General features: G+C 41.0%; 2 protein-coding genes and 1 long non-coding RNA gene across 4 annotated transcripts; 1 reads left to right on the top strand and 2 right to left on the bottom strand.

Moving 5' to 3' along the window:
* Positions 1-3,071: 3,071 nt before the first annotated feature.
* Positions 3,072-3,593, top strand: LOC149848194 (F-box protein SNE-like). The gene has a single exon (XM_090003594.1). It carries the CDS (start codon positions 3,072-3,074, stop codon positions 3,591-3,593), a length of 522 nt encoding a protein of 173 aa, XP_089859720.1.
* Positions 3,594-11,868: 8,275 nt separating this feature from the next.
* NAR1 (ferredoxin hydrogenase) lies at positions 11,869-60,045 on the bottom strand. Of its 2 annotated transcripts, none has more exons than XM_089982038.1 (11): positions 59,844-60,045; positions 48,368-48,453; positions 47,690-47,846; positions 46,301-46,487; positions 45,700-45,826; positions 14,876-15,056; positions 14,704-14,753; positions 14,422-14,593; positions 13,295-13,421; positions 13,117-13,208; positions 11,869-12,206 (listed from the first exon to the last, which is right to left on the bottom strand). In XM_089982038.1, the coding sequence occupies exons 1-11, from the start codon at positions 59,955-59,957 to the stop codon at positions 12,054-12,056; spliced, it is 1,446 nt and encodes a 481-aa protein (XP_089838164.1). In that variant the 5' UTR covers positions 59,958-60,045; the 3' UTR covers positions 11,869-12,053. The 2 variants fall into 2 exon arrangements, with proteins under 2 accessions (XP_089838164.1, XP_089838237.1); XM_089982111.1 differs by having other exon boundaries at positions 48,368-48,450.
* Positions 60,046-70,780: 10,735 nt separating this feature from the next.
* Positions 70,781-71,519, bottom strand: LOC149848192 (uncharacterized). Its single transcript, XR_016432652.1, has 3 exons — positions 71,392-71,519; positions 71,265-71,296; positions 70,781-71,057 (listed from the first exon to the last, which is right to left on the bottom strand). It is a non-coding gene; the product is annotated as an uncharacterized LOC149848192 (long non-coding RNA).
* Positions 71,520-72,089: the final 570 nt, after the last annotated feature.

Raw genomic sequence — 72,089 nt, 5'->3', positions numbered from 1 at the left:
TCTATATTCTCTTGACAGACTAAAAAATGTTTCTCACATTTTTATCTGAAAAAAAAAATAATCAGGAAAACTAATTAAAAAATTTTTAGGAATGGATTCTGAGCAGGGGAAGGAGGGGCCGCTAATGACTGAGGTGCTAGTACAGTGGATGAGGCTACTTGGGAGGATGAGGATCACGGGATCAGACTCACATCCATCTTTTTGTTTTACGTTTTACGATTATACAAGGTTATACGTAAAATGGATTCTGATCTAATTCGTTGGCAGGCTTAGGTTTGGAGGAGAGCTAGGCCTATTAATTCTTGGACGTTTCCCATCATATCACACAAGCCAAGAGTCCAATATTGAGCTGTCCATTACAGCTAGGCCTAGTAACAATGTAAGTCTAACTATGGACCACTCGGTCTAGTCCCTCAAGCAAGTACCAAGCCAAATGGACTTAGCCTTTTACCAAGTCTAGGGTTAGGCAAGCACTTTCATTAATTGGACAACGAGGAATGACCATTTTGAAGAGAGTGCCCCAACTTATGATCCAGAAAACCCTAAGTAATTGGACAGAGAAGTGAAGCCACAGGGTCAGGGTCAGGGTCAAGAAGAAAGTGCTAGCCTAAGTCCCCTTTGCACCAAAGAAACTTTTGGAAGGAAACTTCTAGAGAGAAGGTTGGCTTGAGCAGAACTGGAAGCACTAGCTAGTTGGGTAAAGATTGTAAAATTCATTTGGGGGGAATGGGAAGTTGGGAACAACGACACCCTATACACATAGGGGGGACCCTAAGGCTTTAAATGAAGGGGAATAATGAGTGAATAGGGTTTGGTGCAGTCCCTGCGGTTCCCTTTTGGAAGGTTGTGTTTTATCGAATTGCATATTGGAATCACAACCAGTGTGAACATACAAAAGAGCCAAGAAATCAATCCAAGAGAGACAAACACAACCAAGTGACGTCTCTCTCTCTCTCTCTACCCCATCTACCCCAGACACCCTAAAGCAGTCAGTACTCCATGCATGTTGCAAGAAACCTGTTCACATTTCTCTCTCCATATATATGAAAATAATATATTGACCTTTCTCAATTGCCAGACAAAGTAGGGAAGTTACTCTTTCCCTCTCATCCAAAACAAAAAAAAAAAAGAGTTAGAGAGAGACCCATAAGCCCATGCAACCGAAAGCAAGTGCAGTACTCCAGGCCCCAGGGCGTGATCTCTCTCTCTCTCTCTCTCTCTCTCTCTCTCTCTCTCTTGTTATGAGAATGCTCTATTGACCTATTCAATAATCAATAATAGCATTGCATAATAATCAATGCCAATCTACTTACGGTAGTCCTCTCGCTTTTTTATTAGACAAAACGAAAAATAATGAGATAGAGAGAGATGTGGACAACTTAAACCCTGGAGTAGGGGTGGCAAAATCTGACACGACCCGCCAACCCGCTTCTTAGCCAGGTTCGGGTTTGGCTTAAACGGGTTCGTGTAGTAAATGGGTACCCGCCTAACCCATTTATTAAACGGGTTGGGTTCGTGTTAATTAGGGGTATGCCAACCCGGCTGACCCGTTTAATAAACCGGTTAGGCAGGCGGGTCAACCCATTTACCTGAACCCGACCTGCCAACCCGCCCACCAACCCGTTTACACGTTTACCCGAACCCGCCCGCCAACCCATTTACCCAAACCTGACCCGCTAACCCGCCAACCCGCCAACCCGCCAACCCGACCCGATTGCCACCCCTACCCTGGAGTACTACACTTTGCTTTACGGTGATGATGAGGTTTACAGAGAGAGACAGAGAGAGAGAGGGGGGGAATAGTTGTACGGTCATATTGTATATAAGCGATCGTTGGACATATTCAATCCCCACTGCACATCTCACTTGGGAACCGTGAGATGTATGAGTGGGCCCTGGCCCCTACGCATTACCTCCATCAAATGAGATGTGTGGTGGTTATGGAATCCAAAGTCATTTAGAATATGGCTGTAACTTATTTGTGGCTGCAGGCGTGATCAGAAGCTCATTTACATGAACGTAGATTTCTCTTTTAAAGTGACAAAAACAACTCACCGCGTTCCTCTTCCGGTTGAATCCACTTTCACCAAAGGCGACAAACCAAACTAACCGTTGGGGACGAGCCAAACAGCAGCCAACCTTCGCCTAGAGCTACTAAAAGAAAAACAAGCATAAAATGTTAAAGTAATGAAAATGTCCATATCCTTTCACGCGCATGACCATATCAACCTTGGATATTATCCTGTGGCTTTGAAGTTACATGCTCTCTCTCTCTCTCTCTCTCTCTCTCTCTCTCTCTCTCTCTCTCTCTCTCTATATATATATATATATATATATATATATATATATATATATATATGAGTCTCATGAGGCAAGTCATTTTGTCTCAATCTAATATCATAGATGTATTCAACAGAGTCCATTTAGTATGAATCGGCCCATAGATCATATTCTTGGAGTAAGAAAATTTTAGTATGTTTATACCGGTCAATTTTTGCATCACCAAAAAACTGTACACATGCTGGATTCCAGAAATACAGAAACTAATTCCTACTAAAGGAAGTATATAAAACACATCTATGAGGTTATATTTAACAACAAATAAAATAAAAATAAAAAATGGTTTCTGCTAAGTTGATATATATATTGATGATCTGCCAGTAGCTGTTCGCTATAAGGCGATTCTCGTCACTGGAAGGGGCCAATCAGAAGGGAAAGCCTACATTGGTAAAATCTACACGTCAACAAAAGAGAAACGATGAAATAACAATATGAAAAACAAAACTTCTCCTTTGGACCATACTCTTTGGAATCATCCACTGTTCATTGGATGCCTCCTCTGCCGTTCTTTTAAAAAAACAACCAAGTCAAACTCTTTGCATGAAACGATGCGCTCACACACACAGCCATCCTCCTCTTCCTCCTCCTCTGCTCTCTCTGTTCTGTCTTGCACTCTTCTTTTTCTTCTTCTCTTAATCATTCTATAGGTTTGAACCACCGCACCATTTCCTTATAGACCTCTTCATCTTCTGCAACCATTCAATACATAGTCAGAGAGAGAGAGAGAGGCAATGGAGAAGAAGGGTAGGCAGGAAACACAGTGCCCAATTGCTCTTGCTGATCATTATGATATCTTAGTAGAGGTGTTGAAGCACTTGGATGCACGTTCTCTATGCGTTGCTGCATGCGTGTGCAGGCAGTGGAAGGAGATATGCACACAAGAGAGCACCTGGGAGTACCTGTGCAACCGACACGTCTCGGCCGCTGCTCATGTTTCGGCTACCGAGTTGAACCACATCCGTTCCGTCATCGTTGCAATGGGTGGGTACCGCCGGCTCTACCTCATGTGCATACGTCCCCTGCTCGAACGCCTCCCATCCCCGGAACTCGGCCGGGGCGCTGGTCCTAGAGCATGCACATGGACCAGAGACCAGGTGCAGTTGTCCCTCTCACTCTTCTCAATCGATTGCTACGAGAGACTTGGATCGGAGTTGGGTGACTCGGGCTCATCCTCTACCTTGTCATTGAGGTTCCTCTGCAAACCGCGGTTAGACTCGGGTGGTATATGCTGCATTGGACCGAACCGGGAATGAGACTCGGTTTCACCTAGCAGTGATACAGTCCACTAGATGGATTCTTCTCTATTTTGGGGGTATTTAGGTCTTTATCTATGGAAAAGGTAAATCATAATGCTTAAGTCGTGATCTTGGGAGAGAATTTTCGGGTGATTTGAGTTTTGGAAGCAATCATATTGTCATTACCACTTTCTAGGAACCAAGAAAAGAACGTATCAATGCAATAGCTGTTACTTTTAGGTCATTTTGCGTCTTTGACCAGTAATTCAGAAAGAAATTGATCATTTTCCATAGAAAATGTTATATAGCAAGGAGAAATAGTTTGTGATAGGTTATGTGAAAAAATACACATATTTGAATGCAGGAGTGTGGTCCACTAGGATATCTTTGAGGTAGAACAGTAAAAAAATGAATAAGGTAAAAGGTGAGGTGGAAAGGGGGGTAGTAAATAAGACACTCAATATATCAAGATTGTGTAAGGTCAACATGATTTCACTAAACTATGATCAAAGCTGTACTCAATTGGTTCTGTATTTTTTGGTTTTGTATCTTGTTCTTATATATATATTCAGCTTTATTGGTGTCACGGATGTGCCATCTCTCTCTCTCTCAGCAGTGGATGAATGGTGGCAGGCATGAAAATATGAGTAGATTGTGTGAACCAACTGTAAATGGATTCATTGTTGAAGTCCCATGTTCTGTCATCCTCGGCAAAAGCTTATTTGCCAGTGATTTTTAGACCATACCTTGGATCCGCTTGTACTGACCAAGGCCATATGGCATATGGGATTCACATTACAGGGCAATCTGTCCCTTCCATGTCTATAATACAAAGCTGTTCCTGTGACAGCCTACTAGCTTGATAAAAAGGTAAGATCCTTGCCTCCCCCCCCCCCCCCCCCCTATATATATATATATATATATATATATATATATATATATATATATATGAGTGCGGATAGGTGCTTAATGATGTGTGTTTAATGGGGTTTTTAGTTTTTTGTTTTTAAAAAAAATTCTGACCGTACAGATGTGATCTATGTACTTGACTTTATAGGGATCAGTTCTTGAAGTGTTGGATTCCCATGCATGGATGTGTTTTTATAAGGTTTGAAAAATTAACTGTCCAAATTCTTTGTAAATTTTTGAGGCTCTAAATATCATTTTTTTCATTTAAGCACGTCTCATTAAGCATATTCGATTAAGCACATACCCAATTTTCATATATATATATATATATATATATATATATATATATATATATATATATATATATATATATATATAGGCACCTAAATGGCAAATTTACATTTGACTGCCTACGATTTAAAAGATTTGAGATATGCACTTATGTTTTCAACAAATTGCTCATACGACAGCGTTAATTTTCTTTATCACGTCACCATACTTGACTATTCAAAATGACACTTTAACCATCTCTTTTTTTCAAATGAGTAAAATGTCACTTTAGTCGTTGTAGTACAGATAAGGCTAAATAAATAACTTTAGCAAGAAAAAGTAATTTAAGTGGTTATATGAGTAATTTTATGAAAAGATGGGTGCATTTCAAAAACTTTTATATTATAAGTAGTTAAATCTAATTGTTTCCCATGTTGGGTGCCTATATGTAAATTCACTTTATATATATATATATAGTAATGGGTTCATGCTAAACCCACTTGGTGCTAAACCACGTGCTAAATGGATTTTTCATCTTCTCTGGTGCTTTTTATGCGGTACCGGCCCTATAAATTTGCTGGGCATGGTCTATTTACTAAGAATCCACACATGGATCATGTGTTTTCATGAAAAAATGATGTTTGGAGCCTCGAAAATCTACAAAGATTTTGAACCTTTTATTTTTTGAACTTTATAAAAACCTACCCATGTGTCTGAATCAAACGGTTAAAAAGCTATTCCCTATAAAATCAAGCACATAGATCACATCTGTACGGTCAGAATTTAAAAATCAAATTTAAAAAACCCAAAAACCTTATTTAGCATGCGATTCAGCACTAAATGGGTTTAGCACCGACCCATTACTCTATATTTTAGAGATCATCAATAATGGGATAATATTGGTTATGCTCCAGTAGTGTACCCAGCCCTCTAGCAAACAACTTGCTCTTTCACATTTTCTTGATTTTTTCTTAGATCAAGAGCTATGGATATGCTATATATGTTTTTTTTAAGTAAAAAACATGGTTACAATCGTCCATTGAGTGGAATAAGCACAATTTTGAAGGCCACAGAATTCAACATTCCACAATGTGCCAAAAATTCATGGTTGGCAAAATCATGTTGTTATGTTGGAACCGCTTGATCCAAAGTGCATTTTTCTAGTAAATGGGCCATGATGAACGCATCTGTGGTGTCAAACTGACTGAATAAGGCTTGCATCTATCAGCTAAAGAGTACGGTGCTCTAGAGTGTAGCTAATGTTTTCCCTGTATACATTGGTAGATGATATATATTAGCTTGGGACTTGACGCTGAGTTTGCCATCCATACGTGGACTTCATTCTTGGAACTCAACCAAAGCTTTTGCCATTAGATGAATTCTTAAGAAGCACCAAAGTAGAACCAACAAGTTACGTAATGCCAAGTAATAGAAAACAAATGCTACCCTCAAGAATCATTGGGGGGTGTTTACTAGCGCCTGCTTGTTTTTTCATGGGACCCAAAGCAACGTGTGAATGGATTATATCCAAACCATGCCAACTTGTGTGTCTCACAAAAAGGAAAATGGGATTCACTTCATGTGAAGATTCCTTAGGTTAGTTACCTTCTTGGTTGGCAGAATGGTTTGGATCTGGATCTAAACCGGATCAAGCTGGATCCTTATTTGGAGAGGTTGCACAATGTTTCCACTGGATCTGGATTTTGGGCATGGTTTACGGACCTGGCGGGATGGAACTGAACTAATAGACATGCTGGAGTTGGTTGGGAGACCGGCTCAGATGACAATCTTATGTGAGGGATTAACTCCGGCATAAGTGCACTAAGGGCACGCCTGGAAGAGAAAGATGCAGGAAAAGTGATGCAAAATTAAAAAAATCCGTATGAATTTTCCGATCCTTTCAAACAAGCGAGTTTTTTTTAGCTGAGAGTTTTTCTAAAAATATATAGTTTTTTATTAAAAAACATTCCTGCATGAGGGTGATGAAAGAATGTTTTCTACCAAGAGAAAATTTATTTTTACACTCACCACCACCCATCTCACCAAATCTCGCAACCACCACCACCCACCGTCTCACCATCACCACCACCCTCCTCCTCCTCTCATTTTTTCACATTTTCCCAATCTGTTTTTCTAATGCTACACAAGCAAGAGAAAAACTTTTTTTTGGAGAACTCGTATCAAAAACTCTCATAGGCAAAACTTTCTTTTCCTATGATAGTTTTTTTCTCTTCCAAATGTGCCCTAAAAAAAAAACTCTCTCAAAGTTCAGATCGAGCAAAAACTACCTAAAATTATGATTTTTGGTAACAAAAAAGGGGTTAGGATCATCCTCTCTCTCTCTCTCTCTATATATATATATATAGAGAGAGAGAGAGAGAGAGTTGAAAATGACAATTTTCAACAATTTTTGTTGTTTTTTGGTAGATCTGACCGTGCAAATGTGATATATTTGGTTTGTTTATCGGGAGATGGGCTTCAGATCATGTGATTACAATTAAGGGTGTCAACCTAGCCCTGATTTTAGTGAATGGTATCGAGTCTGAACCTAGGTATAATCGAACCCACTAAAAGATAAACCATACCCGGACCCAATAAAAACTACATGAACCAGACCCGGGCTATACCCGGTAAAATAAATTTTTTATTATTTTTATATTGAAAATTTGTGGGTCCTAATCAGAACTCCGGTCGGGCCTGGGTCTGGTATAAAATTTCACAAACTATACCCGGCTTCATGTATTAATCAGACCTTCAAGTCCAGACCCGGTCTTAATCGGGTCTTCTTATTTATCACCATAGCCGGACACTATAGGGTTTGGTACGGGTCGGTTCTGGATAAACCCGACACCCTTAATTACAATGTGTAAGTGGGCTTACTCATGGCCAGAAAATCAACACCCCACGACGTACAAATTTCTCACAGCTTGAGAAAAATGATCTTTTTATGTTGGAAAAACACAATTCACACTACGTTCCCTAAAAACAGAGTATGCTGAAAGCATTCAGGAGATCAGATTGGATCAATATGGCTCGCACATCTGATTTTATGCTAGGTTGGACAGTCAGGTTAGCATAACCAAGCATTATCCCACACACGTGTGTATGTATCGCGCATGCGCATGCTGAGGCATGCATGCAACTTTTCTTTCACGTGTATGTTTGTGAAAGTGCACATTTCTAGGAGGATGGCTTACCACAGTCTACTTTTTCCTGCACATATTTGGCAGGCTTGCAACCTATATGAGACCAGAGCAGATCCAGTGATCGGGCCCTAGTACTTTACAAAGTATTTGGGTCACCCAAAACGCAGAAAATTGCTGTGCTTATAGAATTTTTTTATATTTTATATTTTACAAAAAATTGTTGACAGCATAGCAATTCTCTATGTGTGTGTTTTATACATATAATGGTGATTTTCTATGTTTTATGTGGCCCGAGTACTTTGTAAAGCACTCTGCTCGATCACTTAACCATGTCTCATACGTAAGGGTGTCAACGGATCAGGTTTGGTTAGAACCCAGGTAGAACCAGACTTGGACCCTATTTTCGGGTATGGTATCGGGTCGGGACCTAGGTCTAATTGGGTTCATTATAAGAAAAAACATATATACCCGGATCCAATAAGAATTACATGAACCAGACCCTGACCATATATACCCAGTAAAACCATATTTTTTTTTAGCATTTTTACATTGAACAATTGTGGGTCTTAATCAGAACTCGGGTCAAGTCCTAGTCTGGTATAAAATTTCACAAACTATACCTGGGTCCATGTATTAATGGGACCTTTGGATCCGGATCGGGTCTTCTTATTTATCACCATAACCAGACCCTATAGTGTTTGGTTTGGGTCGGGTCTGGATAAACCCGACCCGTTGACACTCCTACTCATACGGGACAATCCACCCATTGTCGATTAACACAGAATTAAGTATATCAAGTACTGTAGTGGTGATGAAACCTCTTCCAACCTGTAAAATATGAAGAAGAATGATATGATCATCTTAAAAGGCCAAAAGAAATTCAAAGAGAGAGAGAGAGAGAGAGAGAGAGAGAGAGAGAGAGAGAGAGTATGCTGTCAAAGTGTAAAAAGGCAGTAGAAATCCCCCAGACTTTTTGTTGGGTTAATATTTGGTGCTATTGAAGGCAATTGCGTATAAATCACATTATTTTCATATTTTTTACATTTTTTTAGTTCAGACCTTATGAATGTGATCTACAGAGTTTGTTTAGTAGAAAGAGTTTTGAATAATGTGATTGTGACATGTAAGCAAGCTTTTTAAAGACTTCAAAAATCAATAGCCCACAATGCACTACAATTTCATGACTTAAAAAATCATAATTTTAGATCAAGCACATAAATCATGTCTGTGTGGTCAAATTTAAAAATAAAACAAAAAAAAATGAAAAATCTATTTAGCATGTTTTTATCACTATATATATAACTTTGGCCACTCTATATTGTATTTATATGCAATATGCATAATCTTGCAATATCTGTGCGGTCAGAATTGTTTTTTTGTTATGGACTGCACCTATGAATATCTTTTTTTGAGGTAAAAATATGATTTTTTTTTTTTAGTTTTGAAATTTTTGTACATTGAAGGACATTGATTTTTGAAGCTCTTAAAAAACCTGCTTACTTGTTCTAAATGCATGGTCTAGAACCTGTTTTCTACTAAAGACGCTGTGTACATCACATTGGCGTCCACAGAAAATTCGAAAAAGTGAGAAACTAGTGTTTTCTACTAAATTTCATGTGCAAATGACTGCATACTATATATATATATATATATATATATATATATATATATATATATATATATAAAATATTCATATGCTTTGTTTGTTTTTTTCAGATTTTAAAAAGCAAGAAAGATAGCATAGCCATATGCCTTGTTCATTATAGTGTTTTAGATCATTTTATAGCAATTGTCATCATATTCATGGATTACTATCTAAAGCTGCGCTTTTCAGTCAGCATTTATGCCATGTTAGACTCCATATGATTCTCATTTTGCTTCTTTCGGTCTATATCAAAGCATAACATTATAGGCACCAAGTCGACGGAATGTAATTAATTTGAAACCCATGGGTGCAATTCCGATGCCACAAGGCTGAAGCTGGGTGTATTCCTTGATGGGCAAGGCGGACTTAGAGGGTTTCTGCAACAATGAGTTGACAAGTAAGGTGTTTTACCCTAACTATCTAATATATATATAACGCTATACAGTTTAATTTATATAACTATGTGATAGTTTAGCATCACTAATTTGTTAATATATCAAAGAAATTATGAAAAGAAGGGCATCAACGAGGCTAGGGGAGTTTGATTTGGGTCTTGGGGCAGCAATGTTTTCAAAAAATATCATTATTTTATCACGATATCCAAAGTCAATACAGTGCCATAAAAACATGTTATTCTTTAAAATATCATGACGTTAACTTGGTAAAGATTATTTTTTGTAATTTTTATATTACTTATATTTTCATTTATTATTTTATGTTTTTTATTTTCATTTATGCTGATATTTCCCCCCACTTTTGCCGAGATTTTTACCAAGACATTGATTGGGCCCACCACCGTATCATAACCCAATCAGCTTCCATGCTTTTTACTAAAGCTATGAACTTTTCCCAATCAATAATTCACCTGTGAAATGGGCAATGTACAACTTGCACTTAGTCTTGGGTAGCATGATTATGTGCCCTTCAAAGAACTATGCAAGCAGTTGGGTTATGTCATGAAATTGACATAGCATTGGCTGCAAATAGGGACCTTGTCCTTTCAACCATGTGGGCAAGATGGCTTGGGGTTGGAAGGAACAAATGATACAAGCCATCATTGGGAAGCAACTGATGCTTCTCCTCCAAATTGAATAATTTCTTAGCTCCCTTTTCTCACGTGTTGGCCCCTAAGTAGGCATGCAGCCATGTGCTCCATGACTGTCGGTCCTGTAAATGTGACAAAGTCGGCGATATATTGGAAATATCACATTAAAAAACGATATTTTGGTGGTTCTTTGAAATGCCAAAATATCACAATGTTTCATTAAGATACAAGTATCACGATCTTATCACTATATATAGGTTATTATTGGGGTTTTAGGAAAAGACTGGTGAATGTATTTTTTATTTTATTTATCCTTACAGTTATATTTGTAGTTTTTTATTTACTTATTTTGTATAGATAAAAACGTATTAACTATGTAAAATTTTAATTTTTCATAAGAACTTATTTTCCTTTTTAAACGTTTGCTGGGTAAGATGTAATAGTTCTTTTACTAAATGCAAATAATACATATACTTAAATCAAAGAGTTCTGGGTACCATTTCCAGACTTTGGGGATTGATTTTCAATGGAGGTTTTCACTTTGAAAATCTAGCCTTTTAATCAAGCCTAAAAAACCTTTACGACAAAAAAAACTGTACATTGGCAAGCCTCCAGTTGGTAAAACCGTTGCCAGACACCCAGCTTCCACCTTACAGCGAGGAATGCCCTCTATAGGTTCGGAACTGTGGTTGCCCCATGTCAGTGACAAACTATGGTTGCCCCTAACCAGGAAGGTGTGGACTTCATGGGGCAAGGCTATAAAATGATGAAAGTAAAGAGAGTTTGTATGGTACATGCATACCCAGCCTTATGACTAATGCAGTACTTCGTCACTCTGTCAAATACTCAGCTCCACGACATTCATTGAAGTGCCTATTTGGATTCCATTACCTGTCTCAATTTTCCACATAAGGGATCTTAGCAAAGGCCCAAATCTGGATCTAATTTTGTATCCAAATTTTGTTGATATTTTGTTACCCATTTTAATAAAAGGTAATTTTTTTTCACCTTCCCTCTGTTGTAGTTCTTTTTTCTGTTCTTTATTTTTCCTTCCACTTTGTGCGTTCTAATGTTTCAGTGGTTTTTATTTTTTATTTCTGTTTCACTTGAACGTTTGCTGCAGTGAAAATTGCCTCATAAAAAGCTTATTTTTGTAATTTTTTGCCTTCATCAAAATTTACATGGGTTTATATATGCACATTCTTTTGTTTACATTTAGATTCAAGATAATATAAGCTATATATAGCCGATATATATCCCTACGTGCAAAATTCCATCTTTTCACCTGAAAACTGCTCCAATAAAATGAGCAGTCATTTTTAGAAGATAATGGAACATGAAGTCAAATGCCACGTACACGATACATACTGCTGCTGAACACCTTCAATGGTTCAGCCATTTTATGCGGACAAGATCATCAAAAAAGTAATTATAAGGAAATACAAGATGTACAGAATCGCTCATCACCAATTGTTTAGTTGGGCAGTTAAACTTTTGGTCACAGAGTGATACTTTGTGTGCATGAAACTCCGAGCCTTCTCTGAACCAGCCTCTTCCAGCCACTCTTTGTAAAGGCTTGTAATTAGAGGATTTTCAAAAGGATCAGCAACCAATACCTGAGAAATGCCATCGAACTTTTAAGTCAGTTTTCCTTGTCCACTTGAATTTCCTTCAAAAAGTAATAATGTGCAGATTATGCACAAAAACCTCCTGTAATATATACACTAAACATATCTATAGGGTCTTATAAATGCAAGAGTAAATATGAGAATTTTGCATCAGGACATGCCGCTATGCTATGTAACACGGACTCTTATAACAGGGCACCGCACCAGCGGTGCACCCATGCAGGTGCGACACTTGGGCACAGCTTTCGTGTCTGGTGAAGTCAACCACACTGAGGTCCATTTCTATCTAAAAGTAGATTCAGTTAACCTTAACCAAGTCCAGTTCTATCTATATTATATATAAATACCTAAATGCACATACACGTAGTGTTAACTTAAAACTGTTAAAAGTTATATATATATATATATATATATATATATACCCTCCTCGCACTCAAGTTTTTTTAAAGTGCCGCATCGCCGCACCTATGTGATATAGCTGTTGTGTTACTGAACTATCAAGTCTGTTCATCAACACAAGATAAATGATGTTATAATTCAGCATTCGAATGAGCAATAAAAAATCAAGACTTCAACAGGTTCCATCACAAAAATCATAAACCCGAAATTCGCTTGTAGGACTTCCCCAAAATGGAAGAACAACAAAGCCATATTAGCCAAAAGGATAAAAGTTCTGGGTATGTTAATCAACAACAGTCACCTAAGTTTTATTAGAACATAGAAATACCTCCAAGTGAGATAAAATTTAGAATGGTTTCACTCTTAAATCAGGCATTGTTTTAATGTGAAGCATGACTGATGATGAATGAAATATAAATGCAAATGTGCTCTAGAGAACTGGAGTCACAATGCGAGAACAAGAGACAAAGTTAGCTTGCTTGTCTAAAATAATACTTACATCTTTCATATATAAACTTTCCAGCAAATGGATGGCCTCCTTCGCAGATTGGCCCTTGTCCGGTTTGATTTGACCACCACCATTTAAACAACCTATATATAAAAAAATGTCAATATGTATGCCTTTATTCTACCATACTCGGGATAAGTTGAATTCCTTCAAAAGAATTTGTAGAAACCTGAAGGACATGCCATGACCTCCACAAAGTGATATTCACATTTCCCCATTTTGATTTTCCTCACAATATTTTGCAGGTTTCGGAATCCATAACAAAGTGCAAACTTTAGCACTGTTCTACCTTCAACCTACAGTAAACAACAGACTCAAGGACATTAAAGGTAGAAAAAGAATAATTAGGACTCCTAGAAAAAATTTGCTTTTCGTCCTAGTCAATATATGGCACCATCTGGTTTGAAATGTATTCTTATGCCTGTTCACTACTTAGGAACACTTTCTTTATGTTTTTTTTATATTTAATTAATCAATATTTACACAAGATCGATATTTACAACAAGGTGTGGTTTTAGACATTTAATTAATCAAGTTGATGAGGGACATGTTAAGGATATCCAACGAGGTTGTTCTAGTCATTTCAACATGAGATGGTTAACCTATGACATACTTGTGATTGGGTTACTTTATATATTCAAAAGTTAAGTAGAAAAACCAAGAGGAAGATATTTCACAAGTAGATCAGATATCATTTGCCTAGAGAAAAGTCGTACATGTTAAAGCACAATATGCAACTTGATAAAGAACATGCATTATAGTCATTCAACATCAGTTGGCTAAACAAGCGCATAACTGTCATTTGGTTATTTTGTTATGGTTTATACTTCATGGTATAAGATGTAATTTTACAATGTTTTAATAAATACAATTTTCTTAGAACTGCCTCTCACTACTGAGAAATAAGCGATCACATACACTACTGCTCTTCTTCCCTCTCCTCTAATCTGCTAAAACAGATATATAGCATGGTTTTACACACATTTTCAAATTGATCATGTTTTGCATCATTAATCTTATTGCTGGTAAGTCTTTATATATCTGATCAATCTTGCTACAAATAGACTTCATCGCTCATTACAATAATCATTGGGAGTACGATTTGTTATCACTTCATTTGTGGTATACACACGTTCAATTAGGTCAAACAAATGTTATAAAATGCATATTGTAACCCATATTATAATTGCCAAAAAGTACTGTACCATAATAGATCGCAATGTATCACAAAATTTGCAAATTTATACTTAAAAAAATAAAAATTTGTTATATAGTGTCATGAAATTAAGTGCTTACTTCCAAAGTTGCTTCTTGGAAATCTGAATTTCTTATAATTTTAAAGTCAAGAGGCCCTTCAATAACCTTCCCGAAGAGTATTTTGGCAGCATGGCAGAATACCGTCTCTGCATATCCGCCAGATCCTCCAGAAACACCATACAAATGCCCTTCATCATCAACATTTGTTAACCTATCAAAAATCAATATAGAAACAGAAAAATTATGTCAAATTTCCTTTACAGAGAATCAAATTAATAAACCAATATTCCTTTATAGATATATCAAATTAATAAATCTTACATTCTATCAAGAGGAGCTTCTTCCAGGGAGTTGAAATTAACACTTCTTTGCTGTAATCAGTCAAAGAAGGAAAACTTGTCAAAATGCAAATATGTCACACACACACACACACACACACATCAACCTGCAAGACAGTAGACAAAATGTGAATGGATGAAAAAGGGCAAGTGACCTGTATAAGGTTCAGAACTTCTCCAGAAGTTAAAACGGAATCTACTTCAGGAATCCTTGGACCTGCAGCCTCCTGATTAGTTTCCCCTTGGCGTTCCACAGAAAAGGTAAAATCATCCCTGACAGCCTCAAGCTTCTTATCATAACAGGGCATCACAGTGACATGATAAACTTCATCTGGTCTACCCAAATTTCAAAGATGTTTTAGAGAGTCAAATATTAACCAGTTAATGCGCCATGAATAACTATAAAATTGAAAAATAACTAGAGAGCAAAATGACAGCAGGATTTACGAATGCAAGTAGTTAAAACCTTCTCAATGTGGATGTTTATCAGGTGACAGAGAAAAACCAACAAATCAATCTAACAAGAATAAGTTTTAGAAATCAAGCTAACAAAATATGAAACTTATTTCATGCAAACAGAGAAACTCGAATGATTACCATGAACAGCTAAAGACATTCTCAACCCTCGATGGTGTATAATGGGACATAACTTTCTAATAGGATGACCCATGACTGATGCGTCTTTGCCCAACAAAAACTGTTAAATGACAAATCCATCAGATCCTAAGTAACAGCCACTAATCAATAATCCACCATGGATTGTGTCCTTAATACATAAAAATTATGATATTTTGACTCGTGAAGTTTTGGTACATTGTGGGTCATCGATCTTTAAGTCATTTGGAAAACCTGTTTGCATGTAGCAAAGACTTCATCCAAGACCAGTTCCCTACTAAACCAACTACGTAAATCACATCCATAGGGTTCGGTCTACAAAAAGAGATCAACAGGTATGAAAAAATTGTGATTCCAGCTCAATGGCATGGTACCTTCAATAGTAGTAAACATTTTCTCTATAGTGTATATGTATTGTTTTTAACAGTTTCTATATCACCAGTACATGTCATATCCAATACCCACACCTGTACCTATGTTACAATAGGTTAGTTACGTTACAGCACCATTTTTTTGCAGTGAGACAGTTACAGTATGTAATTTACAACATTGAGTCAAATATGATAGGTTGAACTGCTAAATTTTGAGAACAGGATTCTTGCAATACTTCCATAGATCAGTTGTCATGTTGCAATTGTAAGATAGGCCAAATTTCTAGATTTCCTGGTTATCAAGTCCTCAAGTATGGAAATAAGAGGATTTTGATGGCTTCAATGCCAAGTCATTAATGCCCCCTAGATCAATCCTCTAATAAGAAACATTAAGCTCTTCCAAAATAATGTGAGTCAGAAGAGATCAATCAAATAAGAATTTCAGTGTCAAGCACATCAGCAGAAAAAGAACAAGATTCATGAATTATGGGCCTCCACATTGTAAGGCTCTACTGATTGGTTCAGAAAGGCCTCATGTAATCTAAGACAAGCACATCAAAATGGTTCAAACGGAATGCTGAAGCTACTATCTGGGATGCCTTGTTATTTGACTACTGGGATTTTAATTTAGGTCCTCCAAGCAATCTTGTCCTTGTATGTTGATGGCAATTGACATGACTAATATGACAAGGTGTCCACATGATACAGAGATATTTTCATAGTGGCTTGAGATCAAAGACCAAGAACCTCTGATATTTCTTGGGGGTAGAGGATGCTATTCTCCCTGTAATTTTTGTTCTATACAGATAAAGCTTGCACAAAACTTGGTTTATGGACTTCACACCTTAAGGAAACTTGTGTCACATATCAACATCTGTTCATCGTTACAAATAATTTCAGATATTAGTTTTTTCTATGCATAACTAGTGTAATCAGATTGCAAGTTTCTCCCTTTATGTTCTAGTCCCAAAGACCAGAAATGAGTTGCAACTAATGAGAACATGGAGCATGATTTTGTATTTCACGCAAACAGTACAAAGATATGCTAATCCATGAAATGAAGGAAAGAAACCCATGTCACAGGGACTCTTTAAAAGGGCCATCACACCGTGGGTGTGGTACCTGATGTGGCAGTGATTAAAATTTGCCGCACCTGGTGCGGTCAAATACCCCTGAGTGCAGTCAAGCAGCACCCAAGGTTATATTTGACCAAAATAGACTCTGTCAACATTGACCGAGTCTATTTTGGTCGTTTTTCAAAAATTTTGGGTTGGGGGTGGCTTTAGGGCACAATCGAGCCACCACCACCCCGACCCCTCCTTCTCCCCCACCCTAACTCCTCATCCCCCTCCCCTCCTCCTCCTCCTCCTCCTCCTCCCCCCTCCTCGACTCCTCCTCCTCCTATTCCGACAATGGCGATGATGAAAGGCCACCTCCCTGACTCCTCCTCTTCTGACAACAGCGAAGAACCCAGATTACTCTCTCTCTCTCTTCTTCTTCCTTCTCCTCCTCCTCCTCCTCCTTGCCCTCTTGTCCTTCTTCTTCCTTCTCCTCCTCCCTTAGCCGCCGCCTCCTGCCTTTCTTCTTCCTTCTCCCTCAGCCTCCTCCTCCTATCTTTCTTCTTTCTCCTCCTCCTCCTCCTCTCTTTCTTCTTCTTCCTTCCTTCTCCTCCTCCCCTTGTTGGCGCAAGGGCCGAACCCAACCCTGTTGGGTTCAACTCCTGGGTGAACCCAAGCTTGGGTTCAACAGAACCTGAACCCAAACCTGAATGAATCCAGGCAGAATCGAACCCAGGCCAATTGGGTTCGGCTATGGTGAAAAATTAGGCCTAGGTTCACTAGAACCAAACCCAAGCTTGGGTTGGGTTCTGAGTTTGGGCATTTTTTTTATGAATTTTATTTAATACAAATTTTATATTTTTGTTTTAAAAACAAAAATGGCGGATAAAAAGAAAGGACTCGCAAACATTATAAAAGGTATTGCATCCTCATCTCTACATGCAAGTTTTGTTGCTAGTGTTCCTGGTAATGGTAGTGGTAGTATTGATTCTCGTTCTTTGGTTGCATCATGTGATAATGGACCACTATAGGCACACATGGAGAAGCTTGAAAAAGCTGAAGGAGGTGGTGGAAATGTGAGATTTCGGTGCTAGCTTTGTGAGGAAAGTTTTGTTGGGTCTTACAAAAGTGTAAAGGGTCATTTGTTAAAAATATTAGGACATGTAATTTCAGGATGTAGAAGAGCTGATGAGACAGTGCAGAGACAATACAAAAAAAATACAAAATGAATATGAGAAGCGGAAGAGAATGATTGATTCTTCTGTAATCAATGTACCCTTTTTAAACCACCAAGAAAATGCATATGGAAGGGCGGTAAAGGAACAATACAAGCACCATTCAATACATATGGAAGGGAAGGGAGGAGATTAATAGAAAAGTAAGGAGGTATTTTTATTCTAGTTCACTTCCATTTAATACAGCTAGAAAACGTTATTTGAATGATCTAATTACTTCATTGACAAATTGTAACTTGAGTGGCTATCTACCTTCAAGTTCAGAAAAACTACGAACGATAATTCTTGAATAAAAGAGAGCAAATGTTGAGAGGTTGCTAGAGATTAAATTTTTTTTATGAAAACAAAATAAAGTTTTTATTGTTTCTGATGAGTAGACGAATATTCAAAGACATCCACTGATTAATTTCATTGTTTCTTGTTGGTCAGTATTCTAAAAAGCAGTTGATACATCTAGGTAATATAAAAATCTTAAGTATTTGAAGGGGTTGTTTATACAAGTAATAAAAGAAGTGGGTGATGAGAAAGTAGTGAAGATCATCACAGACAATACTCCAGTTTCTAAAAGTGCAGCATTGATTTTGGAGAGTAAGAATCCTCATATTTTTTGGACTCTCTATGTAACACACAATTTGAATCTGACCCTCAAGAGCATCTGCAACTCAAAAGAGGATGAAGATTTGTCTGCATATACTCTATATTCATGGATTGAGGAATTAGAAAAAGATGTTAAAAACATTGAAAATTTTATTGTCAACCACCATCATGTTAATACCATATACAATAAGCATTCTGATCTAAAATTGTTGAAACACGTTTTGCATACATCATTGTGATAGTGAAAAGAATTAAAGTCAAGAATGCTTTGATTAACATGGTGACTGATGATAATTGAACATTCTATTGTGTTAATGATGTTGCCAAGGCTCAAGAAATTAAAAAAAATTATTATTGATAATGAGTTTTGGGATATAGTCGTGTAATTGAGTATACACAACCTAATTGGAAAATGCCGAAAAAAGTTGATAAGGATGAGCCCATGCTTCACAAAGTTGATAAAATGTTGGATAATTTGATTGAAAAAAATCAAGTTGTAGTTTTCAACCATATGGAAAAAGATTCTGCACTTGATGATTCAGAATTTTTTAATAATATATATTCAATTTTAGTGAAAAAATGGGATACAAGCAATACTCCTTTGCATTGCATGACATATTCTCTTAATTCCAAATATTATGCAAAAAAATAGGTGTTAGTCGTATCCCTCCAAATTTAGACCCAGAGCTATCAAACCATAAGAATATGTATATGACAAGACTTTATCAAAAACAACATATTATAAAACAAGCCACATAAAAGTTTGATGCAGGCCAAGTTGGAGGAGGAGTGAAAAACAACAACCCACCGTGAATCGGTGTAGCTCCAACTCTTTATTAATCTCAATAAGGTTCAATAATCAATGGGGAAGCAATCAACAGTAAAGAACTGAAAGGAAAAGAAAACATAATGCAAAAATAATAAATGAGGAAACAAGAATGCTGAAAAGAAAAGTGACGGCTGAGCCTTTTTCAATTTCTCTGCCCACGCAACCCTAGGCGTGAGCCTTTTAAAGGCTATTTAGTGGACCCGGGTCGCGGGTCCAGACTTGGATCCGACCCGCGATCCAGGTCATCTTCCATCTGCTGCTGGTTCTGGGACGTGCGAACTCCACCACGCCTGGAGTAGGTGTGCAGGGGTACCTCCCTGTATCGTGGCTCCGTCCCTGTAAGTGGATCATACACGCGAGGTAGCTCATTTGTCCTTTGTGGTAGATCGGGTGGCACGATGGGTCCTGCCCTACATCATTCTCCCCTGGTTGGGAAGAAGTCGGCTCTGACGACTTGTTGTTGCCATAGTAAGCATATAGATCAGCCACGTTGAAAATAGGGGAAATATGCCAATCATCAGGCAGCTCAAGGAGGTAAGCATTCGAACCCAACCGCTGAAGGATCCTAAAAGGGCCATACTTCTTAGGACTTAATTTGCTATAGGTGCCTACAGGAAAACGCTCTGGACGCAGATACACCCAGACGAGTTGACCGACCTGGAAGTGGACATCACGACGACCCTGATCTACGAAAGCTTTGTAGGCCTCGTAGCTTTCAACAAGTTTGGCACGAACTTGTCTGTGAATGTCACGCATATATTCGACGACATCAAAGGCATCCGGAGCTGGAGCTGAGAGATCTGACACAGGGGCTAGGTCAACGACATGGGTGGGTGACCGACCATACACTACTTGGAACGGAGATTTACCAGTAGAATAGTTAATGAAGTTGTTATATGCGAACTCGGCTTAGGGCAATACGAGATCCCAAGTTTTGACATTTTCCCCCACTAGGCTCCGTAACAAATTTCCTAAGGTGCGATTCACAACTTCGGTTTGGCCATCGGTCTGGGGGTGATACGCACTACTGAATTGAAGCTTAGTCTTTAACAGGGCCCATAACGATTTCCAAAAGTGACTCATAAAACGCATGTCACGATCAGAAGTGATTGTGTGGGGTAGACCATGGAAACGGGCAACGTCCTTGAAATAATAGGAGGTGACTAAAGAGGCATCGGTGGTTCGCTTACACGGGACAAAGATAGCCATTTTGGAGAACCGGTCAACAACTACTAAAATTGAATCAACACGACGTGGTGTTCGTGGAAGGCCCACGATAAAATCCATGGATACGTGCTCCCACGGCCGTTCAGGAATGGGTAACGGAGTGTACAGACCACTATTCTGACGATGACCCTTGGACACTTGACACACATGACACCCTTGGATGAACTTGACAACATCTTTGCGCATTTTGGGCCAAAAGTATCGTTCATCTAAGAGAGTGAACGTCGTATCATGCCCGAAATACCCGACTAACCCTCCTTCATGTAATTCAGAAATCAACTGGAGCCTAAGGGAGAAATTGGGCACACATAATTTGTTCCCACGGAAGAGGTAACCATTATGAATACAAAAACGGGGGTCGAGGGTGTGATCTGAAGAGATGCACCCCTCCCAGACTTGGTGAAAATCAGAGTCCGTGGGATATAATTCCTTGCATTGTTCGAAGCCAATGACATGCACTGACATAGTCATCAGAAGGCTGTTCTTCCTACTAAGAGCGTCAGCCACCTTGTTCAGGGTACCAGATTGATGGCGAAGCGAAAAGGTGTACTCTTGCAAGAAGCTGACCCACTTGGCATGACGGGCACTCAACTTCTTTTGACTATTCAGATACTTCAAAGCCTCATGGTCCGTGTACAAAACAAATTCCTTATAAATAAGGTAATGTCGCCAATAACGAAGGGCTTATACCACGACATAAAACTCAACATCGTAAGTGGAGTATTAGCACCTAGCCTGAGTAAGGTTCTCACTAAAGAAGGCAACAAGTTTGTGATTCTGACTCAAGACAACGCCAATCCCCACTTTGAAGGCATCACACTCAACCTCAAAGACTGCACTAAAATCAGGGAGAGCTAAGACAGGAGCACTGGTCATTTTTTCTTTGATGATCGTAAAGGCTTTTCCAGCCGCAGTCGTCCAATGAAAACTAGTACCTTTTAGGCACTGCGTGATGGGGGCCATGAGGGTATTAAAATTTCTCACAAAACGTCGGTAAAAAGTGGCTAACCCGTGGAAGCTACGGATCTCTCCTATAGTCTTTGGGGTAGGCCAATCGACAATCGCGCGGACTTTTGCGGGGTCGGCCTTGACGCCATCAGATGACACAATAAAGCCTAAGAACACGACAATGGACGTCATAAACTCACACTTCTTTGCATTGGCATACAATTTTTCCCTCCTCAAAATACCTAAAACTTGACGCAGGTGATTCAAATGATCGGACAATGACGAACTATAAATCAAAATATCATCAAAGTAGACAACAACAAACTTCCCAATACACGGACGCAAGACTTGGGTCATCATGTTCATGAAGGTACTTGGGGCATTAGATAACCCAAACGGCATGACTAACCACTCGTACAATCCATCACGTGTCTTGAATGTCGTTTTCCATTCGTCCCCTTCTCGTATACGAATCTGGTGATACCCACTTTTTAGATCTATCTTAGAGAAAATGGAGGCACCAGATAACATATCAAACATATCATCCAAACGAGGAATGGGAAAACGGTATTTGACTGTGATGCGATTGATCGCGCGGCTATCGACACACATGCGCATGGACCCATCTTTCTTAGGAGTGAGTAAGGCGGGCACTGCACAAGGGCTAACACTCTCGCGAATGAAACCCTTTTGCAGTAATTCCCGAACCTGTCTTAATAACTCGGTGTGCTCGGAGGGGTTCATGCGATATGCAGGAAGGTTGGGTAGGCTCGACCCTGACACAAAGTCAATGGCATGCTGAACTACCATTGTCGAAGGTAATCCATCAGGTAGGTCATCCGGCATAATGTCGCGGAACTCCTCTAGAAGAGGGGCAACGTCCGCGGGAATGGACACTGACGAACTCATCACGGGCTTTGCCACCAGGGCATAACAATAGCCATCTTCCTGACAATGATTCAAGAAAAGCCGGTACGAGAGGCCTGCTAGGCGGGGAACTCGCTCAAGTTTGTCCACGATGGGAAAGCCGGTCTTCTTGATAGGTAGAAGGACTATCTTATGACCATTAAAGATAAAAGAGTATGTGTTCTTGCGGCCATCGTGAGTTGTCTGGCGATCAAACTGCCTGGGACGACCCAAAAGAATGTGACACGCGTGCATAGGGGCTACATCACACCACACCTCACCATAGTAGTGTTCCCCCATGGAAAACCGAACTAGGCATCGCTGAGTGATGGGAACCTCGTTTCCTTTCTTGAACCAGGCCATCTTATAGGGTTGGGACAACTTCTCGGTGTTGAGTTTCAAGGTAGAAACCACACTCTCAGACACCATGTTCTCGCATGCTCCGGTGTCAATGATGACATCACAAGCGTGACCCTCACAGTTGCACCAGGTCCTGAAAATGTTATTCCTTAACCATTTCGATGGGGCCGATTCGCGGGGTGTGGTCAACACATGACGGATGGACAACAAACTTTCGACGTTACCGTCGAACTCTATAACTCCCCTCTCATCTTCGTCTTCAACTAATGACTTGTCGTCACTATCACTCTCACTTGCGGATGCAGACTCTACAATTCCTTCAACAAGATGGGTGTTCCTGCTCACGGTGGGACACTTGGACGCGACATGCCCTAACTCTTGACATCTAAAACAACGAAGGGTCGACTCACTAGGTTTGGCTTTGGACCGGGTGTGGAAAGCTGGGCCTGACTGGTCAGGTTTGCTAAGGTCTGCTCTAGGCTTTGAATCACTAGGGAAGCTTGCTCCCCTGGTTGAGAAACCCGACTTAGGTCGACTGGTGGGTTCACTACGGGACGTCCTATATTCTTGCCTCCGCTTCAGCTTGTCCTCGATGTTCATGGCGTAACTGTTGGCCTGATCTAATGTCTAACTGTAACACAACTAAAATCATCAGAGATAGCAGGGCGGAGACCCGAAATGTACCTCGTGACTTGCTGACGAGCTGTTTCCTCGATCTGCACACGCAGAGAAAGACGATGGAACTCCGCGATGTACTCTGCTACAGTTCAGGAGCCTTGGCGCAGGGTCAGGTATTCCTTGTAGGCTCGCTCGGCATGATCCGAAGGCACGAATTTTGATTGCATCAAGCTTTGCATTTCCTCCCACGACTGTACGCGCTCTAAACCCTGCCCGCTCCCTCGATCGTTGTAGCTCCACCCACCATGTCTGTGCTAGGCCTCTCAATCGCGTAGACGCTAGCGAGACACGACGATGTTCAGCGACAGTGTGATAGTCGAAGAAGAATTGCACTCATAAGACCAGTCGAAAAATTGCTCCGCGTCGAATCGCCCCGCGAACTCCGGAAGATCCAGTTTCACGCCATAAGTGGAGGAGTGGTTTGGTGCTCTCTGTTGTCGCGGCTCCACCATTCCTAAAGGATGCTCGTTCCAGAAAATGTCGTCGTCCCATACTGCTTCATTGTCCGTAGTGCGGTACTGCTCGCCGGGATGCTGGTGTTGTCGAACTCGCCCGATGGGGGGTCGACGGTCAGGGCGCGTCGGTTCCTGCTGACATTGGCTCGGTCTGGTTTGCCCGTGGGCGGGCACCATCTGCGGCCGATATTGTGGTACTGGAATGACGGGAAGTCCAATGTAGGGTGGAGGGTTCGGGTTCCTGGCGGGTAGAATTGGTATAATATGGTTGTGGGTTAGGAGTATGGTGTTGGGTCGGATGTTGTGTTGGGTTCTGGGCCAGGGTTGGGTAAACAAGTGGGTTTGGGTAGGGGTATGGGTATGGGGCCTGGTGGGTATATGGATGGGTTGACTCGCCCGATGGGATATGGATCGGGCCCATTCCTACACTACTCGTCGAACCCAGATAGGGATGGGCTGGATCGGGGTTCGAGTTGTGGGGATTATAAGCTTGGTTTGAACTCAATCCCCGATCCATAAGATTATGGGTCTGGTTTTGACCCGGCTCAAATCCAAACTGGAGCTCCGTCCGGGTCCGATATGGGTTATGGTCGGCATGGGGTCTATTTTGAAGGTCAGAATTAATGGGCTGGTTCTGATTCGGGGCTGCCCGCGAACCGAAACCAACTAGGTAGGCTGGGTAAGGGGTGTCTAGACCCAAACCCGCTCCCTGAGACCCATTGGTTGGTCCCAGCGAAACAGGCTTGGGTCCTGTTGCATCAAAAACTGGATTGATTCCTCTTGGGTCTGGCCCAATCAACAGGGGCTCGCCAACTCCAGCTCGTAGGGATGCGACTACAGAGCCTCCCCGAGTGAGGTCGGGGGGAAAAGGTAAGTCCTTCTCGAGTCGGGCTGACAAGACCGGGCCAGCAGCAGGGTCCAGCGTGACGCTGGGCCCCTGCAGACTCAACTCAACCTGCAACGCAGCCCGCGCGAAACCCTGCCACGATCCAGGGCTTGCAGGTGGACCCAACGCCACGCTGGGGCCCTGCAGGTTCGGGTTGGCCTGATGCGCAGTCGCTGTTACGCCTGGCCACGAACCCTGGCCTGCAGGTGGACCCAGCATGCTGCTGGGGCCCTGCAGGCTCGGGCCCACCTGCGATACTGACGCAGTTACTCATTGTCGGGGCTGAGGTGCTCTTACCAGGGAATTGCTGTTCGCCGAGATCCCCTGGTGCTGTTGAAAGGTGTCCGGGTTATGCATGGACGCTGGAACGGCTGGGAAGGCAGCGATAGGTCTTTATTGTAGGGGTGTCGGCTGAGATGATTCGACAACCTGGGGACTCAAATTTGCAGACGCACCATCAGTGAGGTCGGTATCTGGTACTGCGCACGACCCCTTGCGCGACTCGAATGTCGTCATGCAATTATCCATCTCATCCAGCCTTTTCGATAGGCCGGCGACATCCCGACTCATGCGCAGCATATTCTCCTGTACTTTCGTCAACACCTCCATGACACGCAGCATTGGATCTTCGCTGCTCGCCTCCTCACGCGCTTCGCCTTGTACTGGATCGGTTCCCGCCTCAAGAGCCATACCGCTGATGAAGGTGGAACGCCTGCTCTGATACCACTTTGATGCAGGCCAAGTTGGAGGAGGAGTGAAAAACAGCAGCCCACCGTGAATCAGTGTGGCTCCAACTCTTTATTAATCTCAATAAGGTTCAATAATCAATGGGGAAGCAATCAACAGTAAAGAACTGAAAGGAAAAGAAAACAGAATGCAAAAATAATAAATGAGGAAACAAGAATGCTGAAAAGAAAAGTGACGGCTGAGCCTTTTTCAATTGCTCTGCCCACGCAACCCTAAGTGTGAGCCTTTTAAAGGCTATTTAGTGGACCTGGGTCGCGGGTCCAGACTTGGAGCCCGCGATCCGGGTCATCTTCCATCTGTTGTTGGTTCTGGGACGTGCGAACTCCACAACGCCTGGAGTAGGTGCGCAGGGGTACCTCCCTGCGTCGTGGCTCCGTCCCTGCAAGTGGATCATACACGCGAGGTAGCTCATCTGTCCTTTGTGGTAGATCGGGTGGCACGATGGGTCCAATCGGGTCCTGCCCTGCATCAAAGTTTAAAAATTTTTCCTCTAGGAGGTTATATGGATAAACATTACTAACGAGAGAAGAGGAGGATATAAATACTATCACATTGTGGTCAACATATGGATAAAAAACACCTATTCTCCAACGTCTTGCATTAAAATTGTTATCTCAGTCTGATACATCATGTTGTGAAAGAAATTGGAGCACATATGCCCAAATCTACATCAAGAGAAAAAACTCACCAACAAGCATGCAAAGGATTTAATTTTTGTTCATTCCAATCTTCGATTACTTGTCTACATTGCAATTTTTTAATTGGTATCTCAGTTATTTGATTATTTCTTAATTCATTTATTTAAATATTAATGTATTTAACATTTTTAATTTTTTTAATTTTTATTGTAATACAAACAAGGATCATCCATATTTTGGGATGTAAATCCAGAGGCGTGTGACTTGGAGGGAAGCATAATTTCACCACTATAAACATGGATATAACTGAGTCTACTCTTTCTTCTTATGATGAACTTGATGATGAAGCAAAAAATTATTATGATCATTACCTTATCGTCATATACATTGTGTATTATATATTTTTCGTATGCAATTATGCATTGTTTACTTTTTTTATTAGTATAATTTACTTGTTTTCTACGTGACTTGTTTGATTGTTTCCTACTTTCTTAATTCACTTAGTGTAGCCATAATATATTTAAGTTGAGATAATTGTGGTGTTTTTTATTGATGAGGAAAAACAATTGTAGATTGTTAATTTGATTTATTGCATGAATTTATGCATGATGAATTGATGATATGATAATGGTTTTTATTTCATTAGTGTTAACCAATGTTGTTAAAAATGCACCTCGCAAGAAGGCAAGGGCTCTTTGGCCTTGAGGAGCACTAAAAAAGCGTAAATCTATTAAGGCGCATGCCTCATACGCTACTCATTTGACATAAAAAAGGGGGGAGGCCTGACTGATTAGGGCACTCCCCCCTCTCATCTCTCACTCTCCCTCTCCCTCTCGTGTCTCTCGCCCTCCCTCACTGTCTCCCTCTCTCTGCCGAAAGGAAGAAGAAGAAGAACACCCTCCCTCTCTCGGTAAGCCTCCCTCTCATTGTCTCCCTCATGCTCTCCCTCTCTCCCTCTCCATTTCATTGTTCAACATTTTCATTAGTAATGATGCAGTGTGAGTCCTACACAAATATGTGGTAATCAAATTGTTGAAACGAAAAGAATAAAAAATCACATTAACGATTAACCCTAATCCTCCTTATGTAGTGATGAGGGTTAATGAGTAAATTTACAAAAGAGGACATTAAAGATTAAATAATAAATAAGACCACCTGATAACCTTTCTAATTTCTAATAAACCCCTCACAATAATATCTCTCAACACTCTCCCTCAAGCTGGAGCATAGATATTAATCATGCTCAGCTTGTTATAACACTTTGAAAATTCTGCGAGAGATAAGGGTTTTGTGAAAACATCTTCTACTTGATCTTTTGAAGGCACATGCACAGTTGATATATCTCCCACTTGAACCATATCTCGAATATAATGGCAACCTATCTCAATATGCTTAGTCCTCTCATGAAATACAAGATTATTAGCAATGTGTGTGGCGGCCTTATTATCACACATCATCTTCATAGGTAGAAAAACCTTTATGCCCAATCCAGTAAGCATAGATTTTATCCAAATCATTTCGGCAATAGTTTGTGCCATGGCCCTATATTCTGATTCAGCACTTGATCTTGCTACTACAGCTTGTTTCTTGCTTCTCCATAAAACTAAGTTGCCACCAACAAAAACACAGAACCCTGTAGTAGATTTCCTATCATCAACAGACCCGACATAGTCAGAATCAGTATACGCAACCACATCAAGATTTGCCCCCTTTGTAAACAATAGACCTTTTCCTGCAGATGCTTTCAAGTATTTAAGAACCATCATAGCTACCTACCAATGAACTTTCGTTGGTTTATCCATGAATTGACTCAACTTGCCAACGACAAATGATATGTCAAGCCTAGTTACAGTAACATAGAAAAGTTTACTAATGAGAGTCCTATAGGACTTACTATCAACTGCCTCAGATTGCTCGTCATACAAAAGAAGTTTAGGATTCATGGGAATATTGGCCGATTTTGCACCAAGCATCCTTGTCTCTTGTAAAAGATCAAGCACATATTTTCTCTGAGAAAGAACCATACCTTCTCTATTTCATGTTACTTTGATACACAAGAAGTACCTGAGAGGACCCAGGTCCTTTGTAATAAAGTATTTTTGCATAAATGCCTTAGCGCTGAAAATCTCCTGCTCATTATCTCCAGTTAAAATTATATCATAACCATTCTTTATGAACAAAGAATGATCTGATGGTGACCTCTGGAACCCAAATTTAGACATCACCTCAAACAATTTGTGAAACCATACCCACGGGCTTTGCTTTAGCCCATATATTGCCTTTTTTAGCTTGCACACTTTGCCACACTCCCCCTGTCGTTCGAAACCAGTAGGTTGTTGCATGTAGACCGTCTCAGATAGATCCCCATAGACAAAGGCATTCTTCACATCAAGCTGAGTCATACTCCACCCATGATGAACAACCACAGAAATAACTAAGCATATAGTACCCATTCTGGCAACGGGAGAGAAAGTCTCAAAGAAGTCCACCCCATATGTTTGGGTGTAGCCTTTGGCAACTAGACGCGCTTTATGTCTCTCCAGAGTGTCATCAGAATGATATTTAACAGTGTACACCCACTTACAACCAACAATGTCAGCATGAGAAGGGGGATCGACAAGTTCCAAAGTCCCTTGAGAAATCAAGGCATCCATTTCTTCTTGAATTGCTTGTTTCCACCGAGGATCTAATAAAGCCTATTGATGATTGATAGGACTGAAGATGGCAGATAAAGCAGATAGAAAGTTTTGCATGCTCTTTTCAATCCGGTCTGTCGACACAAACTTTGAAATAGGGTGCAGAGTACACTGAGGTGTACCTTTCCTCAGGGCTATGGGCAACTCATTTTCAATCTTTGGATCTGCTCTACTATCATCAGGAGCTGCAATAGAATCATCAACATGATCTGGATCCCTGTCAGCAGGAAAAAAAGACGATGAAGGTCCACGAGAGGAGGTTTGACGGCGAGTATACACCAATGGAGGATCATGGAACCGAGTTAAAGGGGGATCAGAACATAATGAAGGCCCCAAAGGTACTGACTCCAAAGGAATGGGAGGAATAGGTAAGGGAAACAATTTGGACATATCAGGATTCACACGAGATGCGCACGGTGAAAAATAAGGAAGACTCAAAGAAAGTGACATCTGCACTGATATACTCTTTACGAGCAATGGGGTCAAAACATTTGTATCCTTTTTGGGTTTTTTGATACCCAAGAAAGACACACTTTGTTGCTTGTGCAGCTAGTTTGTCCCTAGTAGGTCCCAATTTTTGCACAAAACAAACATAATCAAATACCTTAGGAGCAACTTTGAACAAGGAACAATTAGGATAAAGATCTCTCCTTTATTAAAAAGACCCAAGACACTCTAGAGTAGTCATCGACAATGACAATGTAATACTTAGACTGAAACCTATTTGGAACCCGACTAGGCCCCAAATATCAACATGAATTAGATCAAAAGGACTGTGACTAGAACAACTCTGACTCAAAGAAAAGGAACTACGATGATGCTTGCCCAGCTGACACGCTTCACACTGAAAGGTTGTTGTAGGAGAGACCTGTGGAATGACTCTTCGAAGCTTTGAATAAGAAGGATGACCCAATCTGAGATGCCATTGGTAGGATTTAGAACTCGATTCCTCACATAAAGTTGTTACTCCAACTGGTTGTGTAAGATAGTAAACACCGCCCTCCTCATGACCTCCACCAATCTTCTTCCCAGACAGCAAATCCTGAAATACACAAGAACCCGGGCCAAATATAACTCGAGAATTTAGTTCTTTTGTAAGCTGGCTTACGGATAATAAATTCTTAGGAAACTACAGAGCATGGAGAACATTTTGGATTCGTAATGTAGGGGTAAGATTCACATCTCCTTGCCCCACCATTGGGGATAATCTACTATCTGCCAATTTAACATGACGAGGGAAAGATTGATGAACCAGTGTAGAGAAACTATGTCAATCTCCACAAAAGTGTCGAGATGCTCCAGAATCAATAATCCACATCTTACCCCCATCATCCACCTGAGTACCCGCAGAGCATGCCCCATCAGTCACTACAGTAGAGGCAGACATTGATGCAGAACTCTGAGAAAGAAGCTGATCGTATTGGTTGAAGAGGTAGGCACAGGTTCAGTGATGGAAGAAACACTCTGAGTTGTTGCTTTGGGGAACAAGGATGAGCTCTGAGGGTGACTTTTAGGGTTCTTATCCCAACAACGATCCTCAAGGTATCCCTGCTTGCCACAATATGTACACTGAAGTCTGCTACGACCTCTACCTCTGGAAGAACTAGGTAAACTATGCCCGCGTCCACCAGTGACAATGAGAGCCGAAGTCTAAGAGTCCCCATGGGACGGAGAAAGGGTAACAGCAAGACGGCTTCACCGGTTGTAGGCATCAGCCGTCCTTGACCACCTTTCATAATTATTGTCATCCAGCTTTAGGGACGACCCATAAGAAAAGGGGTTAGCGAAAGCTTTATATTCTACAGACACTTCAGACCTTTGTTCACTGGACTTTATTTCAGCCATGGTATTTACCGCTAACAGTAGCGAGCCAATTAGCAGGGTAATAAATATAACCAGAAAGAATCACGAGCAATCAGCCAAAAAAAATTACATCAACACTATTAAGATCTGATTAAAATTGATTCCAACAACAACAATCACGACAGATTTAACGACTACTGCATCAACACGACTCAGATCTTATTAAATCTGATTCCAAAGACAGCAGGCGCAACAGATTTAACACTTACCACATCAACACGACCCTGATACAAGCAAAGATCAGCCAGTCTCACCATTCAGGTCTGATCCAACATCAGCGATCCACGCTACCCGACATCTGGTTATTGCACGATCTCAGGTCTGCTCCACAAAAAAAACACGATCACGATATCAAGTCTACTCCACGAAACCTCCACACGATGGCAGATCTGATTCGACACGATCCATTAATATTACTGAAGCGTCATCAATAAGACGCAAAAGAGAGAGACACGATCTAGGGTGTCTGATCAGATTTGCATATTGTACAGATCTAATCAGATCCCAGGTCGAGACAAAAAAACTTAGGAATCGAACCGATGAGAGGAGAGGAGAGAAGACGAGGAAAGAATCACGAAGAAAGAATCACGATAAAGAGAGAAGAGGAAATACAGCCTAGGCGTCAGATTCTCCCAAGAACGAGAGGCTTTGATACCATGTTGAAACGAAAAGAATAAAAAAATCACATTAACGATTAACCCTAATCCTCCTTAAGTAGCGATTAGGGTTAATGAGTAAATTTACAAAAGAGGACATTAAAGATTAAATAATAATTAAGACCACCTGATAACCTTTCTAATTTCTAATAAACCCCTCACGATAATATCTCTCAACACATGATGTATTTCAGATTCTCACTTTTTGAGGATTTGAGATTCATGTTTGAAGGGAGACTCATATATCCTTGGCCTAACCTTGTGATGCAGCGAGAGGTTCGACTTTCACGTTCTTGGCTTCGGCAGATGAGGGCACGACCCTCACAGTCGTGCGATGTGCAGAAATAAGAAGAAAGATCATCGAAAATGACGATGTTGGTTTTTATTTCAATGAAACTTCAATTTGAACAGTAAAATAAAACAATCGGAAGAAAAGTAGCAATGAATGAAATGAAGAAATCAAAAGGGAAAACTGTAGAAAAAAAATATCAATGAAAGCTGCTGAACTTTCAATCACGTCTGCCGCACGCAACCCTAGAATAGGGTATTTAAGGATGTAAGTGGACCCGGGTCTCGGATCCGATTCTGGACCCGAGACGCCTTCACTATGCAGATGGATTTGGGACGATCCGAGCCTTCCCTCGTCTGGAGTAGGTGTGTAGGGTCACGTCCCTGCATCGGGTCACCTTACATGCGATCGGATCCAGCTCCTGGGTCCGATCGTCCATCCCCTATGGGTCGGGTTCCCTGGCCGTGCCTGGGTCACGCGGTACAGGCCTAATTTGGTCCTGCTCTGCATCATTCTCCCCTAGTTGAGAAGAAGTCGGCTTTGACGACTTGTTGTCTCCACAGTAAGCATATAGATCAGACACATTGAAGATAGGCGAAATGTGCCAATCTTTAGGCATTTCAAGGATGTAGGCATTCAGGCCCAATCGCTGGAGGATCTTGAAAGGGTCATATTTCTTAGGACTCAACTTGCCGTAAGTACCTACTGGAAAACACTCAGGACGCAGGTAAACCCATACTAACTGACCAACTTGGAACTGAACATCGCGACGACCTTGGTCTACGAAAGTTTTGTAAGCTTCGTAACTCTCCACAAGCTTGGATCGGACTTGCCTATGTATATCAGGCACATACTCAATGGCATCAAACACGTCTGGGGCTGAGTCTGGGAGACTGGTCACAGGTGCTAGATCTACTACACGAGTGGGTGACCGACCATAAACCACTTGAAAAGGAGACTTGCCCGTGGATCGGTTAATGAAGTTGTTATACACAAACTCGGCTTGAGGCAAGACTAGGTCCCATGTTTTGACATTCTCCTCCACTAGACTCCTTAACAAGTAGGGTGCAGTTCACAACTTCGGTTTGACCATCGGTTTGTGGGTGGTATGCACTGTTGAACTGGAGCTTGGTTTTCAATAAGGCCCATAACGATTTCCAAAAATGACTCATAAAGCGCGTGTCACAATCTGAGGTGATCCTGTGGAGCAATCCATGAAAGCGGGCCACGTCCTTGAAGTAGTACGAGGCTACTAACGAGGCATCGGTGGTTCGCTTACACGGGACAAAGATAACCATCTTGGAAAATCGGTCAACCACAACTAAGATGGAATCAAAACGATGCGAGGTTCTGGAAAGACCCACAATGAAATTCATTGACACATGTTCCCAGGGCCGCTCAGGGATGGGCAACGGAGTATACAAACCACTATTCTGACGTCGACCCTTGGACACTTGACACACTCGACAACTTTGAATGAACTTGACAACATCTTTGCGCATTTTGGGCCAAAAGTAGCGTTCATCTAACAAAGCGAACGTCTTATCATGTCCAAAATGCCCAGCTAGTCCCCCTTCATGTAACTCAGAAATCAATTAAAGTCTAAGAGAGAAGGCACACACATAACTTATTACCTTGAAAGAGATAACCGTTATATATACTGAACCATGGGTCAGTTGTGCTATCAAGGGAGAGGCACCCTTCCCAGACCTGCTGGAAATCAGGGTCCGTTGGGTACAACTCCTTGCACTGCTCGAACCCAATGACTTGCACTGACATAGTCATCAAAAGACTATTCTTCCTACTAAGTGCGTCAGCTACCTTGTTCAGAGTACCTGATTGATGGCGAATATTGAAGGTGTACTCTTGCAAGAAGCCGACCCACTTGGCATGTCTAGCACTCAACTTCTTTTGACTATTCAAATACTTCAACGCCTCATGATTCGTGTACAAGACGAACTCCTTATAAATGAGATAATGCCTCCAATAACGAAGGGCTTGTACAACGGCATAGAACTCGACATCATAAGTGAAGTACTGACACCTGGCTTGAGTCAGCTTTTCACTAAAGAAAGCAATAGGCCTACGGTTCTGACTCAAGACTGCACCAATTCCCACTTTAGAGGCATCATACTCAACCTTAAAGACTGCGCTAAAATCGGGAAGGGCCAAGATAGGGGGGGCACTAGTCATTTTCTCTTTGATGAGCGTGAAGGCCTTTCCCGCGGCAAACGTCCAATGGAAACTAGTACCCTTTAGACACTCCGTGATAGGGGCCATGAGGGTGCTGAAGTTTCTCACAAAACGACGGTAGAAAGTGGCTAACCCGTGGAAACTGCGGATCTCTCCTATAGTCTTTGGGGTAGGCCATTCTACAATCACACGAACTTTGGCGGGATCCGCCTTAACTCCATCAGACGACACAATAAAATCCCAAAACACAATACTTGACGTCATAAACTCATACTTTTTGGCATTGACATACAACTTTTCCCTTCTTAAAATCTCTAAGACTTGACGCAAATGATCAGACAAAGACGAGTTATAAATCAAAATGTCATCAAAATAGACCACAACAAACTTCCCTATACAAGAACGCAATACTTGGGTCATCATGTTTATAAAAGTACTTGGGGCATTTGATAACCCAAATGGCATGACTAACCACTCATACAATCCATCACGTATCTTGAATGTCGTTTTCCATTCATCTCCCTCTCGTATACGAATTTAGTGGTACCCACTTTTTAAATCAATTTTGGAGAAAATAGAGGCACCAACCAACATATCAAACATATCCAAACGAGGAATGAAAAAACGATATTTGACAGTGATGCGATTGATTGCTCGACTATCAACACACATGCGCATGGACCCATCTTTCTTAGGGATGAGTAGGGCGAGTACGGCGCAAGGGCTCATACTCTCACGAATAAACCCCTTTTGCAGTAACTCCTGAACCTGCCTCAACAACTCGGCATGCTCGGATGGGTTCATGCAATACACGGGGAGGTTAGGGAGACTCAATCCCGAGACAAAATCAATGGCTTGCTGAACCACCCTCATCGAAGGTAGACCATCAGGAAGGTCATCTGGAATAATGTCGCGAAACTCCTCAACAAGGGGGGCGATGTTCGCGGGAACGAACAACGATGTACTCATCAACGACTTAGCCACCAGGGCATAGCAATAACCACCCTCTCGACAATGGCTCAAGAAAGACCGGTAAGATAGGCCCGCGAGCCTGGGAACTCGCTCAAGCTTATCCATAGTGGGAAAAGTGGTCTCCTTGAGAGGCAAAAAGACTATTTTATGACCCTTAAAAATAAATGAGTACGTGTTCTTACGGCCATCGTGAATGGTCTTGCGATCAAACTGTCAGGGACGACCCCAAAAAATGTGACACACTCATAGGGGCTATATCACACCACACCTCATCGTGGTAATGCTCCTCCATGGAGAACCAAACTAAACAACGTTGGTTGATGGGAATCCTGTTTCCTTTCTTGAATCATGCCATCTTGTATGGTTGAGACAATTTCTCCATTTTCAGGTTCAAGGTGGACACGACACTCTCGGACACCATATTCTCACACGCATGACCCTCACAGTTGCACCGGGTTCTAAAAATGTTGTTCCACAATCATTTTGTAGGGGTCGACTCTCGGGGTGAGGTCAAAACATGACGGATGGACAATAAATTTTTGACGTTGTCGTCGAACTCTACGACTTCCCTCTCATCCTCTTCCTCAACCAATGATTCACCCTCACTCTCACTATCGGATGCTGACTCAACAATATCCTCGACGAGATGGGCGTTCTTGTTCACGGTGGGTCACTTGGATGTGACATATCCTAACTCCTGACACCTAAAACAACATATGGTAGACTCACTAGGTTTGGCTTTGGATCTGGTATTGTATGCGGGTCCGGACTGATCGGGTTTGCTAGGGTCTATTCTAGGGGTGGACTTTGAGTCTTTCTTCTTAGGGGAGCTCGCTCCCCTGGTTGGGAAACTCGACTTAAGTCGACTGGACGGGTCACTACGGGAGATCCTATATTCCTTCCTCCTTTTTAAATTTTCCTCCACATTCATGGCATAACTGCTTGCCTGATCCAAGGACTCGACTGTGACACAACTGAAATCATCAGAAATAGTAGGACGGAGACCAGAAATATACCTCGTGACCTGCTGGCGGGCGGTCTCCTCGATCTGCATTCACAGGGATAGACGATGGAACTCAGCAGTATACTCTGCCATAGTACGGGTCAGGTACTCCTTGTAGGCTCTCTCAGCATGATCTGACGGCACGAACTTGGACTGCATCAACCTCGGCATCTCCTCTCATGTCTATATGTGCTTTAGTCCATGCCGCTTTCTCGACCTCTGCAGCTCAACCCACCATGTCTGCGATAGGCCTCGCAACCGAGTGAAAGCTAGAGAGACACGACGGTACTCAACAACAGTGTGGTAGTCGAAGAAGAACTGTACGACATAGGACCAGTCGAAGAACTGCTTCGCATCGAATCGTCCTGCGAACTCTGGAAGATCTAACTTCACCTCATATGTGGAGGGGTGCTCTCTGCTGATGGGTCTCCACCATTCCTGCAGGGTACTCGTTCCAGAAAGTATCATCATCCATCACGATCTCATCTCCTCCACGGTACTGCTCGCCTGGTAACTGATGCTGACGAACTCCCATGACGTGTGGTCGGCGCTCAGATCACGCCGATCCCTGCTGAATCTGCATAGCTACTGTTGGAATCGGCCTCGGTCTGCCCCCCCCCCCCCGTGAGTGGGAACCATCTGTGGCAGGCGTTAAGGCACCGATACGACAAGAGGTCCAACTAAAGGTGGAAGGGTTGATCGGGTCTCGGGCTCTAGGTGGGTAGGAATAGGATAATATGGGTTTGGATTATGGGTTGGGTTTGGGTGGAGGTAGTGGGTCGGGTATAGTGCGGGGTTCTGGATCGGGGACAGGTTAACGGGTTGGGTCTGGTACGGGTATTGGGTTTGGTTGGTGTAGTATTGGGATGACTCACCTGATTGGATCTGGATCGGGTCAAGTCCTAAACTATTCGTCGAACCCAGAATGGGGTAGGTGGGATCATGGATCGAGTTGTGGTCTGAGAAGGCCTGGTTTGAACTCGATCCTTGATCCACAACAAGATGGGTCTGGTTTTGACCCAGCTCAAATTCAAATTGGAGCTCCGTCCGGGTCCGATATGGGTTTGGGTCGGCATTGGATCCATTTTGAGGATCAAAAGTAGTGGGTTGGGTTTGATTAGGGGCGAACCGTGAACCGAACCCAACTGGGTAGGTCGGGTATGGGTTTCGAGACTCGAGCCCGCTCCCAAGGACACAAAGGATGGTCCCCGGGACCCGGGTCCGGGCCCTACTAGTCTCGGCTCCAGGCTGGACCATGTCGGGTTTGGTCCAATCCACAGGGGATCACCCCCCTTTGCTTGCTGATGGGCTGCGACCGAGCCCCCACACACGAGCGCTGGGAGGGTCGATAGGCCAGCCCCGGCCCGGGCTGACGCTGGCGCGCCTGCAGCCAGGCCCTGCAGGTCATGTCTGGCCTGCAACCCCTGAGTCATGGGTCGGTGCCAAGCCTGCGCACCCAGGCCGACGTTGGGAGGTCCTTCAATGGGCCCCTAGGTCGGCTAGAGGGCTCCGACCACCCGAGTGGCAGTCGCGCCAGGGTTCAGAAATGGCACCCCTTGCTGGAGTGTCTCGCGGTTGGCATTCCTGCACAGATCCTCCCCGATGCCCTCCGATTGCACGACAGGCTGACGATTCAGTTGGGCTGGGTCGATCACTGCAGTATTGACGAGACTGACAGCATCGTCGCCCACTCCCATACCATTTTTTGTGTTGACGTCATATGCGGCTCCGCTGGTGACTCTAGGGTGACGAGCCAACCTTCAATCCCGTCCAGCCATTTTGATATCCCTGGCACTTCTTTGTTCATGCGCAACATATTTTCTTGCATTTTGGTCATCATATCCATCATACGCATCATTGGATCTTCGTTATCGGTTTCCTCCCGCTCTTTTCCACTTGCAGGATCGTTCCTCGCCTTTTGAGCCATGCCGATGACGAAGAAGGAAGGTTGGTGCTTTGATACCACTTTGATGCAGCGAGAGGTTCGACTTTCACGTTCTTGGCTTCAGCAGATGAGGGCACGACCCTCACGGTCTGCGATGCGCAGAAATAAGAAGAAAGATCACCGAAAATGACGGTGTTGGGTTTTATTTCAATGAAACTTTAATTTGAACAGTAAAATGAAACAATCGGAAGAAAAGTAGCAATGAATGAAATGAAGAAATCAAAAGGGAAAACTGCAAAAAAAAAAACAATATCAAAGGAGGTTGTTGAACTTTCAATCATGTCTGCCGCACGCAACCCTAGAATAAGGTATTTAAGGGTGTAAGTGGACCCAAGTCTCAGGTCCGGTTCTGGACCCGAGACGTCTTCACTCTGCAGATGGATCTGGGACAATCTGGGCCTTCCCTCGTCTGGAGTAGGTGCGCAGGGTCACGTCCCTGCATCGGGTCACCTTACCTGCGATCGGATCCAGCTCCTGGGTTCGATCGTCCATCCCCTGTGGGTCGGTTTCCCTGGCCGTGCCTGGGTCACGCGGTACAGGCCCAATCTGGTCCTGCTCTGCATCACCTTGGGAGGTCGAGCCAGGGATGCATGAATCTCAAATGTCTGGTTCTCAAATCCGTTGCTTCAAATGTGAGAACTGAAGCATTCAGACAAACCTTAGCAGTTCTTTTCTTCTCCGGTAGCCCTATGATTCATGTAAATGCTGTTTAACACAGCTTTGGTAACATCTGCCATCTGCTTGTGGACCATTACTAATGAAAATGTTGATCTTTTTCAAGCCGGGTGTCTTATGCAAAAATTCAAACCTGCAAAACCTAAAAGTTATATATGTATTCCGTTTCATTGTCTGCCTTACCGATTTGATGTAATTCTGCATTGGTGGTTTCTTTTTGTTTGGATGGAAAAAGTTCAGATTTCCTGAATTGGGTTTTCATTTCTTTCTGTATACTGAAAAGCAAAAATTAATCAAGTGCTTTGGTTCCTTTTCCAGTTAATTTCCTATATGTTGTTTCTAACACAAGAAGAAATTTCTTTGGACAGTTCTTCGGGATGATAAACAGTTCTTTATCGATCATCATGGTGCAGTACCCATTACTAGTGCACAGGTGCTGTATAATCCTGGTCTTCATCTATTGTTTGATATTTTTTTTATCGTGAAAACATTTTAAAGTCTATGGAGATTGCATATATGCAATCACCTAGAAAGTTGATCGCATATATGCAAGCACCTAGAAAGTTGATCTCATATTTTATTTCTTAGATACTTACATAGATCAAGTTCTTGCATTAATATTACTTTTACATGTTAATCTCATATTTGTCGGTCTTTATTTCGGATTTTCTATTTCTTATTGGTTGTTGCTGAAAAGAAGTCGTCATTATGTATATGCAGGACCCGACCCGCTTTATATATTGGATCGGGTCCAGACCCAATCAATGTATAATGTAAATCAGCATGTTATTAAGGGGTATTTTTGTACCCTAGTAATTTTATACTCAACATATTAAATAGAATGAAAGGCGCAGCCACAAGGGGTCTGACGCACTTTCTCTGGAACCTCTCTCTCTCTCTCTCTCTCTCTTTTCCTCTCGGTGATAGATCTGTGTAGAAAGCTGCTCCCTTCTCACATGGTATCAGAGCAGCGACGTATCTGGGAGTAAGAAAGCTGCTCCATCTGCAAAAGTTGTACCCAACCAGTCTGCAAAAGCTGCTCAGCCTCTTCCTATCAGGTCGAGTACCCTGCCAGTCTGCAAAAGCAGGTCTTGTGAACAGTGTCTCATGAACAGTGTCTCGTGAACAGTATCCTACTGCAAAAGCTGAAGCTGCTCAACCAGTCTGCAAACTTTGTCAGGTCCAATTTCATGCAAAAGCTGATCCTTATTTCTTTTCTTCTCATTTATCGATCCCTGAGATTCCTTTATTTCATTTACTGAACCCCTTTCTTTTATTCCTTCTTGTCGCACGAAATATAAGTCTCTTTTCTTCTCATTTGCCGTCTTTTCTTTTCATTTATCGATCCCCGAGATTCCTTTATTTCATTTACTGAACCCCTTTCTTTTATTCCTTCTTGTCGCACACAATATATGTCTCTTTTCTTCTCATTTACCGAACCCCTCTCATTTGTTCAGTCTGTCCATTCATCTGTTCAGATTCCTACTGAGTTTAAAGCCCTGTCGTGACGTACTTCTTGCCGAAATCTGTCATACAGCTACAGTTTTAGGATATAAATTCAATTTCTACCGTAAGGTTGTTTTCTATCATAAATATGCAAATGGATAATACTCATGCGCAATCATGCTTGTCCTCAAGCTTTCTCGGTCAACTAGTCTCTGAAAAACTGAATAACTCAAATTTCTTAACCTGGAAAAGACAGATCATCTCATTCATAAAGAGTCAAGACCTCTCTGGTCATCTGGATGGATCGGTTCCTCCGCCTCCAGAATTCATTTCGCAAGAAAAAGCGGACGATAAACGAGAACAGTCTATTGTTCTTCACAAAAATCCAAAATATGTTGCTTGGATGAAGAGGGATCAATCGCTAGTGGCATACATCACTTCAACTCTCTCACAGAAGGTCCTTGTTGCCCTTCCTGATGATTGGTCGGCCAAGGAACTGTGGGATAAGTTAGTTCAGACATATTCGCAGATCTCTGAGACGAGAATCATGTTTCTCAAGCGAGAATTTCAAATGCTGAAGAAAGATTCCATGTCTATTATGGAATACCTGAACAAAATGAAAGGCATCACAGACCAGCTATTGTTGGGTGTCTTGTCAGTGAAAAAGATAAGGTGCAACAAACCTTGAGCGGATTGGGGCCAGAATATCATGTTATGACGACAACCTTACTATGTTTACCAGAACTTCTAAAGTTTGAAGATCTTCGTGCGAAATTACTGCAATATGAAATGACTCTAAAAGGATCTTCTGAAGATTTTCATGGACATTCAGGAACTCAAGATGTTCTAGCTACAGGATTGAGTTATGGTCGAGGACGAGGAAGTTTTTTTCGAGGAAAAGGAGGTCAAAAAAGAAATACCTATGGAGGTCGTGGTATACTTCCAACCAGAGTTACCAGTCGAGGAAGCGGGAGCGGGAAGTGATACGGGAAGCGAGAGCGGGAAGCGAGGCACTTTCAAAAATTTAGGAAGCGGGGAAGCGTGGGACCACTTAGAAGAAAATTCTAAACCGTCTCTGAAGCGACCTAGGAAGCGAACCGGAAGCGACCTAGGAAGCGAACCGGAAGCAAAAAAATGGAAAAAAGGGGGAAGCGTGGGGGAAGCGCGCTACCCTTTTATGGGGGACGCTTCCCCTCACGCTTCGGGGAAGCGCGCTTCCCCTTTTGCTTAGGCGCTTCTGGTAACTCTGCTTCCAACACCCAATATACAAGGACAGAGACCCATCCCCACATGTTTTCTATGCAACAAGAAAGGGCACATTAAAGCAAATTGTTGGTTTAATCCTCAAAACAAAGGGAAAGCCCCACAAGCAGAGGCTAGGAAAGATGGAGAAGTAAAGGACTTGCAGTTGGCAGCCTTGGCAGGATTGAATATGAAGCAAAATGACAAAGGCATTTGGTATGTTGACTCCGGAGCAGCTACTCATATCACGAGTGATGCAGGTAAATTCTTGACTCTTACCCCTTATGTTGGTAAAAATAGCATAGTCACAGGAGATGGATCTCATCACTCAATCTCACATACTGGAAATGCCATTATACCCATGTCAAAGTCCTCTCTTAAACTTTCGAGTGCCATTCATGCACCTAATATTCAAAAGAACATTGTTTTTGTCTCAAAACTCGTTGATGATGCTAATGCTTCAGTTGAATTTACTCCCTCTTCTGTTTATGTCAAGAATCTTCGCACGAGGAAGACATTCGCTGAAGGAAAACGATGGGGCAACATGTACATCTTTCAAGAAGATCCTTCCTCCATTCATCCTAATTATTCATCCTTGAAGCCTCACCAACGTCAATTTTTTTATCCTGGTTTTATATTTACTATTTCTGAATGTAATAAGCCAAGACTTTGGCATAGTCGTCTTGGCCATTGTGGTCGTCATTTTATTGAAAAACTTGTCTTGAATAATCTCATTCCTAAGTCCAGTCTTGAGTTCAGAGGTCATTGATACAAAGTGTTCTAGTTGTCATTTATGTAAGAGTCATGTTTTACCATTCGCTTCCATTAATAAAAGAGCTTCAAGGCGATTTGAGGTCATTTGTTCGGATGCCTGGGGTCCTGCTCCAATTACTTCTCTTTCTGGCAGTAAATACTATCTTATTCTCATTGATAGTTACTCGCGCTATACTTGGATATTTTTTATGAAGCATAAATCAGAAGTCTTTGGATTGTTTCAGAGATTTCATTCTTTTGTTCAAAATCATTTCTCTACCAACATTCTCAATTTCCAGTGTGATGGAGGAGGTGAATTCTCCTCAAGTGACTTTGTTAGTTTCCTTCAACACAATGGGATTAAGAGAAGAGTGTATTTCCCGCATACACCTCAACAAAATGGGATTGCTGAGAGGAAGCATCGACATATTGTTGAGACTGCAATGAGCATGATGCACGAGAGCAATCTCCCTGTATCATTATGGATTGAGGCTTTTCACTCTACAGTTCATGTGATAAATCGACTACCCATGAGTATCTTAGAGAATAAGTCACCATATTTTTCTCTATTCGGCACACAACCTGATTATCATGAATTACGTGTGTTTGGGTTTGTTTGCTATGTTCACATTGACAGCTCACTAAGGCACAAGTTTCAAGATAAAGCCTTAAAATGCAGGTTTATAGGATATGCAGAAGACTACAAAGGCTACAGGTGCTATGATCCCCTGAGTAAGCATGTCAAAATATCAAGGAATGTAGTTTCGATGAAATGAATTTTGATTATCAGAGTGCTAGTTCAACTCTTCATACTGACAACTCAAGCCCCACCGTTGAGATATACTACCCATGGTTAAATTCAGAACTCTTTTCCAATGGTAAAGTAGACTGTCCAACAAATTGCAGTCAGAAGGAGACACATGAGGCATCAACCAATGAAACTCAAACGGAAGAGACTGTTACACATGACTTGGAGCCAACAAGGTACAAGGGTGTTGTGTACACCCGGCGAGAGAAAGAGCCTTCATCCATTTCTTGTACAAGTACGGAACCATCTGATCCCACTTCACAGATGATGGATATCAGATGATCCTCACGGATTCGACATCCGCTTGATAGGTGGGTAAGTTATAAAAAAAATTCATTGGATTTTCAATTGTTCTTGACATCCATAAGTAAAGAGGATGAGCCCCTCATGTTCTATCAAGTTGCGAGTTCTAGAAGATGGGTAGAAGCAATGAATGAAGAAATGGAAGCCTTACATGAATATGGGACATGGGAGATTGTACCTAGACCACTAAACAGAAATGTTGTTGGGTCAAAATGGGTGTACAAGATAAAGTATAAGCCAGATGGGAGCATCGAAAGGTACAAGGCTAGACTTGTAGCCAAGGGATTCACACAAGAGGAAGGACAAGACTTCGATGAAACCTTTAGTCTTGTAGTTAAAATGGGGACTATTCGCATTGTGTTGAGTCTAGCCATTGAACATGGATGGACATTGAGCCAGCTGGATGTAAAAAATGCCTTTCTACACGGGGATTTAAAAGAGGAGGTCTACATGGAACAACCCACTGGATATGCAGAACGAGATGCCAAAAAATATGTATGTAAGTTAAAGAGAGCACTCTATGGTTTGAAACAAGCTTCTCGTTCCTGGTTCGACAACTTTTCTCTAGAGATACAAAGGCATGGCTTCTCTCGGTCCCTTCTAGATCACCCATTATCTATTCACAATGAACAAGGTGTCACTACTCTTCTATTGATATATGTAGATGACATCATCATCACAGGGAACTGTAAAAGTCACATTGAGCGGGTGAAGAAGTTATTAAATCAGAGATTTAAGATGAAAGATTTGGGAGAGCTGCGATATTTTCTTGGGGTAGAAGTTGATAAAAGAAGTGATTCACTCACCCTTACTCAACACAGATACACGTTAGACATTCTCAGCAGAACGAGCATGACAGATTGTAAGCCGTTAACAACTCCAAGTGTCATCCATCATAAACTGAGTTCAAAAAAAGGAGATATATATGGAGATCTCACTAAGTATCGCAGCTTATTTGGCATGTTACAATACCTGACTTTTACTAGACCTGATATAGTATACTCGGTTAATCAAGTATCTCAGTTTATGCATGAACCTCGTATGTCACATATGGAGGCAGTCAAACGTATACTTCGTTACCTGAAGGGTACAGTTGGTGATGAGTTGGTATACAAGAAAAGAGAATTAGATCCAGGCGGGGGCCATGAGATCGTCATTTATGCTGATGTTGATTGGGCAGGTGATCCAAATGAACGACGATCAGTATCCGGTTATTGCAGTTTCATTTGACCAAACTTGGTATCTTGGAGCAGTAGAAGGCAAAAGGCGGTTGCTAGGTCAAGCACTGAGGTTGAATACAGATCGATGGTTGCTGCTACGGCTGAGGCTACATGGATAAGACATCTCCTGACAGAAATGGGAGAACCGATTGCTCGGTCATTACTACTGTGTGACAATCAAAGTGCCATCAACATGTCCTTCAATCCCGTCCACCATAGTCGAGCAAAGCATATTGAAATAGATCAACATTTTATTAGGAAAAAGGTTGAAGATAAAGAGATTGAGCCCATGGATGTTCCGACTGAAGAACAAGTTGCTGACATTCTTACTAAAGGGTTGACAAAGGACAAATTTTGGTTTATGAAAGGCAAGTTGTGCATGGTTCAGGACCATGCACAACTTGAGGGAGGCTGAAAAGAAGTCATCATTATGTATATGCAGGACCCGACCCGCTTTATATATTGGATCGGGTCCAGACCCAATCAATGTATAATGTAAATCATCATGTTATTAAGGGGTATTTCTGTACCCTAGTAATTTTATACTCAACATATTAAATAGAATGAAAGGCGCAGCCACAAGGGGTCTGACGCACTTTCTCTGGAACCTCTCTCTCTCTCTCTCTCTCTCTCTCTCTCTCTCTCTCTCTCTCTCTCTCTCTCTCGGTGATAGATCTGTGTAGAAAGTTGCTCCCTTCTCACAGTTGCTTCATCAATAAAGCATTTCTTTTATTTATTTGTATTGTTAGATATTTTTTAAAGGATTTTTTAAGTTAAAAAAAAATTAAGGCTTCCGCTTTACGCCTCGCTTCATTTTCAGTGGAGCGCTACACTATGACTCAACGCTTTTCACAACATTGGTGTTAACTTAAAACTCTTAAAATTATATATATATATATATATAATAGTCACAGATATCGTCGATATTTTGAAAATATCGTGATATTAACGTGATACAATGGCAAAACAAAATTAAAGGTAAAATATCAGGAATTTATATATATTGCAATAATATTGGGATAATATCAGGACAATATCAAATATTTTCTGTTTTTTTTACATTTTAAATATGTTTTTTTCTTTATTTTACATTTTTACTTATTTCTTTTATTATTTATGTTTTTTTTTACTTTTTTGTTATTTTTTATATTTTTTAAGCCCCTATATTTTCTCGAGATTTTCCCGATATTTATCACCAAACCTATATTATCACAAGAAATAGCTTGCCGAGATATAGCTGATACCGATATTTGTGACTATGATATATATATATATATACATACCCTCCACACACCCCCGCACCCAAGTTTTTTTAAAGTGCCACATCACTGCACCCGCACCTATGTGACATTGCAAGAAACCTACCTGAGTCCCATTTTCTGACAAACATGATGCTTGATGATGGTTCCCATCACTTGCTGAGGACTTTTCACAGTGCTTATGTAAGGCAAGATATAGGATCCAAGTGTTTTTTCAGCATAGCATATCCAACCTGCAAGCACAAAAGATACACAAGAAAATTAAATTGGACTCTGTATGAGATATGCAGAACATAACTAGACAATAGCATCAAAAATGAAAAGGACAGCATCCATTACATCCTTCCCCACAGAATGTAGCATGCAAAAATATCCAATTAAAAGTACGGAGGAAAAATTCATGAACGAGCTGGACAACCCCTATCTGGTATGAGTGGCACAAATGTGGGGAATTTTGCCCTGAAAAAGTAAACTGTACGCTAACATGGTCATAGCAACAGTAACATCTGTAGCCAGCGCTTAGGGACAATCTGAATTATGTCGAAGCATCTGTGGTTAATGTTCGACTTGACCTCAAACCAACACATTTTTGGTGGAAAACAGCAGAAAGAAGGCTCAGGAACAGAGAGACATTAATAGTAACAGTAACATCTGTAGCTAACTTTTGGGCACAATCCATATTATAGCAATATGGAACCTAAATGCACCTGGGCATGCTGATGAAAGCATGGGAAGCATCGGTCCACATTCTCCACCATCAAGTGCATTCTGCTGCTTGTATCTCGCAATAAATTCATGACAAGATTCAATAAGTGAAAAGTCCCGACTGCAGCTTGTGTCGAATACAGCCTTCACTCCTAAAGACTTGAAAAAACCAGTAAGTTTTCTGAACACCTGGAAAATTTGCACTCACTGTCATTAGCTTGCACATGGGTTCACATAAAATTAAAATGTCATTAGCTTGAACACGGGTTAGCAATACAACTTTGGGAATTCAACATATCCAGGAAATAAGTCCCATAATATTATAATCCTTAACTAAAATACAAGATAGAAAAAAAAACTGTTCATAATAATGCTTCTGATAAAATTTTCCAATATTACATCGCAGAGGAAACAAATGTTCATTTTTCTAAACACTTCTTCCATTAAATAAAATGGAAACTCTCTGATAAGTGTCAAAAAATGCATGTTCTCAAAACATTTTTCAATCAAATAAAACCAGAAAATGCATAAGGGAGAGAGTTTTCAGATTGTTTTTCAGTTGCAATCATCAATAACTTAAAGAATGGTTGAGGTTCAACAGAAACAACTGAAGAATGTGAGGGCCAAACATCATGGGAAATCTCTAGGGTCTGATTCAAAAGAAGAACCCAAATGGGCTATGGCAATGAATGTGAGATAACATCTTTGAACATCATACTCACATCTCTGAATCACAAATTTGTGAGATATTGAAATAAATGATTATTTCTTGTTTGGGTTTCCTCCTCCTTATTGTGAATTCCTGTTGTTCCTATTAAATTATCCACTATACTTTATTTCCTAAAATCACTACTTACTGTCGCATTAATATTCATTTTCAAGTTGGTAATAACTATCTGTCCAATTTATGCAAAAGAATAGAACTGGTGCAACTTGCAACTTTTTATCAAACCTACATGTTACTTGAAAGAAGATAAAATGCATATTCAAATGGCAAAAAGAGAGCACCAAGAAGCCCATCATCCAAAGCTGTTTCCATGATTAAAAATTTGAACGGATGTTAAAACCAAAAGAGAGAGAGAAGTGAATTGTGTCTAAGAAGAAAACGATAAACATAGAGGTTGACTGGAAAAAATGCATTCAATTACTTGAAGAAAAAAAAATGGAAATTTCCTGAAATGTCAGAAGAACTTAAAAGGCAAAATACAAAGAGGAATTGCATATCAGAGGTAGAGAAACCATGACTGACCCAAAATATTAAGGAAGAAAAAGCACAAAAATCATGAGCTCACTGAAAACTAAATCCAAATCAGAAAACAATTCTTTAAAAACAAACTGAAAGAATGGACTCGTTGGACTCGGTCTGGAGTTTGTTGACATGCTTTTGGTACCTGAAGAGAGGTGAGTCGAAAATAGCTTGCCAAGGATGCTCTTGATTGAGGTGACAGAGACACTATAACAGACTTATCCTTTGATTCTACACGAGAGAGAAATTCTTCCAGGCTTTGCTGCTGAAGCATGACAGTCTCAGCAGATGTTATGCAACCACTGCAGGATCAAGAAAGATTCCAACTTAATAAGCATATTAATCATAGAAGAAAAACTGAAAATATTCTGTGCACGGAAGGAACTAGACCAACATGGTTCGTACATTAGATGCATGACAGCATTAATAATTAATGCACAGAAAGCAAGGGTATGTAAGTCATGATTATATTCATAGCATAAACATTGTTACTTTCCCCCTACATACTCCCATTAACTAAACCACACTAAAATTTGTAGTTTTGTATATGTGTAAAGAAATAATGAAAAAGTGAAAAAAGAGAAAAATGGTGATGATCATGAGATGATGATGATGATTGCCACCGTAGTAAAGATTATGAGAGCATGAATCAAAACTATAACAACTACAGTGATGACTCCCAACAACTTACCCACACTAAAGTTTGCTATCTGTAAAGAAAGTGAAAAAGGAGAAAATTGTGATGATCATGAGATGATGTAACAATTATTAGAGCATGGATCATAACTATAACAAATACAGTGATGATGGAGATTAGTTTAACCTGCAAGCTAAGCAATCATGTAGGGTGATTTTGACTGGCTCATTTTGAGATGGAACATTACGAGGTAGCAACTTCACTTGGCGCTGCTAAATGAATAGGCACATCAAAAAATTAAAGTTAATGGCATTGACTTCATATATACAGAGAGAGAGAGAGCATTAGTAACAACAGACAATAAATACCATGTAGCAAAAGCTTTAATTCAATGATAATCTGTCAACAGCAAAATTTCCAACTAAATTTGATTAAACAATGGTCAAATAGTTAGATTAACTATGCAATCTCGTCATATATCTGATTGAAACAATGACAGCACTCCTATATCTATGCCCTTTGATTTGATATGCTGATTGACCAATAAGTATCAAAAAGAGCTCGTTCAACAAACTTTGAACAATTTACGACCTAAATATCATGTGTTTGTAGCGACACTAATGTGCATGCCACAACTACGAGTTTCCAAGGTCAAACAGCTTGAGACCATTTGTATTGCTCCTAAGATCCACACTAATGACACGCTGGTGCTCTGCACCAACACCAACGAATCCACAATTCAATTCAATTTCAGAGTTTTGCATATGTAACCAAATGTGAATCCAACTAACATCCAATTCAAAGTACATGGTGTCCAATTAGCCTAAATAGATAATGAGACCCAGATTTAGCACTAGCTCTTTTCATCCATATCCAAATCTGAATGAGCAATCACAGTAATGCTTATATCTGAATCATATCTATCCATGTACATTGTGTGTGTGTAAGAGAGAGAGAGAGAGAGATGACACAAATGTCACATAGACGAAGAGTACGTGACACAACATGGACATGTTTGGTACAATGTCAGATTTGTATAAAACTAAAATGCAAAAGCAATAAAGCAGAATATCATCTTAAATGCAAGTTCTTAAACAGGAATTCTAACTCATTATGGTTAATAGTAAATCCAAGCAGAAAATTGATAAATGTGATCAATGACAAACTTTAAGAGAAAAAACACGAAAGTAAATACAAACTGAACAATTGAGATCATAAAACGAAATAGACAAAGTCAGGGGCACAGTGTTGGCCAGCAGTTGTGTCCACGAAGTTGTATACAGTATCATACCATGTCGTGTTGACACAGGAAACACATGATATGTGAGGTGTCTATGTGACATAGGACACAGTCAAACCTCTGATCTGAATCCAATATTTTTTTAATATGAACATTAAGATACGATTTAAATTTGTAATTGAATTGGATTCAGATTTGCATATTCAGATCATTAATTGTGAGCCAGATCCAACATATTTTCTGCATACAGACCTTACAATAAGACCCAACTATATAACTGTTTCGAGTTCAGATTTATTTATGACTTTTTAAAAATTTACAATAAGATCCAGATCAACATTTTCTATCAAGTATATATTTGCATGTGCATTAAAAACTGGATCTGTTTATAACTTTTCATGCAAGACGCTTGTTTCATACACCCATAAAATTTAGATCTTACTTTTCTTGCAAACGCGTGTTTCATATCACCATACAAATTTGGATCTGGAATCAACTAAAATGGTTGTTACAGTTTTGTAATGATAATGAGGGAAAGGGAACATGGTTGGGAACGTGGGTGTTTACTGGGGTTTTTATTCTAAAACCAAATAACTTGGAGAGATTTTACACAATGTTCCGGCTTCTGACTTATCAATATTACCCTTTATATATTCACCATGTCATCTACCATGAAAAAAGCAAATGGTTTGAGGGAGTAGGAAAGTAGTTGGTGATGAGACAATATCAGCATACAGTGTGTGTGTGTGTGTGAGAGAGAGAGAGAGATGTGCACATTCTAAGGAGGAGGAAAAGAGCTTTGCGTTTATGATGAGTGACATAAGATAAGAGTGTTGTTAAACAAGAAGATCACATGAGCCACACATTGAAGAGAGTTCATTCATTGAGAAGAGTCCATATGTCGGGAAGAGTTCTATTTTGGCTAATCTAGCAAGAGTTGTACCCAAAAAGAAAGATTGTAAGGAGTCTCATGCAAGTAGGGAGTCTCATGCAAGATTGGGAAACCTCCCATATACAGAACTTTTGTAACATGTTAATATAAATATACATCTCTACTCTCTTGGAAAATCATTGAGAAAGAGAGAGAAGTTTCATCGTAGACGTAGGCCTAGCTCAGCCGAACCACGTAAAATCGTGTGACAGTGTGTGTGTGTTGATGTTTGGTTAGAGGTCTGATCCAACGTCAGATCCAAATAGTTTTCATGGTATCAGAGTCGTGATCGTTTGAACCCCAAAGAAGTTGTTCTCAACTATCGTTTCAGTCAGGGTGCAAGACCGGTTGGAGTTGTTGATTGAGTGTCCTCAGGCATCGTAGATCAGTGAAGATCGAGGGTCAGTTGGTGTTGAATTGTGGAGTAAGCCTATTGGCTCTAAATTCCTTTTTGCATTAAGTGAAGTAGTGATGCAGGGAGGGTGCGTCACTATCACGATAACAGGTGTCCACGTTGTTGTTCCTCAGTGCAGCAACAGAAACGAATCACCCACGAGCAGGCCTGACGCTGTCGTGGATCTTTCTGGTGCCCGATCAGTTATGCGACAGCAAGATAATCAAAGGAGTGCACGGTAAAGGATTAGATCAATGGATCTGATCAACATCTTTTTATTCAAAAGGACTGATAAAGCATTACAATATTCAAAAGATAAACAGGCTGACAAATAGTGGCTGAATGTAAAGAAATAAACGCAAAACAATGTGAAATAAAACCCACGGCTGCAGTAAACCAACAGAAGAAAACCAAAACAGAAAAATAAAAGGAACAGAAAAAAAAGGCGTGCGGCTGAAAAAAATAACAGAGCTTTTGATTTTTCCAAAATAGACTGCCGCACGGGTTCTAGGTTGGGTTATTTAAAGGGCTTTGGCTGGATCCGGGTCTCGGGTCCGGACCCGGCCCCAAGACGAACTCTGCTTGTTGTTGGATCTGAGGCACCCCGGCTTGGGCCCTCTGTTCTCGCCTGGATTAGATACGATGGGACCTCTACTTCGTGCCTCGGTACAGCGGTCTGGATCGGATCCACCACCTGGATCCGATCATCAATCCCCTAGTGCAAATCCGGTCCAAAGCCTGGGTCTTGTTGTATGGATATAGGTTCATCCTGCTCTGCATCATTCTCTCCTGGTTGGAAAGAAGTCGACTCAGACGACTTGTTGTCTCCACAGTAAGCATTTAGATCAGACACATTAAATCTAGGTGCCAGGTGACAACTTTCGGGCAGTTCAAGGAGGTAAGACCGGTAAAATAGACCCGCTAGCCGGGGAAACCCAGTCTCCTTGGTGGGAAGAAGAACTATCTTATAACCCTTAAAGATAAATGTGTACGTGTTCCTACGATCATCATGGATGGTCTTACGGTCAAACTGCCAAGGACATCCCAAAAGGATGTGACACACACTCATAGGGGCCACATCGCACCACACTTCATCGTGGTAATGCTCCCCCATGGAGAACCGAACTAGACAACGCTGGGTGATAGGTACCTCGTTCCCTTTCTTGAACCATGACATCTTATAAGGTTGAGACAGTTTTTTCGTTCTTAGGTTCAAGGTGGATACTACACTTTCGGACACCATATTCTTGCACGCCCCGGTATCAATGATAACATCACACGCGCGCCCCTCACAGTTGCACCAGGTTCTAAAAATATTATTCCGCAACCATTTTGTCGGGGCCGACTCTCAGGATACGGTCAAAACATGACGGATGGTTAACAAATTTTCAAGGCTGTCGTCGAACTCTACGACTTTCATCTCATCATCTCCTTCAACAAGCGACACAACCTCGCTCTCACTATCGGACGCTGACTCAACAATGCACTCTGCCAGATGGGTGTTCTTACTCACGGTGGGACACTTGGACACAATATGACCTAACTCTTGACACCTAAAATAACGAACGGTAGACTCACTGGGCTTAGCTTTGGATCTGGTATAGTACATGGGTTCAGACTATTCGGGTTTGCTAGGGTCAACTCCAGGGGTGGACTTTAAGTCTTCTTTCCTAAGGGAGCTCGCTCCCCTGGTTGAGAAACTCGACTTGGGTTGACTGGACTGATCACTACGGGATGTCCTATGTTCCTGCCTCCTTTTCAATTTCTCCTCCACATTCATGGCATAACTGCTTGCCTGATCTACTGACTCGACTGTGATACAACTGAAGTCGTCAGAAATAGCAGGACGGAGACCAGAAATATACCTCGTGACCTGCTGGCAGGCGATCTCCTCGATCTGCACTCGTAGGGAAAGACGATGAAACTCAGCAGTGTACTCCGCCACAATACTGGTGCCTTAACGCAGGGTCAGGTACTCCTTGTAGGCTATCTCAGCGTGATCTGACGACACGAACTTAGACTGCATCAACCTTTGCATCTCCTCTCAAGTTTGTACGCGCTCTAGTCCTTGTCGCTCCCTCGACCTATGCATCTCAACCCACCATGTTTGTGCTAGGCCTCTCAACCGAGTAGAGGCTAAGGAGACACGACGGTGCTCAGCGACATCGTGGTAGTCAAAGAAGAACTGGACGACATAAGACCAGTCGAAGAACTGCACCACATCGAACCGACCTGCGAGCTCTGGAAGCTCCAGCTTCACCCCGTACGTGGAGGGGCGCTCTGGTGATCTCTGCTGATGGGCCTCCACCATGCATGTGGGGTACTCGTTTCAGAAGGCATCAACGTCCATCATGACCTCGTCTCCTTCACCACGATACTATTCTCCTAGTAATTGATGTTGACGAACTTCGATGACCTGTGGTCGGCGCTCTAGTCGCGTCGGTCCCTGCTGAATCTGCATAGGAATCTGTCTTTGTCTAGCTCGCCCGTGAGGGGGCGCCATCTATGGTCGACGTTGTGGCACCGGTATGACAGGTGGTCCTGCGATAGGTGGAAGGGTTGGTCGGGTCTCGGGCTCTAAGTGGGTAGGAATTGGATAGTATGGGTTTGGGTTATGGGTCAGGTTAGGATAGTGGTATTGGGTCGAGTATGGTATTGGGTTGGTTCTGGTTCAAGAATTGGGTCCGGTTAGTATAATATTGGGTTGATTCGCCCGATTGGATATGGATCGGGTCCAGTCCTAAGCTACTCGTCGGACCCAGATTTGGATAGGTTGGATCGGGGATAGAGTTGTGGGGATACAAGGCTTGGTTTGAACACGATCCATATGATTATGGGTCTGGTTTTGACCCGGCTGAAATTCAAACTGGAGTTTCGTCTGGGTCCAATATGGGCTTGGGTCGGTATGGGATCTAATTTGGGGTTCAAAAGAAATGGGTCGGGTCGGATTCGGAGCGAATCGACCCCAACTGGGTAGGCTGGGTAGGGGTTTTCGGAGCTCGGACCCGCTCCCGGGGACCCAAAGGATGGTCCCCGAGACCTGGGCCTGGGTCCTGTAGTAACTGGGTCTGGTCCGGACCCTCTCGGGTTCGGACCCACCCACACGGATCCGGGACCCCCTGCGCGCAGGTGGACTGCAATAGCGCCCCCACGTGAAGGGTCAGGGAAAGGGGTCTCGGGTTTGGCTGACGTTGTGGTGCCAACAGCCTGGCCCAGCGCCACGCTGGGGACTTGCGACCTGGGCCCAAACTGCGACACAGGCACCATGGCGTGTGGTCAGGCCTGTGCACCAATATTGACGTTGGGGTACACGGCCAGGGCCCCAGGTTTTGGCTGACACACACCAGCGACCAGGTTGGTAGCCGGAACAGGTCCCATGGTGATAGACGATACCTGATGAGGATCGTTGGCGCAACCATGAAGGATCGGCTAAACTGAGTCGGTTGATGTAACAGGTACATGATTGTCCGCGCCGTCGCCCAAATCTGCCCCTGTTTTCAATATTGAAGCCGTGCGCGTACCTCCGGATGACTTGACAGCCCCGAGTCGTTTGTCGATCCCGTCCACAGGTCTCGACAAACCTACGACCTCATTGCTGATGCGTTGTAGATTTTTCTGAATCTAAGTTACTGCGTCAAGTACCCACAACATCGGATTGTCAACGACGGTTCCCCCCCTGCTCTTCTCCACCGGTAGGATCGTGCCTCGCCTCTTGAGCCATCCTGCTACCGAAGGAGGAAGCCTGCTCTGATACCACTTTGATGCAGAGAGGGTGCATCGCTATCACAATAACAGGTGTCCACGTTGTTGTTCCTCAGTGCAGCAATAGAAACGAATCACCCACGTGCAGACCTGACGCTGTCGTGGATCTTTCTGGTGCCCGATCAGTTGTGTGACAGCAAGATAATCAAAGGAGTGCACGGTAAAGGATCAGATCAATGGATCTGATCAACGTCTTTTTATTCAAAAGGACTAATAAAGCATTACAATATTCAAAAGATAAACAGGCTGACAAATAGTGGCTGAATGTAAAGAAATAAACGCAAAACAATGTGAAATAAAACCCATGGCTGCAGTGAACCAATAGAAGAAAACCAAAACAGAAGAATAAAAAGAACAGAAAAAAAAAGGCGAGTGACTGAAAAAAATAACAGAGCTTTTGATTTTTCCAAAATAGACCACCGCACGGGTTCTAGGTTGGGTTATTTAAAGGGCTTTGGCTGGATCCGGGTCTCGGGTCCGGACCCAGACCCAAGACGAACTCTGCCAGCTGTTGGATTTGGGCTGCCCCGGCTTGGGCCCTTTGTTCTCACCTGGATTAGGTACAATGGGACCTCTTCTTCGCGCCTCGGTACAGCGGTCTGGATCGGATCCACCACCTGGATCCGATCATCAATTCCCTGGTGCAAATCCGGTCCAAAGCCTGGGTCCTGCTGTATGGATCTGGGTCCATCCTGCTCTGCATCAAGTAGGGAACGGTTAAGAGGTTTGGTGATCCCTACTGCGTTGGTATGTATGTTTTGGTCAAAATGAGTTCTTCTCTTGTTCCTAATGTAGCGATTAAGTGGAACACCTTTTCAAGTTTGGTTTCTATAAAACTTGACTGTAGCAATTATCTATTATGGCGATCACAAATAGAATCTCTGATGATCAGCCAAGATTTAATTAAATTCGTTGATGGGACATACCCTGCACCCAATCAATATTTGAGTAAAGAAGGTGAAACCACGGTTACCGGAAGCGCCATAGGACAAGGTGGAAGTGTGCTTCTTCGAAGTGCATTTCGGAAGCACAAAACATGGCGCTTCCGAAACATGTTGGGAAGCGCCAAAAAAATGGAAAGTGTGCTTCCCTTTTTTTATTTCTTTTGTGTTTTCAGTTTTTTTTTTCCTTTTTTCGCTACTCTCTCACTTCCCCTTCGCTTCCTAGATCGCTTTCAATTTGCATCTCTTCTCGCTTCCAAGACAATTCCTTGTTTGCTTCTAAGTCGTCCCGCACTTCCCGCTTCTTAAAATTTTGGAAGTGCTTTGTTTCCCACGCCTGCTTCCCCAATTGACAACTCTGGGTAAAACTCATTTCGTGAACTTAGAGTTTTCTGTGTGGCTTCGGTCAGACCAGCTAGCTGTAAGCTGGATTAAGGCCACTGTAACTCAGGTTGTGCTCAGCAGGATCCCTAATGCCAAAGAGGCTTAGGTTGCTTTGGAAAAAGCATATGCTTCGCAATCAAGTCTTAGAATCATGCAAATGAAAGACCTCCAAGATGTTAATAAAGGAGACAAGTCCATAAAGAATACTTGAACCATGTTAAGTATTTGTCTAATTCCCTAAGTATTGTTAATAAAACAATTTCTGGTGTGGATCTTGTCCATTATACGTTGAATGAGCTCCCTCATGAATATGAAAGTTTTGTTACTATGGTTAGTACTCTTTAGAAGCTGCCTTTATTTTATAAGTTATATGATATATTGTTGAATCAAGAAATGAGGATCAAATTATTAAATCAGAGATCCTTTCAAGATACTTTTGATACTGCTTTCTTTGTCAAACAAGGAAGAGGTCATGGCCAAGGGTTCTCCAGTCAATTCAGAGGAGGAAGAGGTGGCGGTAGAGGTAGAGGAATGAACAACCTTGGTAACTTTGGAGGTCGTGGTTGTGGGTTCCCTACAAAAAATAACCCAAGTAGAGGCAATGATAATCAGGATAAGGGAAATCCCAATCAGCAAGGGGTTATCTGTCAATTCTGTGGTCGAAGAAATCATATAGCCAGAAATTATTGAGATATTCCCAAGGCCTTTGTTGTAGTCTTTAACATGTCATCAGTTGGGAACACTAATTGGTATCCAGATACATAAGCAACTCACTATATGACTGCAGAAGGAAGAGATATGACAGATAAAGAAGAGTTCCAAGGGCCAAAAACGGTTATGATAGGTAATGGTGCTAATCTCAAGTAAAATTAATCTCCCTTCTAAGGATAAATCTTTGGTTTTAAAGAACGTTCTTCTTGTTCCTCAAATCAAGAAAAATCTTCTATCAGTAGCTTGCTTTACTCATGATAATAATTACATATTCACCCTACATGTTTTTATGTTAAGGATCTAAAGAACAGGTCTACCCTCCCCGAGGGTCTGATGTAATACAGCTCCAAACCCCTCACATGCCACGACCTATGTTAGTCCTATGATGTCAAGCCAAGTCCTTGCCCTAACAACACCCAGTGATCCAGTCATATTAGAGTCTGAATATGAGTCCAGAAGTCCTAGTCCTAAAAACATGTCAGCTACATAACCCATCAGTCCTAGTCTTAATCCGAGTTTTGAGTTGAGTCGGCCCTCAGGAACAAGCCTAGTGTTGGATAATATTCTTGAAGAGATTCAACAGACTGTCAAAACACACCACATAGCCACCCAATTCCAAGATGAAACCTTGAAACCAAAAATATTTTTGTCCATCAAATATTCATCAAGTCTTCCCATGATAAATGAGCTTTACCAAGAGTCTCAACCAGAAACCTTTGTTGAAGCTAATGAAGATCAAAAGTGAAAAGTTGCCATGCAGGAAGAGTTTAATACTCTAACCAAGAATGAAACTTGGACCTTAGTTCCTCCTTCACCTACCCATAACCTAGTTGGATGCAGGTAGATCTATAAAATCAAGACGCATGCAGATGAGTCAAATGCATGGTATAAAGCTAGACTTGTGGTTACGGGATACAGTCAACAGGAATGAGTTGATTATTTTCAGACCTTCAATATTGTGGTCAAGCCTACCATTGCTAGAACTGTGTTATTCTTGGTGGTGAGTCATGTTTGTCCCATTCATCAGTTGCATGTAAACAATGTCTTCCGTCATGGTTTCCTGCAAGAAGAGGTATATATGATCCAACCATAAGGGTTTGAAAATCGTCATCATCAAGACTATGTTTATAAGCTTGATCGAGCTTTGTATGGGTTAAAACAAGCTCCAAGAGCACAGTTTGATCGGTTAAACAAGTACCTTGTTCAATTGGGGTTTGTAGAGTAAAAAACTGATACATCTCTCTTCATTAAAAGGTGTGAAAGAATTGTTCTTCTTATACTAGTATATATGGATGATATTATTGTTACAGAAAACTCTTAGGTTAAAGTTCAAGGTCTGATAAATAATTTTGGAAAGGAGTTTTTCATACAAGACTTTGGCACCTTGAGATATTTTTTGGGCATGAAAGTTGTTCTTGTGTTAGATGGGATCGTTTTGTCCCAAAAAAAATATGTTCTAGATGTGCTAAAGCGTGCTAATATGCTTGAAGCTAAATCAATGACCATGTCAGCCGAAGTCGATGTAACTCTTTCCATATTTGAAGGAGAACTCTTTGAAGATGTGACACACTATTGAAGTGTAGTTGGAACTCTACGATATATTACCTTTACTCGCCTAAATATATCTTATGCAATGAATAAAGTTTGTCACTTCATGCATACACCGACTCAAGACCATTGGAACCATCTCAAAAGAATTCTCAGATGTCTCAAAGGAATAGTCATGCTTGGGCTACATATTTATAAAAGTAATTCCTTCTAACTGTCAGGGTATACAGACATAGATTGAGCAGGGTGTCAAGATGATAAGTGTTCCACCGGTGGCTATCTCACTTTCCTTGGTTCTAATCAGCTCGCCTCAAACTTGTCCAACTAACAAACTGTTGCAAAGTCCAGCACTGAAGCAGAGTATAAAGCATTAGCCGGAATTGTTTTTGAGCTCACATGATTAGGGTATTTCTTAAGAGAGTTACACATTGCTAAGCAGTGCACCTATAATATGATGTGATAATCTTGGGGCTATATATCTGGCAGCAAATCATGTCTTCCATGCTTGTATGAAGCATATTGAGATTGATTTTTATTTTGTGCAGAAAAAAGTCAAAAGAAAAGAGCTTGAGGTTCCACAGATCCAAATAGTTTTCAAAGAGTACATGTAGAAAGCATGTCATACATTAACCACGGCTGGAGTTTGGTTTGGAACCAATCAAATAGCTACAACTCATGTCCACGGATGGCATTTAGACTCAGTTTATTGTGATTTGCTATATTTCTACAGATTATAAGATATTGATGACATAATGGATGTTGGTCTCAGCTAACAGAGAACTTGGGAAAGGAATGGTACGAGTTTTTTATTTATCACAGAAAGAGGAGAATAAAAAATGAGCAACCCACAATGGCATGTGAGAGAGGAAGAGAGAGAAATATTGCAAGTTCCCGTTCATGGCAAAATGGTGGTAGAGGAAACGAACAAAAGCAAGTGTTTTGAGAGTTCTGAGGGCAGGCGGACCTTTGTTTCCTTATCATCAATTCCATAAGTAACCCTCCTTAATTCACTCTATTAGACGGAGAATGAAATTATTGAACTCTTGAAATCTCTTTTTTAAGTAGGGTTTCACGAAGGCCAATTTTAAAACCATAAAATTGATTAAGGAAACCTTGGGAGTTTTTACGATTCCACCTTTGGTGAATCCCCATAACTCACCAGACATTGAGTTTTGCAATCCCACGAATCACTGAACCATCCTTTTATAACCATATAACGGAACATGCCCCAAAAGAGTGATTCACTCAAAGATAGGGAAGGGTTTTTCATATAACGCAGTCTTGCGGAAGGTGTTGCAACCCCGAAGAGACACTCAAATACGAATTCAAAGTATCTACTAACAGAAACGCTCATTTCATGTAATACTGGTTGAATCAACTGAGTATTCAAGTTTCTTAGAGTCCTATTTCCTAGGGAACTTAAGTTTCTCAAACGATATCGGAACCTTTTGCAGGAATTATGGAAATTTGTGTCTCTATGCAATTGGTATCAAATCGTTGTCGCTCCACCAGAACATAACGAAAGCGTGATTTCGGATTTCTTCTAAACAAATGCGATCTTGATATGTTCTCTCAGAGAGGGATTGTTTTCTAAAACGAACCGCGATCTTGCATGCCTAAGATTTTCAAAACGAGGTCCTCGGCAAGAAGGCACAAAAGCGACCTCATTATACAGAACAGGATAAACGTTAAGATTGTTGAGTTAAGAAAACTGTAATTGGAAGAAGAAAAAGAAGGTGCAGGATTCGCACCTCGTGGTTGGAAGAGGGCTTGGTTCCCTTGAGAGGGATGATGCACGCCTGAGAAGGCGCGATGAAATCGTTCAAATCCGCCAATCTCAACGCCGGCGAGAATTTCTCAGACATCTTGGGCTCTTCTGTACCACTCAGAGAGAGAGAGAGAGAGAGCAGTGAGCAGTAATCTAAGGCACAGAATTAGGGTTTTCGAATTTGCGAAACGGGAAGGAAGAGGAGGAGAGGAAAGAAGAAGAAGGCGCGAGAGAGAGCCGCACACGCCTTTATATACCCTGATGCCGCGTGATCTCCCGAGTTCCCTCGAGAACTTTCCTCCATTTGCAGAAAAAAAAACTTGAGATTATTTGATAATTTTCAAAATCAAGCCCTCCTGGACCTGCTGCCACCTCTATAGAACTGACGCTCCTATCTCAAAAATATTCGAAATAGTTTCGTCATCCCCAATCTACTCATTTTTTTTTACAGCTGGCTTCATTAGAGTGGCAGGGCTTGACCTTTAAGTTTTTTTCTTAACATATCACGAGCACAAGCAGCCCAATGGCCAAGACCCGGCCACCCACCATGGGCTGGGTTTGGGCCATCATTTTAGGCTCCGGACCATTATATATGTGGGTCAAGCTTAGGGATGGCAGTGGACCAGGGCGGGGGACAGGGTCTCCACCCCCACCCCGTTTCAAAATCCAAACCTTCATCCCCGCACGAGAATGGATTTCAACCTCCAACCCCGTTTCATGTCCTCCATCCCCGGTCCAAATGGGGGTGAGGCGGAGCCCGGTTTCCCTTTAGTCTATAGTCATCCCTTAAAGGATTGGGGAGGGGACGGGACAGGACCGGATGGGGCGGGGTGGGGTGAGGAAAAGTTTAAGTCCATCCCAGCCTCCATCCCCACATGAGGATAGATTTTAACCTTCATCCCCGCCTCCATCCCCGGTCCAAACGAGACGAGGCGAGGCACTGCCATCCCTAGTCGGGCTGGACCAAGCCCGATGGGCCTAAGTTATTTATTATTTTTTTAATAATATAAAAGTGTTAGAAATTAACTATTACATAATAATTTGGATAACTATTATTATTTACTTAATTAGGTATTTGTTAATTATTATTTTTTACATAATTAGTTACACTAATTAAGAATTAGTTGCATGAGAACTTGTTATTCTCTTGTTAACTCATAATTTCAGTCAAGCATTTATGCCTTTTAAGATTGGGCTAGCCCGGTCCCCACTCTCTTCCAATGAGTTGGGCCATGGGCTTCTCTTCAAACCCAAGCCCGTTAAGAACTCGACCGGCCGACACCCCTATACTCATGTAATTTTTTTAGTAAACAATGATTTGTGGGTAGTTTTGAAAGTTTTGAGTCATGTCCATGACTGATTTTGGACACCTTTTTTTTTTTGTTTTGAATATTTAGACCCTTTTTATCAAAAAAAATATTTTGACCCTTAAATGTTTCATGTTTTTCTAAATACAAGCCTAACATTGAAAATTTTACATATCACTTAACTTTGCAGTGGTCAGTGACTTTGTAGTAAGTGTGGGCAACAGGCCTGGCAACTCGATGGGCCAAGTGGAACCGACCCGCCATGGCTCGGATTTGGGCCATAATTTGAGGCTCGGACCTGTTAGGTACGGGCTGGAAACCCGGCCCATTATATATGTGGGTCAGGCTTGGCCCCAGCCTGCGGGCTACCGGGCCGGCCCTATGGGCCTAAGTTATTTATTAATTTTTTAATAATATAAATTTTTAAAAGTTAACTATTACATAGTAACTTGAATAACTATTACTATTTACTTAATTAGTTGTATGGAAACTTGGTATTTGTTAATTATTACTATTAATCTAATTAGTTGCACTAATTAAGAATTAGTTTATATGAGAACTTGCTATTCTCTCATTGACCCATAATTTCAGTAAAGCATTTATGCATTTTAAGATTAGGCCAGGCTGGGCCAGCCTGATGCCCACCCCTACTTTGCAGTGCTTGTGGTGGCCGCAGTTGTTATTCTAAAATCTCGTAATATAAGGGAAAAAAGTTAAACTATGATGCCATTCATCCATGAGATGAACAACCAAAATGCCATGGATGAACTCTGTATCTTTTAGATGTGTCCATATTTTCTTTTAGAGTCGTTGATAAACAGCATCTAGGGTTTGCAGTATGAACGGCTTAAGACATGTTCATCCATGGCAGTGTGGATGGCGTTCATCCCATGAATGTACGGCTCCATGTATTAATAGGAGCTTTCGGGTCCGACCCAGAACCTAATCCAACCTTCTTATTTTTCACCAACCCTTGACCCTATAGGGTTTGGTACGGGTCGGGTCCTGGTCAAACCCAACCCAGCCCATTGACACCCCTAGTTATATATAGAAAGTCAAATTTTTGTCCCATAAGATGGAGGTATGACCATCCATACACCATTATTTCACATTACTTTAAAAATCCCTAGCTTATCAAATTCTTATGACTTGTTTAGTAATGCTATGCAGGGCTAACCTTTTCAAGGCCAAGTGGAATAAATATAAAAATATATATATTGATGCTGTCAGACATGGCCATCATAGCTCAGCAAGAATTTGTCTTCAACCCAACGCCCGTTTATTCATGTAATTAAAAAAGTATATATATTGAGTTGAATATTTGAAAATTTACTCTATATTTTGTAGCCTTGTAGGATGTTTTAAAATGACAAGTGATCTTACAGAGCGCTACATGACAACCTTGTGGTCTAAATAAGACTTGGAATGCTCTATGTTTATTCTCCACGCCACTTACAAGTTACAACACATATTTGCATAAATTTAAATTGTTTAAGGTGTTGACTTCTAAATATTTTATGAAAATAATTGGTTTGGTTTATTTTTTGAGTAATAATTTTTATCACTATCTAATACCAATAATATTAAAAAAAATTGCCCACGAGCCTTCTAGCTTAGGGCAATCAAGGTTTGTTCGTCAACTCATAGGATGAGCATGGTTATACAATTACACAGAGCACCTCTTACTGCAAGGTTGAAACCAATAGAAAGCCTGTCAATATGTGGTCGATAATTGGGAAGGAGGGACCGGGTTCCCTTTGTCTAGCTAAAAACAAATGAATATAAGAAACTTGAGAATTCTCTCTCACAGCTGAGAAAGTAGAATCTGTGATTGTTGGTCACAAAGTCAATCTTGTGAGCAATACGAATCACAGGTTTCAAGGGATGAGAATTCTCAAGTGAGAAACACAATCACACCTTTATATGTTTAAGTAAACTTGAGAAAGTGGTGTGCTTGTGATTTGCAATCACAAGATCCAGAGAACATCTAAGAATCATAGGGTGTTATAAACATGCTCTTATAGTGCAATTCTAACCAGTTCCCCTTATCAGCTATGTTATTTGACCCACCATGTCCGCTGGTGTGATCATTCATCGTTGCATTTTTCTCCATTAGCATCACCACTGCCACCATCTTCTCCTTCCTTCTCATTAGATATTATTACTATCATTATTTCTATTTCCATATTCCTTACCTTCATGAGTATACTTATCATCATCCTCTAGCTCACATTATGTGTTATAGAGCGTTTTTATGAGTATGCTACCCATATGATGTTTTAGTATGATTTCTCATAAATTTGCATTATATGTAGAGGCCGCATTTACTATTAGAGAGATAATATGGAATTTGAAGCATTACTAGAAACATATATTTCCAACCTAAATTATTTGAGATTAGCAGTTTATGTTAAGGGAAATCCATAACATTACAATCTTGAGCTCTAGAAATCGATCAATGTTGATCATATTAGGGCCTTATTCTAGACTTGTTTTAGAGGCCAAAAAAGTTGAGATGAAAAGTGTTTATTCTAGTCTGTGTTATAATATTAACTTTCAAAAAAGTTTTTTAGTCTTATAAGATTTTAGGGATGAAGTTTTTAATAAGATTTTTAGAAGATGTCTAGACAATTCATCTTATTTTAGAAATTCTTAAAATATCTCTAAAAAATCAGATATTTAAAAAAAATGGAAACTTACAGTTTATCTTGGAAAGATTTTAAAAACATCTTACAACTTTGCAATTGCTCTAAAAAAAGTATAGAATTATAGAAGGGTTTTGGAGGTTATTTATGCATCCAAAGGAGCCCTCGCCTTCTTCTAAGACCCTAAATTGAGGGCCTTGATCTCCTTGGTATCACTTCATTTAGGCAAAGTGGTCATTTATCATACCCTGCTTGCATATGATATCACACAGCGCGAAAGCCCTTATGGAGCCTTTGGTATTGAGTTCTCTTTAGTTAGTGCATGTCACCTTGTACTGGGACGTTGCAACTTCAAATCCCAATGATATTGGTATGGTTGTATAACTGGTGCTTGCTTTCTTATAAAAAAAACAGGAACTTTATTCTTTTTTTTAATGAGAAGAAGACATCTTATTTCGGGCCGAGAGAGGTAATGTTTTGATGCCCGCAGTATAAAGCTCCACTACTCTCCCCCTACCGTGACATTGTTGTTAGTTGGATTCATTTCCAAAAATCATGAGAAAGTAAGATAAGGTTGTTAAAAGAATCACGTTAATTACTAAAAAATTTCTTTTGTTTAGTGTTAATCATGGCCGACTGAGCTTCTAAATTCTGCTGGCCTATATGTCAAGTAGAGGTGGGCAATGAGCTGGGTGGTCCACGCCCCAAGGGCCAGGCTTGGGCCTATAAATTAGGCCCAAGTGTGGTCCGAACCAGGCTTCTAGCCAGACCTGTCCCACAGCGGGCCAAAACAGGCTGACCCAGCTCGTATGTGTATATATATAGTGAGCAAGGGGTAGGTGCCTGACGTTGTTTTTATGCCTACCATGTGCCTACTGACTTTGGAAAGATTGTTTTTATTTTTCTAAAATCTAACTATACATATGTGATCTACATGCTTGATTTTGTAGGAATCGAATTTCGGATCATCCAATTCCAATACCAAGTTAGGTTTCTATAAGATTAAAAAATCAACGGTCTATAGTTTTAAAATATTCAATACTTAAAAAATCATTTTTTTCTCAAAAAATATGATCCAAGTGTGATTTCCTAGTAAATCTGTCATGCAGAAAACATCCGTAGGGTCAGATTTTTTAAACAAACCCTAAAATCCCTTATCCAAGCTCGGTAAGCACAAAGAGCGTTAGGCACCTATCCTTTTCTCTATATATAGTTTATTTTGTAATATATATATATATATATATAGTGCGATGGACGGCCAAAAAAAATGCTGAAAAGCGATTGCGATTTTTTACCGACGGTTTTGACCGTCACTAAAGGCCACAGCGGAAAATGCAAACTTCAGCGGCGGTCACAATACTGACCTATTGACCAATTTTCCGCTGATTACAGTATTTTAACCGACGCTGGGTTCTCATTTTCCGCTAGAACCTTTAGCAGGGTCAAACCCGTCGCTAAAGTGTTAAAACTCTTTAGCTGCCACTTTTTTCTCTCTCTCTCTCTCTTAGCAGATGTGCAATGCATAACAGCGCAAAAGGATGGAGTTGTGCTGGCCGTTGGATCCTATCATGATCCAACGGCTAACGTAATACATACTTAAGAGTATCCCGCTCACCTTCCTCTCTCTCGACTGTTCTGAAATCGTGCTCTCCTCTCCTTCTCCCCTTCCCTCTTCTGAGAGGGTTCCCTGAAGCACCGCCTCTCACGACTCCCTCCCACCACGTTGTTGTTTTTCCGGAGGTCCTGATCGTTCGCACCGCCTCCCCACGACCACCACCTCACCCGGTCCGTCTCCCTCTCTCTCTCAGGCTCGCATCAGGCAATTTTTTGGGGATTTTTTGTTGGGTGTTTATTTTTGTGTCGGGTGCCTTAGCTTCGCATCGGGAGAGGCCACAGGCGCCTGAGGTGAACCATGCTTGAGGGCGCCTCAAGCTCGAGCTTCAAACTGGTTTTTCTTTTTTGTTGGGGTGTTTGTTTAATTTTAGAGCAGGGACGTTGCCTCACGCCCTCAGCCTGAGGTGAACCCTTGGTTGAGCCAGCCTATGCAATGGTTTTTTCTTTCATGCAGTGATTTTCTGTGTTTTGAGTGAGGGGGGTGATTTTATACCTGGAGAAAGTGTAGCTACACAACATAGAGTCTTAATTTTAGATCTTAGAATTAGACAATGTCGCAAAAGGGATAAACATAGGATAGATCCTAGAATTAAGTGGTGGGCACTGAAAGGAGCTAAACAAGGAATGTTTGTAGAGCAGGTAGTTAAGGAAGCTGATTGGTGTCTCGAAGAGGATTCATAATCAATGTGGAATAAGATAGCGTGTGGCATGAGAAAGTTGGCTAAGGAGGTATTGGGTGAGTCTAAAGGCGGTGCATCGTTAGGTAAGGATACATCATGGTGGAACGAGGATGTCAAATTAGTTATTAAGGTTAAAAGAGAGTGTTATAGAAATTTAAATAAGAGTCGTGATAATGAGAATTCGGAGAAGTATATTTATAGCAAAGAAGGAAGCTAAAAAAAGTAGTTTGGAACGCGAGGGATAAGGTATATAAGGAGGTTTATTACAAGTTGGATACCAAAGAGGGCGAGAAGGATATTTATAAGCTTGCAAAGATGAGAGATAGGAAATCGAGGGATCTGGGTATGGTTAGATGTATCAAAGATGAAACACAAAAGGTTTTAATCAAAGATGAGGAGATTAAGGAGAGATGGAAAGATTATTTTGATAAGCTATTTAATGAAAGTCATGCTCAGGATCTTGGAGACTTTTCCATTCCTTTTCATGAGATGAATCGTGATTTCATGCGTAAGATTTAAAAGAAAGAATTTGCAGAGGCTTTGAAGAAAATGAAATCAAGAAGGGCAGTTGGCCCAGATGGTATACCTATCGAGGCTTGGAAGTTCTTGGGAGAGAAAGATTTAGAATGATTGACGAATCTTTTTAACAAGATTTGGCGGACAAATAAGATGCCTAATGAGTGGAGGAAGAGTACTTTGGTGCCTCTATATAAGAATAAAGGTGATATACAAGATTGCACAAACTATCGTGGTATAAAACTCATGAGTCATACTATGAAACTTTGGGAGAGGGTGATTGAGTCTAGGTTGAGGAAGATTGTCATGATATCGGAGAATCAATTTGGTTTTATGCCTGGAAGATCAACTATGGAAGCTATACATCTTCTTAGATAACTTATTGAGAGAAATAGAGAGAGGAACAAAGATTTGCATATGGTTTTTATTGATTTGGAGAAGGCATACGATAGAGTACATAGGGACGTTCTCTGGTGGACAATGATGAAGAAAGGTGTTTCTCTCAAGTACATTAGTATAATTAAAGATATGTATGAAGGAATAGTAACCAATGTCCGCACTTGTGGAGGGGTGACAACCAATTTTCTTATAACGGTTGGGTTACATCAAGGATCTGCTTTAAGCCCTTTCCTATTTGCTATAGTGATGGATGAGCTTACGAGATCGATTCAAGAAAATGTGCCATGGTGTATGTTGTTTGCTGATGATATTGTTTTGATTGATGAGTCTAAAGCTGGGGTTAATGCTAAGTCAGAATTATGGAGACAGACATTGGAAGCAAGAGGTTTTAAGTTGAGTAAGAGCAAGACAGAATATATGGAATGTTGGTTTAGTAAGCTACGAAGTAGTGATGGGAGTGTAGTGAAGTTTGGTGAGCAAGAAATACCGGTGCATGATTGTTTCAAATATTTGGGATCTATCATTCAAAAGTATGGAGAAATTGATGGAGATGTAAATCATAGGATAAAGGTTGGGTGGATGAAATGAAAAAGTGCAACTGGAGTGTTGTGCGATCGTAGAATGCCATTGCGGTTGAAGGGAAAGTTTTATAGGACGACTATTAGGCCCGCTTTACTATATGGTACAGAATGTTGGGCTGCCAAGAGCATCATATTCAAAAAATGAGTGTAGCTGAGATGCGTATGCTGAGATGGATGTGTGGAAATACAATAAAAAATATGATTCGGAACGAGGAGATACGAAAGAAGGTAGGCATTGCACCCATTGAAAATAAGATGAGAGAGAATCGTTTATGGTGGTTTGGACATATTCGGCGAAGGCCTAATGATGCTCCAGTTAGAAGGATGGAGAAATGGGAAAATATATTAGTTAAAAGAGGTCGAGGTAGGCCTAGGAAGACATGGATGGAGGTGATAGGAAAGGATATGAATGCTTTGAACCTCACCGAGGACATGACATTGGATAAAAATGATTGGAGGAGAAGGATTCATGTGGGAGACCCAGAATGATTTTCTTTTTTGGTTCATATCGCCGACCCCAATTGTTTTGGGATGAAGGCGTAGTTGTTGTTGTTGTTTGTTGTTGGGGTACTTCGTTAACTACTCAACCGGATCATTGCATTGCACGCAGTGAGTTCCAGTGTTTCTGTTTTTATTTTTTATTGCACGTTGCGAGTTCCGGTGTTTCTGTTAACAAACCCCATTGCACTCAGCATGAGGTGAACCCTTGGTTGAGCCAGACTCTGCAATGGTTTTATTTTTTTTTGGGGGGGGAGGGGGGTGTTTGATTTTCTGCAGGGACGTTGCCTCTGAAAAATTTGTCTTTCTGTTTGTAATGGAGGTTTCTCCCATGTATATTGCATCAGTGATTTCTTTGGATATTTTTGCACTTTTTTCATGCAGTGATTTTCTGTGTTGTGTGAGGGTATACTTCGTTAACTACTCAGCTGGATCTTTGCATTGCACGCAGCGAGTTCCATGCAGTGATTTTCTGTGTTTTGTGTTTCATGCAGCAATTTTCTGTGTTGGCCCTTAGCTTTTTTCACAAAAGTTTTGTTGAATCAACAAAAGTTCTGTCAGAACTTTTGCAATGTTTGACTGGCTAATGTTTCTATTTATTATTGCTGCAGTTCATCAGGTCGTACAAAAAAGAATCCCTCACTAAGAGCTAAGCATAAACTTGAAAGGAAACTTCAGTTTCATGATAGTAAGTTGTCTTCTTTAACAGCTTTCTGCTTGCATACTTTTGTCTTCAGCAATGTATTCAATCATTTGTTATTAAAATATTGTTATTCCATGGCTAGCATCTCCAGTATCTTCATTAATTGACTTGTTCTCCATGCCAATTTCAATAAGTATATAACCCTATTGTTTCATCCTCCTGTGAACTATAACTAGATTAGTCGTCTTTGCTACATGTAACCAAACTGTCATTATCTATTTTAGAGGTCAGAGATACTTCATCTCTTTAAGGCAGTTGCAAAGGTGAGGGATTAACTTTGTCTCTTGTGCTATTGGATCTCAGCTCCCATATTTAATTTGCATCCTAAAAAGGTTATTTTGGCTTAAACATGTTAGAGAATAGAATACATTTAAACTAATTTCATCGACACTCAATTTCATTCTGATGGTCTTGATGTATATGGTTGGCGAGGAATTATGACAAATTTGTTGGTTTCCACCAGAGAATGTCAAAGTGTAATCCTTTTACAAGCTTTCTTTCTGGACTTAATTTTTATATAGTGGTCTTTGAGTTCTTGTTTTTAGTTTCATGGTAAGTTACAGTAGTCTTAATGTATATGGTTTGGTGATTGTAACAGGTACCTGGAGCGCCATCACAGCTGACAGAGTAACCGATTTTTTCTTCCCCTCTTTGTGATCTGTCTAATCAATTGCTTCAGTTGAACATTTATTTTTTACTTTTTATTTATTTTTTGTATTCTTTGATTTTTTTCATGCAGTACTCCAAAAAAGGCAAAGAAGTGAATTGAAGAAACTTCAGATGATAGCTTTTGAGCCTCACCATATTCCTTGAACTAGAGAAAATAGTCTTAAGCGACAGTTTTATCCGTGATTTCATGTATGGATGCAATTCTTATCTGAAAGCGACTAAATTTTCTCTCCAATATCTTTCCACAATGTTGTTGAGCGACTTTGAGTCACAATAAATCCATGTATTGATATTTGTGGGCAGACTATTTTTTTCTATCTATTGATAATGGGACAGGGTTCAACCGTTGTGGTGCCGTTGTTCTGCAGTCGTTAGTACCTGTGCTCTTTAAAATGTTGCTGTTGATGTCAGCTAGTTGCAATGTGATGGTAGGTTCAGTTGAAATGTATGACTGTCCTAATTCTTTTGTTATTTGCTGATGCATGTCTAACTGGGAAAATATCTTGATGCACATTGCACCAGGTATATTTGGAAAGTCTGAACAGAGAGACAGTCTCACTGTTGAAGGGCTCTTGTGTTTTTGAGGTTAATGATTGATGCAGGGTTACGGCATTTTTGGTTTAGATTGCTTTGACATTGCCAACTTTGTGTTTTTGAGCTTAATGATTTGAGGCAGGATTTCAACTTCTTCTTTTAGATTGCTTTGACATTGCAAAATCTGACATTTTGGTTTAGATTGCCATGACATTGCGAAATCTTCATTATTTTTATACGATTGTTGATGACGATGATTATGACTACGAGCATCTAATTTTTCCATAACGGGGACAAAGAAAAGCCTTATGGTGTTGAATATCTGGGCGAATTTGTGGCTGCGAAAATGGCCAGGGTATTTTGGCCATTCACCACTGTCGGAATTGTAGAGGGTGGCTATCCGAACCTTTAATTGATTGCAATCCGCTGACAGAGTGGAAATGAAAAGGTTTTACAGACTTCAGTAATCCAATCAAAACATGGAATCCATATGATTCCACTACCTAGAATGCAGCATTTCACCAGGCAAGTTCACATACAAAATGAACACTGAACCCATCTGGAAGCTAAAAAGGTCTTCAGAGGAAAATGTCTAAAACAGGAATGTTCTGAAGAAATCAACCAAGAAGCTTAATAAAACATTAGAAGCCAAAGTAGAAGTGATGAGAGAAGCTCAAGCGTGATAAGATTGGCATTTACCACAAAATTACTTAACACAAGACTTCAGAGATGACACATTAACAATTAGAAATACAAAGAGCGACGTGCCACACCAAAAGTTTAAGTTATCAAAGCCTACAACCTAGCAAGCTCTCTGTGTGATTGCAGTAGGTGAAAGTGCATTGGGATAAGCAGCATTGCCATCAATTTGCATCAGTAGGAAGGTAAAATGAGGACCGCCATCAACTGCTTTTCTTTTGCATTCATGCACCTCTCAATCAAAACTCCTCTACAAAAGAACCATCAGTCACTATATTCACAATGAACATGACACTTAAAAACTTAAGAGCAGCACGCCATCCACAGTTTTAATGGGCCTGAATGGCCGCCACTGTCAAATAAAGAACCATCAGTCTAAAATAAAATCTTGAAAGCACAAAGGACAATGAGACATGCATGATATGAATTACACTGATTATGAATTTGATATTTGCAATATTTTGGATCATTGACTGATTATGAATTAGACTGTTTAATTTGTCTACAAAGACAGGAAAAAACATGAAAATATAGATTAAAAAAAATCCTCTTCACTTACCCATAACAAGGGTCAACACCATCTTCACTTACCTATAACAAATAAAAAAAAACATTTAATTCTAGCACAATAACCTCTTTTTTAGTATCTACAGAGGAATCACAGGGCTCTTTAAAGGCCTCTATACCTGCTGCACCTTCACACACACATACACAGTTATTCATCAACAGAAGGATGGATGACCTACACTAGCTTTTATTTAGATCTGCACTTCAACTTCGAATTGGTTGTTGGAGCCAGTGATTTATTACCAGCTACCTCCGGAAGGAACTCAGCGAGAGCCGAGAGGTCATATGTTTTCTTTTCTCTTCGACGACCCCTATGTCTTTTCTTCTGAGCAACCAAGAACATGAAAGAGCAAGAGAAACAAAAAAGTGATGAAATCAACATTACAAATAAGTATAATAAGTCAACAACCAAACAGGCATCTAAAATCAAATTGAACTAGTTTAATGTTAAATTAACCCTATATATATATGAGAAAGATATGGTTTAGATCATATGGCTTTTGGAAGAGTGGGGGGACAGAGAGTGATGTATATGATCTAAAAAAACCCATGGTGGACCATAATCCCTAAATGGCATCAGGTGATATAAAACATCACCACCCACAAATGCTTTTTTATCTGAGCCACAAATCTGAATTCATTATGGGTGCAGGTCTGTAGGGCCCAGATATGAGCAGATCGTCAACACAGATGTGTGGTCCATATTGAAAATCATGTGTGGGTGGTGATATTTATATCACCAGATTCACTTGGTTAAATGGGCATATTCTTGTATCTGACTAGGGTTGGGTATGGACCAACTAAACCCTGATCCAGA

Source organism: Nuphar pumila, chromosome 1 (assembly GCF_984573655.1).
Source record: "Nuphar pumila chromosome 1, dmNupPumi1.hap1.1, whole genome shotgun sequence".
NCBI lineage: Eukaryota > Viridiplantae > Streptophyta > Magnoliopsida > Nymphaeales > Nymphaeaceae > Nuphar > Nuphar pumila.
This window is presented reverse-complemented; position numbering and strand designations above follow the sequence as displayed.

What these genes read in the sequence shown, in the direction of transcription:
- LOC149848194 (XM_090003594.1), top strand. Translation starts at nt 3,072, where the DNA reads ATGGAGAAGAAGGGTAGGCAGGAAACACAGTGCCCAATTGCTCTTGCT.
- NAR1 (XM_089982038.1), bottom strand. Translation starts at nt 59,957, where the DNA reads ATGTCTGAGAAATTCTCGCCGGCGTTGAGATTGGCGGATTTGAACGAT. An exon ending in CATGATTGCTTAGCTTGCAG is followed by an intron (nt 47,847 to 48,367) that starts GTTAAACTAATC and finishes TTGATCCTGCAG; the next exon opens with TGGTTGCATAACATCTGCTG. An exon ending in AAAGTTTATATATGAAAGAT is followed by an intron (nt 12,207 to 13,116) that starts GTAAGTATTATT and finishes GGCATTTCTCAG; the next exon opens with GTATTGGTTGCTGATCCTTT.